We start from the raw sequence: 72,089 nt of genomic DNA on the forward strand, positions 1-72,089 counted from the left end.
TGGAATTAAGTCTATTTACAGTAATCTCTGTGTATCTACTGGGATTCCATGATAATACATGGCAGCACCCCCTTTTATGCTTCTTTTTTTTTTAAGATTTTATTTATTTATTTGACAGAGATCACAAGTATGCAGAAAGGCAGGCAGAGAGAGAGAGAGAGAGAGAGAGGAGGAAGCAGGCTCCTTGCTGAGCAGAGACCCCGATGTGAGCTCAATCCCAGGACCCTGGAATCATGACCTGAGCTGAAGGCAGAGGCTCTAACCAACGGAGCCATCCAGGCACCCCATATGTGCTTCTTGAAGTTGATACATGCCTAAACATCTTCCTGAATCTGTCATGGCCAACCTTCACTTTCAACACCTGACATTCTAACTTGAAATATTTCTTTTTATTCATTTAGAAGATTCTGTTCAAATTATGCACAGGTGAACTTTTTCATTGAACTCAACATCCAACAGACATGGTGATATTTCTTTTTATCCAATCTCTTCTATGTTATATTTTACAGAAAAATCTCATACATTGAGACATTTCAATGAAAATTTTAAAGGAAAGAAACTCAAATGTGCTGATTTAAGTCATCAATGTGAAATTGAGGACTTTCCTTCTATTCCAGGATAATGTATCACCCATGAAAAGTAGAAAATAAGAGTTTGACAGCACTTTTGAAATTTTTTTAGTATATTCTATGGAAAATGAAATGTCTGCCCAGGACTTTGAGCTTTTATGAGAAAATCCAACATAAATGCAAAGACTTGACCCTTCCTCAGTTGAAAGCTTCTTTTGCATGGCTTGCATAATGATTTGGAGTTTTCAATATGTAATCAACATTTCCAAAAAGAAGACAAAGACAAGGAGAAGATGAAAAAGAGAAAATGAAATGACTCTTCCTTAGAATTCTGTCTCTGATTTACCTCTTTTCAGAGTCGAGAATAAAAAAAGAGCCTATTTAACCTTTTAAAAAAAGAGAAATAGTATATTTAAATTATAAATAATAATATATTATATATAAATATAGTATATTTAAATTATTTATAAAGTAATATATAGTATATGTATACTTAATACATATTAAATATAGTTCATATAGTTGCCTCCTTAAATGTAATATGCTGATTAATATTCTTTTCCCACAGAATTATTAATTATAACTAATTTAAAAGCAACATTTTTGGCATACTAATTGGAAACAAAAGAACTATGTACAACATCTCATATACTTAATCGTCTTGTTTAAATTTCTAGTTGAATTGGATTGCCTGGCTACATAATATGTTTGTTTGATCACCCATGGCAGTCCTATTTTTGAAGTTAAGACTTAAGATTCTTTTTTACTCTTTTAAAGTAAAATAAGAAAAAGTTACCCACCTATTCAAATATTAAATATTATTTGGTTTTTAGGTGACATTTACACCTATTTTACACACATTGTCTATTGTGCTTGCTTTAGTGAGTTTATGATGACTTATGAAGTTAATATCACTAATTTATTTTTTGTAAATAAACATATTTTTTGTAAATTATTTTGTAAATAAACATATAAGCCAATATGTTACTGGAAAATTGGAAGATTTGCTAGTTGCATATTTGCTTATTTTGAGTAAATTTTGTTTTTCTCACTCTCACCTAATTCTAGAAAAAAGGCAAAAGGAGCTTATCTATTGTAAACTTGCCTAAAGAAATATGTGTTCAATACCAATTACGTACACAGTATTTTTACAGTTGCAGTGCTAAGGAGTTATAAAGAGTGTTTATCATGTGATCCTGGTTTCAAAAAGCTTATTCTGTTCTTGTTAAAGAAAAAAAATATTATTGTGTACTTTTTATAATAAGCACTAGTACCAGCAAACTTATAAGTAATTTAATTATGTTGCATAGAAGTGCCTGAAGTGACCAGATAATATAAAGTCCAGTAAATGTTTACTACTAAGGTGTGTTCAAAGTTAAGATATAACTATATTTTTGTCTTACAGGTATAGTCATTTTTAAATAGATGGAGGGAAGGAGAAACATCTCATCCCAAGAGAAGTGATTGACTTGAAGAAATGAAGACAGTAGAAAATATGGTCTGATCCTTGCCCATAAGAAGGGATATATGGTAATAAACATGTAAGGATGCAATAATGCTCTAAACTAGGAAAGATGATTTTATTTGCAGGAGATGAGAGACATTAAATATGAATCTTTGAATACTGAATGCTTCATTATATACAATATCCTTCTATTAAAATGCATTTTCTACAGTGAAAAAGTAGAGCTATGGAGATCTTAAATATACTATCATGATGGTTCCATACATTAGACCACAAATAAAAATAAATTCCAGATGGATTATAGATTACATGAAAAACAATTTTTAAAAGGTACTAAATTACATGGACAAATCCTTCTACAATTAGGTGTAGGGAAGGTTTTCTAATAACAATTCAATATCCAGATGAGACAACACAAAAGACTGGCCAATTTAAATAAATAATGTTAAATCCTCTTCAAATGGCAATGAGCACTGTGAGAAACATCAAAAGACAAATGAAGAACTAGGTGGAAATATATACCATATACATCACGAATAAAGAACTAATATCCTTTTTTAAGAACTAATATCCTTAGTTATATGAAGAACTCTTAAAATTGCAGTGGAAAATAAAAACACAAGAATCTGATTGAAAAATGGGCAAAAGAAATGATGAGACAATGTTGAAAATAGAACATAATAATGGGATCTTGAACACGTGTAAAAATGTCCAACTTCACACATAAAAGGAATGCAGAACAAAACAAGAAGATACTATGCCTACATGTTTAGTTAGCAAAAATTTCAAGTCTGATAGCAAATTCTGCTAATAAGGCTAAGAGAGCAGCACATTTTTTTTATCCTGCAGTGGGATGTTAAATGGAACACTTGCGGAGAACAATTTGAAAACATCACTTCTAGAAATTTACCCTACAATTAAACCACCACCAAAAATATACATAATCTTATCATTCTTTGTAGCAGTAACTGTTAATAAAAATTTTGAACTAACTTAAAAAATGAATAGTTTGATTCAGTAATGGTCATATGCTCAGAAAATACTATGCAATTGTATAAAAGATTGGAAGAGAAGTCTACAAACTTATACGGAGCAATTTTCAGGATGTATTTTAGCAAAAAAAAAAGCAAAGTGTCAAATATCTTTGTATAAAACAGAGGGGAAATAAGAAAATAGACATCAGAATTAAAATTTATCTTAATTACTTAATATATTTACTTGCAATATGATCTGATACCTTCATGTAATGGATATATTTACTTTATGTAATAGATCAATGGATATATTTATATATTGGCAACTCTTCTGCCCCTTCCATCATACTCTACCCGTTTTCAATAAATAATTGCTTTCACTTATTGTGGGTAATTCCTCTGTTTTTCCTCCAAAATAGAATGCTAGCTAAAAAATATATGAGGAAAGATAGAATCAAACCATTACCATTAGTCAATCATCATAGAATTAAGTATTTCAGGCAAAAATTTCAGGCAAAATTAAGAGTAAATTTTTGATGAGGAATAGCATATGTATATAGTCATAAAGTATCTTTCCATAAATCAGTTATTAATTATAATGAGAAAAATAGTAAGTTTAACTATGATGAGAAAAATAATAACTTTATCTAGGGCATGAGCTATCCAAATGGTCATAATTCACACCATCAACATTTGAACAAACTTACTTACCATGTCTTACCTGATGTGGTGTACTTATGACACAACATCACTTCTGCGGTATTTCTCTCCAAAAGGCACAACCTGAATCCAGTCACAAAAAAACTCCAGACAAATACAAACCGGAGATTGTAATAGCCTCTTGTTGTTGCTATAAACAATGACTGCACACATAGTAATTCAAAATGACATGAGTTCATTGTCTTGTGGTTTTAGAGATCAAAAGTCTGAAATGGGTTTATGGAGCTAAGATCAAGGTATCAGCAGAGTTGTACTCCTTCAGAAGCTTATGGAGGAAAATCTGTTTTCTTGCTTTTTCTAGCTTCTAGAGGCTGCCTGTACTTCTTGACTTATGGTCTATTCTTCCATCTTCAAAGCCAGTGATGTAGCATCTTCAAATATTTCTCTCCTTCCTCCATCCTTCTCCCTTCCTTCTCTTCTCTCCCTTTTTTCTCCCCTCTCTCTTTTTCTCACTCATTTCTATTCCATTGACAAATATCCTTCTCTGATCTTAACTTTTTAATTAATTTTATTTATTTTTTAAAAAAATTTTATTTCTTTATTTGACAGAGAGAGATCACAAGTAGACAGAGAGGTAGGCAGAGAGAGAGGGAGAAGCAGGCTCCCTGCCGAGCAGAGAGCCTGATGCGGGGCTCGATCCCAGGACCCTGAGATCATGACCTGGGCTGAAGGCAGAGGCTTAACCCACTGAGCCACCCAGGCACCCTGATCTTAACTTTTTTAAAGGAACCTTATGGTTACTGTACTATACACCTGGATTATACAGGATAATCCTTCCATCTTGGAATGCTCAAATTAATCATATCTGCCAAGTCCCTTTTGTCATGAAAAATATCATAATCACAAGTTTCGAGGATTTAACAGTTAGACATCCCTAAGAGATCATTATTCAGCCTGCCACAGAGACATTTTTACAAAATACTTGGTTTATCCTAAACTAATATCAGTGTCATGAAACACATAAAGTTTGATGAATCATTCCAGTTAAAGAAGACTGATAGATAAAAACTAAATACAATGCCTTACCTGGGTTTGGATGCTGCATCAGGAAAAAACTGTCATAAAATATTATTAGGATAATAGAAATAATTGGAATAACTAAACCATGATTATGTAAGCAAATGTCCTTAATTTGAGAAAAAACACATTGAAATATTTAGGAAAAAAAAGAGCATACTGTTGTAATATAATTTTGAATGGATTAACCACAGTACTAGGGGAACGATAACGCAGATGTGGCAAAATATCAGTAACTAACTAATCTGTTAAAGGGATCCAGGAGTTCTTTGCAAGATTCTTGCTAGTTTTTCCTGTAAATTTGAAGTTATTTACAAATAAACCAGTATTAACATATACCCTTAGAAGATCTCTCATAATACAGTCTTATCAGGTAAGCTCTTCATTATTAGCACTTATCACACTTATCATAGTTGCCCGGAAATGGTCTTCATGATTTCAATGAAGAATACTAGAAAAAAAACAATAATTGGGGCTCAGGTGAAAAGGTGCTAGAAGCAAACATGCAGTGTTGATCCCTGAAATAAGCCTGCATTCAAGTACTGTGGGATGGTACTACATCAGATGTTACAGTCAGTGGTAAATTAATTTTTTTGGAGTTACAGAGTATTTCAGGGAATTACTTAGTCATAGAATACATAATACAAGCATTAATTAAGGCAGACGTGTACATGATGGTTGGAAGAAAATTACTTTGAATTTGGCAGCTAAAGGAATTTATAACAGGATATATGATTTTTCCAGCATACTAATTTTGAGATGACAGGGGTTAAAACTGGGATGTTAGCAGGTGGCCTGGAGAGGAAGAGGTACAGAGTTATTGTAAGAAAAAAAAAAAAGAATCAATAGAATGTGATATGCAAGATATGGTGAGAAAGATAAAACTAAGAATAGGATGTTTTTACTTGATCTTTTTATTAGTTTGGATAACTAAGCAAGTAATGGAAATTTTGACAGGAAAATTGGTGTGTGATAATGATTAAATATTTGACATAATAAGTCTGATAAATTATAAGATAAACATTAAGAAATAACCTATAAGAAATTATGGATTTAAGACCAAATCTTAATAGACAAAAAAGAAGTTCAGTTGTAAAACTTAGTTATGGAAACATGCCTACTGATTCTGATATTTTACATTAACATTGGATATAGTTATCTGATGTTATGGAAACATGGAAAATCTAATATGGTGAGAAGAGAAATCTATTTTAACTTAATCTATTTCCATACTTACACAGCAATAAGCTGTCAGTTTATGCACTTGTAAATTTCCATTTTCTTTCAAGATAAAATGGATTTTGTGTGTACAATTTGTCTCTAATTTTATCACATACTGATATTTTAAGGCAATGCAGAAAATCTATTTTTGTTAAGAAAGCATCATAATTTTAGAAACTGTGTGAAAATTAACTTCAAAATCTATAAAATCACATTCAAATTGTCATCATTAATTCTGCTTGGTACTTTTCAGGAAAAAAAAGTCATTCACTTCCTCTTTAAAATATGCAGTATAAATTCTGCTGTGTTAATTGGTCCTGCAAAACATGATTATCACTCAATACTTACTTAAATACTCTGCAGATTGTTTTTAACCTTTTTTACACTTCCTGTTGCTCTGATCTTCTGAAGATTTCCTAATTGAAACCATTTTTTTCTTTCTGAAGGTCCCTCTGTACTTCTAATGCCAGTGGGCTGCATTCCATTGGATCCTATTTTGTATATCATCCTTCAAAAATATAATCCCCATTATCATACACAACATTTATTGAGCACTTGCAATGCATTAAATTTTACATGAAGTAAGTAATATTTAAGTATGATGTATTAGTTCCCTATTACTTCTGCAACAAATTAACACATACTTAGGTCTTTGAAAAAAATGCAAAATTATTTTCTTACAGTTCTGGAAGTTAGAAGTCTTTTTTTTTTTTTAAGATTTTATTTATTTGTCAAAGAGAGAGAGAGAGAGAGAGAGAGAGAGAGCACAGGCAGACAGAGTGGCAGGCAGAGGGAGAGGGAGAAGCAGGCTCCCCACAGAACAAGGAGCCCGATGTGGGACTCGATCCCAGGACGCTGGAATCATGACCTGAGCCGAAGGCAGCGGCTTAACCAACTGAGCCACCCAGGCGTCCCGGAAGTTAGAAGTCTTAAAAGCAAACAAGCGAAGGTATTGGCGGGGCTGTATTCCTTCTGGAGATTTCATAGGAGAATCTGTTCCCTTGTCTTTTCCAGCATCTAAAGCCCAGCTACATTCCCTGCCTACTTCCTCCACCTTCAAAGTGAACTATTTCAATCTCTGTTTTCAGTTGTCCCAGCTCTTTCTTCTCCTTTTGATCTTCTTACATCCTTCTACAATGACTTTTTGATTGCATTGACCCATCCAGATAATCTAGGATAATGTCCCTTTCTCAAAATTCTTAATCTTATTATATCTTCAAAGACACTTTGTCAAGGAAGATTCTAGGGATTAGAAAATGGGCATCTTTGGGAAACCATTATTCTGTCTACTCCTCATAAGTCAGAGAGATAAATATTTTTCCAGTGTCACTCAGCTTGTTAGTTAGCAGAGGTCAGAATAAACCCAGAGTTTTATTACTCTGAAAGAGGTCTCTACATATTGTGGCCTTCTTGGATAGCTCTTACAGCTTCCATCCTTTGGAAGCCTTCCAACCACTTTTATTCCCAACAAGAGTACCAGAAACCACACATGCTTCACAGATTAATGACCATGGAAATGAAGTGGCCATAGAATTTCTGCTTTACTCCTCCAGAAGTATTATGGGCATATATTACTTCACTACAAGTTTTGGTAAGTTTTTTATATTTCTTATTTTTCACTGCTAGACAAAGGTATAAAAGTGGGTTGTTTGATCTTGATCCTAAAAAAACAAAACAAACAAACAAAAAACTCTTCTGACCATGCTGCTTTCCTGCATATACAGGAAACATACCAACAATATGATAAATGTTTTGTTCACATCCTCCAAGGTTGTTGAGTTTTCAGATCACAAGTTCTAGATATAGATAAACATGTTGATTATTATGCTAGAGTTTGAAACAGGAAAACCAAAACAATTGTCATGCCTCCATTAAGGAAATACTCCTGGGTTATTTGAAAAGGTATCTTATTCATTACACTTTTATTTTCTAGAAGGAGTTTGGAGTAAGATAACTACCAAGAAGCCTATGTTTAAATATACTACAATTACTTAGTAATCCATTTCATAATCTATTTTTAAGGGAAAATATATTTATTTTTAGCAGAAATTCTTACATTACATTTATCCAGACTAAGTAAATTGTACCATAAAGAGATGTGTTTGTTACCAAAGCAAATAAACAAACAAAAAACAAATTAAAAAGACACAATATTTTGGGGGCGCCTGGGTGGCTCAGTGGGTTGGGCCGCTGCCTTCGGCTCAGGTCATGATCTCAGGGTCCTGGAATCGAGTCCCGCATCGGGTTCTCTGCTCGGCAGAGATCCTGCTTCCCTCTCTCTCTCTGCCTGCCTCTCCATCTACTTGTGATCTCTCTCTGTCAAATAAATAAATAAAATCTTAAAAAAAAAAATTGTTAAAGGGCGCCTGGGTGGCTCAGTGGGTTAAGCCGCTGCCTTCGGCTCAGGTCATGATCTCAGGGTCCTGGGATCGAAGCCCACATCGGGCTCTCTGCTCAGCAGGGAGCCTGCTTCCCTCTCTCTCTTTCTCTGCCTGCCTCTCCATCTGCTTGTGATCTCTCTCTGTCAAATAAATAAATAAAATCTTAAAAAAAAAGACAATATTTCTAGCACAGAATTTTCCCATATATGGCATTTATTTATAAAGTTCTTGTTTGTATTTAAATAATTTGTGTTTGATCAAGTTTTCTATGCAATAGTTCTTGCATAAGATATCTTGATAATTTACTGAGAGAACATATTTTTAACGTGTCTTATAAAAACTGTATTTAAAAATAACACAGACTGTTATTTTTGAGCAGTTTCTATGTACCCAGTATTGTAATAGATGATGATATTTACAGTAACATTTTTGAGTAATAGTTTTTCCATTTTAAAGATTCTTAAATTGAAGCCAAAGAATTTAACCTGACTATAGAGATATTTTATTGTGTCCAGCTTTTTGAGTAACAATAAAGAATGTAGCATTTCCAAGAGTGGTAACCATGAAAAATGATTCAAATTTTCATAATATAAAGTTAAAGACTTCATAATATTTAGGGCGCATTATGCATGTTTTTTGATATCTTAAAAGTTGGAATATTTTGGAACGTCTAGATTTGTTCTGTGTATTCCTAGAAGATATTCACACTTTGAACTTATATTCACTGTTTTGTAGTCAGTCTGCTAGATGCTAAGAAATAGTGTAGTAAACCACAAAGATATGTGACCTTTCATGATAATTTCTACAGCTCTGTTGGGGGAGAAAGACTTTAAAGTGATAGGCTTAGAGTTCCTAGGTATAGTCCAAGGTGGCAGGGGATTAGGAGACCTTAGTTTTTTCTGGTCCCAGGAACTCAGCTAGATAGCTATCAAATCATTCTGAATACCTGTGAACTCAACCAGAGATCCAAGAAAAGAATAGCTGCAACTCTACACATAGAAAAAAGGCAATTTTCTTCAAGATAAGAACTGCAGAGAAGTGAATCTGAGGTGATAAATAGAATGATAGACCTCAGGGGGAGGGAGCCTCAGTAATCTGGCACTGAAAACTGATACAGCAGCTGAGTGCAACATCAGAACTTTTAAAAATTTGCTCCAGTGAGGGACTTTGAGGCCTAAAAGATGCTGAGGTAGCAAAGTGGGGCAGAATCCTATGGGGAGACAATGTGGTCTCAGGATCCCTGGGGTCACATGAAGACCAGGAGTGCCTGAGAGCCCCAGAGTTCCTAGGATCAGACCGGGGAAGCCGATGCAATCAGTGAGCTTAGGAGTGGGCTCTCAGCTCGGGGTTGTCATAATTGTAAACTGAGACACGGTCAAGTGTCCAGTCTCTGAACACAGGCCTGGCAAGTGGAAGAATTGCTGGGAGACATCCCCCCTGGGGGGTGGGGGAGCAGAGCAGGTGCACACTGCAGGAGTTTATAGGGTTTGGAGACTCGAAACAGGGCTGTGAACCTAAGAAAAAGAATATTCAGTCATAAGCTAAGTAAGCACAAAGAGCAGTTGGAAACCAGGAAGACAGGAGTGATTGATTGCTTTTCCTTGAGGGTGCACAGAAGAGTGGGACCCTGAGCTATCTTTCTAGGGCTGGAGATTAGGAGGCCACCATTTTCATTCTCACCCTCAAAGCAGAGTGGAAAGCCTTCAGAAAGCAAAAGCCACATAGAGCAAACCAGAGCAGATTATTTAGCCTGGCCCCTGGCAAGAGCAGTGCAACTCTGCCCAGGACAGACACCTGAGCATCAAGCATAATAGGCCCATCCCCCATAAGATAAGCAAGAACATCCAGCCAAGGTCAAGTTTATCAATCATTGAGAACTGCAAAATTCCAATGCTAGTGGAAAATAGTATATAGAATTCATGGGTTTTTTTTTTCCCCATGATTCTTTAGTTTTCCAATTTTACTTTTTTTTTCTCTTTCCCTTTTCAACCAATTTATTTTATCAACTGTTTCTTAAAAATCTTTTCTTAATTCTCATCTTTATAGTTATATTCTGTCCTTTCATTGTATTCAATTATATATATATATATTTTTTTTTCTTTCCTTACAATTTTGGGATGTAGTTTCTTCTGACAAACAGATCAAAATACTTTCAAGATATAGAATATTGCCCTGTTATGTTCACTGTCTGATTATATTCTTTCTCTCTTTTTTAAAAAAATTAATTTGAAAAAAATTTGTTTTCAGTTTCAGGTATCTTCTGATTTGTTTAGTATATATTTCTCTGGGGTTGTTTTTGCCATTTTAGTATTTTATTCCTTATTCATCTATTCTTCTCTGGACAGAATGACAAGATAGAAAAACTCATTCAAAAAAGAGAACAAGCAGTACAGCCTGCCAGGGATCTATTCAGTATGAATATAAGTAGAAATCAGAACTAAAGTTCAGAATAATGATTATAAAGGTACTAGCTGGGCTGTAAAATGCCTAGAGTACACTAGAGAATACTTTTCTGGAGAAAAAAAAAGCCTAAAATCTAATGAAGTAAAAAAAAGCTATTGATGAGATGAAATAAAAATGGAGACTCTGCTAGGATATATGAGACCAAAGAGAGAATTAGTGATGTAGAAGACATAATGATGGAAAATAAAGATGCTGATAAAAAGAGAGATAAACAACTATTGGATCATGAGGGGAGAATTTGAGAGATAAGTGATAACATAAAACAAAACAAAAATGTTAGAATAATTGGGAGCCAATAGAAGAAGAAAGAGAGAGGCAGAAAGTATATTGGAGCAAATTATAGTGGAAACTTCCCTAATTTGGGGAAGGAAGCTGGCATTTACACCCAGAAAGCCCAAAGAACCCCCTTTAAATCAACAAAAAAATAGGTTAACATGTCAACATATAATAAATAGTGAAACTTGCAAATCTCAGAGATAAAGAGAAAATCCTGAGAACAGCTCAGGACAAGAGGTCTATAACCTACAAGAATAGAAACATTAAACTGACAACAGATCTATCCACAGAGACCTGGCAGTCCAGAAAGGGTTGGCATGAGATATTCAGCGTGCTAAATGAGAGAAATATGCAGCCAAGAATACTTTATCCAGCAAGGATGTCATTCAAAATAGGAGCGATAAAAAGCTTCCAAGGCCAACAGAAACTAAAAGAATTTGTCATCACTAAATCAGCCTTATAAGAATTATTAAAGGGGATCCTTTAAGCAGAGAGACTAAAATTAAGAGAGACCAGAAAGGAACAGAGACAATATACAGAAATGGTGACTTTACAGGTGATACAATGGTACTGAATTTATATCTTTCAATAGTAACTCTGAATGTAAATGGGCTAAATGCCCCAGTCAAAAGACACAGGTCATCAGATTGGATAAAAAAGCAAGACCCATTAAAATGCTAACTGCTGAAGACTGAAAACTCATTTTAGACCCAAAAACATCTCCAGACAGGAAGTGAGAGAGTGGAAAACAATTCATCATGCTAATGGGCCTCAACAAAAACCTTGGGGAGTGATCCTTATATCAGATAAATTAGATCTTTTTTTTTTTTAACATTTTATTTATTTATTTGAGAGAGAGAGAGACAGTGAGAGAGAGCATGAGGGAGGAGAAGGTCAGAGGGAGAAGCAGACTCCCCATGGAGCTGGGAGCCTGATGCAGGACTCGATCCAGGGACTCCAGGATCATGACCTGAGCTGAAGGCAGTCGCTTAACCAACTGAGCCACCCAGGCGCCCAGATAAATTAGATCTTAAACCAAAGACTGTAATAAGAGGTGAAGAACACTATATCATAATTAAAGGGTCTATCCATTTAGATTGATCTAAAGAAGATCTAATAATTGTAAATATTTATGCCCCTAACATGGGAGCAGGCAATTATATAAGCCAATTAATAAAAAAAAATTAAAGAAACACATTGATAATAATACAATAATAATAGTAGGGGACTTTAACACCCCACTCACAACAATGAACACATCATCTAAGTAGAAGATCAACAAGGAAACAATGGTTTTGAATGACATACTGGTTCAGAGGCACTTCACAGATATATTCAGAATATTTCATACTAAAGCAACAGAATACAGATTCTTCTTGAATGCACATGGAGCATTCTCCATAATAGATCACATCCTGGCTGACAAATCAGGTCTCAGCCAGTTCTAAGATTGGGATCTTTCCTTGCATATTTTCAGACCACCATGCTTTGCAAGCTGAACTCAATCACAAGATGGAAGTTGGAAAGAACTCAAATACATGGGGGATGAAGAATATCTTACTAAAGAATGTGTGGGTCAACCAGGAAATTAAAAAAAAATAATTTAAAAAATTCATGGAAACAAATGAAAAGGAAAACACATCTCTTCAAACCTTTGGGATACAGCAAAGGCAGTCTTAAGAGAGAAGTATATAGCAATACAAGCCTTTCACAAGAAAGGTCTCAAATACACAACTTAAACTTACACCTAAAGGGGCTGGACAAAGAACAACAAATAAAGCCTAAACCTAGCAGGAGATGAGACCCAATAAAGATAAAAGCACAAATCAATGAAATGGGAGCCAAAAGAATGGTAGAACAGTTTTAAAAAACTAGGAGCTGGTTCTTTGAAAGAATTAATAAAGGACACCAGGGTGGCTCAGTCAGTTAAGCATCTGCCTTTGGCTCAGGTCATGATTCCCAGGTTGGGGGTTGGAGTCCAGCATTGGGCTCCTTGCTCAGTGGGGAACCTGCTTCTCCCTCTAACCACTACTCCCACTGCTTGTGTTCTCTTTCTCTACGCCCGTCTCTCCTTGACAAATAAATTTAAAAAATCTTTTAAAAAACTGAAAGAATTAATAAGATTGATAAACCCTTTGTCAGACATATCAAAAAGAAAAAGAGAAAGGACCTTAATAAATAAAATCATGAATGAAAGGGGAGAGATCACAACCAACACTGAAGAAATACAATTATGAGAACATACTATAAGCAAATATATGCCAAATAATTAGAAAATCTGGAAGAAATGGATGCATTTCTAGAGATGTATAAACTACTAAAACTGAGCCAGGAAAAGATAGAAAACTTGAACAGACTCATAACCAGCAAGAACATTGAAGCAGTAATCCAAAATCTTCCAACAAAAAGAGCCCAGGGCCCAATGACTTCCCAGGGTTTTCTATCAAACCTTTAAAGAAGAATTAATACCTATTCTATTGAAACTGTTTTAAAAAAAAAACTGAAATGGAAGGAAAACTTCCAAACTCATTTTATGAGGCCAGCATTACCTTGATCCCAAAACCAGACAAAGACCCCAGCAAAAAGGAGAATTACAGACCAATATCCCTAATGAACATGAATACAAAAATCCTCACCAAAATACTAGCCAATAGGATCCAACAGCACATTAAATGAATAGTCTCCACAACCAAGTGAGATTTATCACTGTGTTGAAAGGTTGGTTCAACATATGCAAATCAATGTGATACACTACATAAATAAAAGAAAGGACAAGATCCATATGATCCTCTCAATCGATGCAGAAAAAAACATTTCACAAAGTACAGAATTCTTTCTTGATTAAAATTTTCATAGTGTAGGGATAGCAAGATATCTATCTTGATTAAAATCTTAACAGTGTAGGGATATCTCAATATCATAAAAGCCATCTATGAAAAATCCACAATGAATATCATTCTCAATGGGGAAAAACTCTCAGTTTTTCAGGAACACGACAGGGATATCCACTATCACCACTATTCAACATATTCCTGGAAGTACTAGCCTCAGCAGTCAGACAACAAAAAGAAATAAAAAGCATCCGAATTGGTGAAGAGTCAAACTCTCATACTTTTTGCAGATCGCATGATACTTTATGTGGAAAACCCAAAGGACTCCAACCCAAAATTGTTAGAGCACATATGGGAATTCAGTAAAATGATAGGATATAAAAATCAATGCATAGAAATCAGTTGCATTTCTATACATTAACAATGAGGCAGAAGAAAGGGACATTAAGGAATCAATCCTATTTACAGTTGCACCCAAAACCATAAGATACCTGGAAATAAATCTAACCAAAGAGGCAAAAGATCTGAACTCAGAAAACATTAGAATACTCATGAAAGAAATTGATGAAGACACAAAGAAATAGAAAAATGTTCCATGCTCATGGATTAGAAGAACAAATATTGTGAAAATTTCTATGCTACCTAGAAAAATCTATATATTCAATGCAGTCCTTATGAAAATTCCATCAACGTTTTTCACAGAATTGGAACAAATAATCCTAAAATTTGTATGGATCTAGAAAAAAAAAAAAAGCCCAAATAGCCAAAGGAACAGTGTAAAAGAAAACCAAAGCTGGTAGCATCATGATTCTGAACTTCCAGCTGTATTACAAAGCTATAGTCTTCACGACAGTATGGTACTGGCACAAAAACAGACACATAGATCAATGGAACAGAATAGAAAACCCAGAAATTGACCATCAACTTTTTGTCAATTAATCTTTAACAATGCAGGAAAGAATATCCAATGGAAAAAAAGAAAAAAGACAGTCTCTTCCAACAAGTGGTCTTGAGAAAATTGGGCAGCCACATGCAGAAGAATGAAACTGGACCATTTCCTCATACCACACACATAAATAGACTCAAAATGAATGGAAGACCTAAATGTGAGACAGGAATCCATCTAAGTCCTAGAGAACACAGACAACAACGTCTATGACCTCAGTCGCAGCAACTTCTTCTAGACATGTCTCTAAAAACAAGGGAAACAAAGGCAAAAATGAACTATTGGGACTTCATCAAGATAAAAAGATTTTTGCACAACAATTTAACAGCCAACAAAATCAAAAGACAACCAACAGAATGGGAGAAGATATTTGCAATGTCTTATCAGATAAAGGGCTAGTATCCAAAATAAAGAACTTACCAAACTCTATACCCAAAGAACAAATAATCTAATCAAGAAATGGGCAGAAGACATGAACAGACATTTCTCCTAAGAAGATGTAAAATGGCCAACAGACACATGAAAAAATGCTCCACATCACTCAGCATCAGGGGAATACAAATCAAAACCACTGTGACATACCACCTCACACCAGTCAGAATAGCTAAAATTAACAAGTCAGGAAATGACAGGTGTTGGCAAGGTTGTAGAGAAAGGGGAACCTTCCTACACTGTTGGTGGGAATGCAAGCTGGTGCAGCCATTCTAGAAAACAGTGTGGAGGTTCCTCAAAAAATTGAGAATAGAGCTACTCTAAAACCCAGCAATTATACTACTGGGTATTTATCCCAAAGATACAAATGTAGTGACAAAGGGGGCATCTGCACACCAATGTTTATAGCAGCAATGTTCACAGTGTCCAAACTATACAAAGAGCCCAGGTGTCCATTGACAGATGAATGGATAAAGAAGATATGGTATACATATAATGGAATAATACTCAGCCATCAAAAATGGAAATCTTATCTTTTGTAATGATGTGGATGGAACTAGAGGGTATTATGCTAAGTGAAATTGTCAATCAGAGAAAGACAATTATCATATGATCTCATTCATATGTGGAATTTGAGAAACAAAACAGAGGACCATGGGGAAAGAGAGGAAAAAATAAAATAAGATGAAATGAGAAAGGGAGACAAACCTTAAGAGACTCTTAATCACAGGAAACAAAATGAGGATTGTTGGAGAGGAGGTGTGGGGGACACATAGTGTGAAGAGCACCGGGTATTGTATAAGACTAATGAATCACTGACCTCTACCTCTGAAATGAATAATACATTATATGCTAATTAATTGAATTAAAATTAAAGAGATAGACTTAGACATATTTATCAACCTAAAAGTATTTATAAATACTTATTCACTGTAATTTTGATTAATGGAGAAAACATGTCATCAGTTGAAAGTACAGAAAGGCAACATTTATATACAAATAAATAAGCCTATTTAAAAGGTGAAAGATATTTCAAAGCAGCTATGATAGCTGTTGAGACAACTCTGTTAGCTGGGGTGTTCATTTATTGGTGAGAGGTCATAAATTCAGGGTCTTCAGATACAACTCGGATACTTTAGAGTGCCTCAAAACCTTAGGATCTTTTGAGATTTTCTGTAGAATTATTCTTATGTTTTTGGTGCCTGGGTGGCTCAGTGGGTTAAAGCCTCAGCCTTCAGCTCAGGTCATGATCCCAGGGTCCTGGGATTGAGCCCCACATCGGGCTCTCTGCTCAGCAGGGAGCCTGCTTCCCCCCTCTCTCTCTGCCTGCTTGTCATCTCTGTCAAATAAATAAGTAAAATCTTTTAAAAAAAGGAATTATTTTTACGTTTCTTTGCACAGGTTAATTATGTACATTATGTACACAAAACCAAGATGATAATTAAATATAGCAGGGCTGGGGCACCTGGGTGGCTCAGTGGGTTAAAGCCTCTGCCTTCAGCTCAGGTCATGATCCCAGGGTCCTGGGATCGAGCCCTGTATCGGGCTCTCTGCTCAGTGGGGAGCCTGCTTCCTCCTCTCTCTCTCTCTCTCTCTCTCTCTCTGCCTGCCTCTCCACCTACTTGTGATCTCTCTCTCTCTGTCAAATAAATAAAATCTTTTTTTTTTTAATTTTTTATTTTTTTCAGCATAACAGTATTCATTATTTTTGCACCACACCCAGTGCTCCATGCAATCCATGCCCTCTACAATACCCACCACCTGGTGCCCCCAACCTCCCACCCCCCACCCCTTCAAAATTCTCAGATCGTTTTTCAGAGTCCATAGTCTCTCATGGTTCACCTCCCCTTCCAATTTCCCTCAACTCCCTTCTCCTCTCCATCTCCCCTTGTCCTCCATGCTATTTGTTATGCTCCACAAATAAGTGAAACCATATGATAATTGACTCTCTCTGCTTGACTTATTTCACTCAGCATAATCTCTTCCAGTCCCGTCCATGTTGCTACAAAACTTGGGGATTCATCCTTTCTTTCTTTTTTTTTTTTTTTTTTTTTTTACAGCTTTATAAACATATATTTTTATCCCCAGGGGTACAGGTCTGCGAATCGCCAGGTTTACACACTTCACAACACTCACCATAGCACATACCCTCCCCGATATCCATAACCCCACCCCCTCTCCCAACCCCCTCCCCCCATCAACCCTCAGTTTGTTTTGTGAGATTAAGAGTCACTTATGGTTTGTCTCCCTCCCAATCCCATCTTGTTTCATTTACTCTTCTCCTACACCCTCGACCCCCCATGTTGCATCTCCTCTCCCTCATATCAGGGAGATCATATGATAGTTGTCTTTCTCCGATTGACTTATTTCGCTAAGCATGATACCCTCTAGTTCCATCCACGTCGTTGCAAATGGCAAGATTTCATTTCTTTTGATGGCTGCATAGTATTCCACTGTGTATATATACCACATCTTCTTTATCCATTCGTCTGTAGATGGACATCTAGGTTCTTTCCATAGTTTGGCTATTGTAGACATTGCTGCTATAAACATTCGGGTGCATGTGCCCCTTCGGATCACTATGTTTGTATCTTTAGGGTAAATACCCAGCAGTGCAATTGCAGGGTCATAGGGTAGTTCTATTTTCAACATTTTGAGGAACCTCCATGCTGTTTTCCAGAGTGGTTGCACCAGCTTGCATTCCCACCAACAGTGTAGGAGGGTTCCCCTTTCTCCGCATCCTCGCCAGCATCTGTCATTTCCTGACTTGTTAATTTCAGCCATTCTGACTGGTGTGAGGTGATATCTCATGGTGGTTTTGATTTGTATTTCCCTGATGCCGAGTGATGTGGAGCACTTTTTCATGTGTCTGTTGGCCATCTGGATGTCTTCTTTGCAGAAATGTCTGTTCATGTCCTCTGCCCATTTCTTGATTGGATTATTTGTTCTTTGGGTGTTGAGTTTGCTAAGTTCTTTATAGATTTTGGACACTAGCCCTTTATCTGATATGTCATTTGCAAATATCTTCTCCCATTCTGTCAGTTGTCTTTTGGTTTTTTTAACTGTTTCCTTTGCTGTGCAAAAGCTTTTGATCTTGATAAAATCCCAAAAGTTCATTTTTGCCCTTGCTTCCCTTGCCTTTGGTGATGTTCCTAGGAAGATGTTGCTGTGGCTGACATCGAAGAGGTTGCTGCCTGTGTTCTCCTCGAGGATTTTGATGGATTCCATTCTCACATTGAGATCCTTCATCCATTTTGAGTCTATTTTCGTGTGTGGTGTAAGGAAATGATCCAATTTCATTTTTCTGCATGTGGCTGTCCAATTTTCCCAACACCATTTATTGAAGAGGCTGTCTTTGTTCCATTGGACATTCTTTCCTGCTTTGTCGAAGATGAGTTGACCATAGAGTTGAGGGTCCATTTCTGGGCTCTCTATTCTGTTCCATTGATCTATGTGTCTGTTTTTGTGCCAGTACCATGCTGTCTTGATGATGACAGCTTTGTAATAGAGCTTGAAGTCCGGAATTGTGATGCCACCAACTTTGGCTTTCTTTTTCAATGTTGCTTTGGCTATTCGAGGTCTTTTCTGGTTCCATATGAATTTTAGGATTATTTGTTCCATTTCTTTGAAAAAAATGGATGGTACTTTGATAGGAATTGCATTAAATGTGTAGATTGCTTTAGGTAGCATAGACATTTTCACAATATTTATTCTTCCAATCCAGGAGCATGGAACATTTTTCCATTTCTTTGTGTCTTCCTCAATTTCTTTCATGAGTACTTTATAGTTTTCTGAGTATAGATTCTTAGTCTCTTTGGTTAGGTTTATTCCTAGGTATCTTATAGTTTTGGGTGCAATTGTAAATGGGATGGACTCCTTAATTTCTCTTTCTTCTGTCTTGTTGTTGGTGTAGAGAAATGCAACTGATTTCTGTGCATTGATTTTATATCCTGACACGTTACTGAATTCCTGTACAAGTTCTAGCAGTTTTGGAGTGGAGTCTTTTGGGTTTTCCACATAGAGTATCATATCATCTGCAAAGAGTGATAGTTTGACTTCTTCTTTGCTGATTTGGATGCCTTTAATTTCCTTTTGTTGTCTGATTGCTGAGGCTAGGACTTCTAGTACTATGTTGAATAGCAGTGGTGATAACGGACATCCCTGCCATGTTCCTGACCTTAGCGGAAAAGCTTTCAGTTTTTCTCCATTGAGAATGATATTTGCGGTGGGTTTTTCATAGATGGCTTTGATAATATTGAGGTATGTGCCGTCTATCCCTACACTTTGAAGAGTTTTGATCAGGAAGGGATGCTGTACTTTGTCAAATGCTTTTTCAGCATCTATGGAGAGTATCATATGGTTCTTGTTCTTTCTTTTATTAATGTGTTGTATCACATTGATTGATTTGCGGATGTTGAACCAGCCTTGCAGCCCTGGAATAAATCCCACTTGGTCGTGGTGAATAATCCTTTTAACGTACTGTTGAATCCTATTGGCTAGTATTTTGGCGAGAATTTTTGCATCTGTGTTCATCAAGGATATTGGTCTGTAGTTCTCTTTTTTGTTGGGATCCTTGTCTGGTTTTGGGATCAAGGTGATGCTGGCCTCATAAAATGAGTTTGGAAGTTTTCCTTCTATTTCTATTTTTTGGGACAGTTTCAGGAGAATAGGGATTAGTTCTTCTTTAAATGTTTGGTAGAATTCCCCCGGGAAGCCGTCTGGCCCTGGGCTTTTGTTTGTTTGGAGATTTTTGATGACTGTTTCAATCTCCTTACTGGTTATGGGTCTGTTCAGGCTTTCTATTTCTTCCTGGTTCAGTTGTGGTAGTTTATTTGTCTCTAGGAATGCATCCATTTCTTCCAGATTGTCAAATTTGTTGGCGTAGAGTTGCTCATAGTATGTTCTTATAATTCTCTGTATTTCTTTGGTGTTCGTTGTGATCTCTCCTCTTTCATTCATGATTTTATTTATTTGGGTCCTCTCTCTTTTCTTTTTGATAAGTCTGGCCAGGGGTTTATCAATCTTATTAATTCTTTCAAAGAACCAGCTCCTAGTTTCGTTGATTTGTTCTATTGTTTTTTTGGTTTCTATTTCATTGATTTCTGCTCTGATCTTTATGATTTCTCTTCTCCTGCTGGGTTTAGGGTTTCTTTCTTGTTCTTTCTCCAGCTCCTTCAGGTGTAGGGTTAGGTTGTGTACCTGAGACCTTTCTTGTTTCTTGAGAAAGGCTTGTACCGCTATATATTTTCCTCTCAGGACTGCCTTTGTTGTGTCCCACAGATTCTGAACTGTTGTGTTTTCATTATCATTTGTTTCCATAAATTTTTTCAATTCTTCTTTGATTTCCTGGTTGACCCATTCATTCTTTAGAAGGATGCTGTTTAGTCTCCATGTATTTGGGTTCTTTCCAAATTTCCTCTTGTTATTGAGTTCTAGCTTTAGAGCATTGTGGTCTGAAAATATGCAGGGAATGATCCCAATCTTTTGATACCGGTTGAGACTTGATTTAGGACCAAGAATGTGATCTATTCTGGAGAATGTTCCATGCGCACTAGAGAAGAATGTGTATTCTGTTGCTTTGGGATGAAATGTTCTGAATATATCTGTGATGTCCATCTGGTCCAGTGTGTCATTTAAGGCCTTGATTTCCTTGTTGATCTTTTGCTTGGATGATCTGTCCATTTCAGTGAGGGGAGTGTTAAAATCCCCTACTATTATTGTATTCTTGTCGATGTGTTTCTTTGATTTTGTTATTAATTGGTTATATAGTTGGCTGCTCCCACGTTAGGGGCATAGATATTTAAAATTGTTAGATCTTCTTGTTGGACAGTTCCTTTGAGTATGATATAGTGTCCTTCCTCATCTCTTATTATAGTCTTTGGCTTAAAATCTAATTGATCTGCTATAAGGATTGCCACTCCTGCTTTCTTCTGATGTCCATTAGCATGGTAAATTCTTTTCCACCCCCTCACTTTAAACCTGGAGGTGTCTTCAGGTGTAAGATGAGTTTCTTGTAGGCAACATATAGATGGTTTTTGTTTTTTTATCCATTCTGATACCCTGTGTCTTTTGATTGGGGCATTTAGCCCATTAACATTCAGGGTAAGTATTGAGAGATATGAATTTAGTGCCATTGTATTGCCTGTAAGGTGACTGTTATTGTATATTGTCTCTGTTTCTTTCTGATCTACTACTTTGAGGGTCTCTCTTTGCTTAGAGGACCCCTTTCAATATTTCCTGTAGAGCTGGTTTGGTATTTGCAAATTCTTTCAGTTTTTGTTTGTCCTGGAAGCTTTTAATCTCTCCGTCTATTTTCAATGATAGCCTAGCTGGATATAGTATTCTTGCTGCATGTTTTTCTCATTTAGTACTCTGAATATATCATGCCAGCTCTTTCTGGCCTGCCAGGTCTCTGTGGATAAGTCTGCTGCCAATCTAATATTTTTACCATTGTACGTTACAGACTTCTTTTCCCGGGCTGCTTTCAGGATCTTTTCTTTGTCACTAAGACTTGTCAATTTTACTATTAGGTGACGGGGTGTAGACCTATTCTTATTGATTTTGAGGGGGGTTCTCTGAACCTCCTGGATTTTGATGCTTGTTCCCTTTGCCATATTGGGGAAATTCTCTCCAATAATTCTCTCCAATATACCTTCTGCTCCCCTCTCTGTTTCCTCTTCTTCTGGAATCCCAATTATTCTAATGTTGTTTCGTCTTATGGTGTCACTTATCTCTCGAATTCTCCCCTCGTGGTCCAGTAGCTGTTTGTCCCTCTTTTGCTCAGCTTCTTTATTCTCTGTCATTTGGTCTTCTATATCGCTAATTCTTTCTTCTGCCTCATTTATCCTAGCAGTGAGAGCCTCCATTTTTGATTGCACCTCATTAATAGCTTTTTTTATTTCAACTTGGTTAGATTTTAGTTCTTTTATTTCTCCAGAAAGGGCTTTTATATCTCCCGAGAGGGTTGCTTTAATATCTTCCATGCCTTTTTCAAGCCCGGCTAGAACCTTGAGAATCACCATTCTGAACTCTATATCTGACATATTACCAATGTCTGTATTGATTAGGTCCCTAGCCTTTGGTATTGCCTCTTGTTCTTTTTTTTGTTGTGAATTTTTCCGCCTTGTCATTTTGTCCAGATAAGAGTTTATGAAGGAGCAAGTAAAATACTAAAAGGGTGGCAACAACCCCAGGAAAATATGCTTTAGCCAAATCAGAAGAGATCCTGAATTGTGAGGGGGGAGAAAGGGGATAAAAAGGGGTTCAGAAAGAAAGAAAAAAAAAACTATTAAAAAAAGAAAGCCGATAAAGAAAAAATATAAAAAGAGGAAAAAATATATATATATTAGATAAACTATTTAAAAAACGTTAAAAAAAAGAAAACGGTAAAAGTTAAAAAAAATTTAGCAGAAGAAGAGAAAAAGAAAAAAAAATTGAAAAAGAAAAAAAAATTAAATTAACTGCAAGGCTAAAAAATCATGGGGAGAAAGCCATGAGTTCCGTGCTTTGCTTTCTTCTCCTCTGGAATTCCGCCGTTCTCCTTGGTAGGTGAACTTGGTCCTGGCTGGGTTTCCCCTTGATCTTCTGGGGGAGGGGCCTGTTGTAGTGATTCTCAAGCGTCTTTGCCCCAGGCGGAGTTGCACCGCCCTTACCTGGGGCCGCGCTGAGTCATCCGCTCGGGTTCGCTTTCGGGAGCTTTTGTTCCCTGAGCGCTTTCCGTAGAGTCCGGAGGACGGGAATAAAGATGGCGGCCTCCCGGTCTCCGGCCCGGAGGAGCCGAGAGCCCGGGGCCCCACTCCTCAGTGCGCCCCCAGAGAACAGCGCCAAATGACTCCCATCACCCTGGCCTCCGGCTGCGCTCCGAGCTGACCGAGCCTGCGACCGGTTCAAGGCAACCCCGAGCTGAGAGTCACTCCTCGGCTCTGTCTCTGCAGCCGGCTTCCCCGTTCTAATACCGGTAAGCTCTGCGACACTGAGACACCCCCGATCCTTCTGCGACCCTGCGGGACCTGAGGCCGCGCCTACCCCGCCTGGGCTTCACCCCAGTCAAGCCTCTGGAGCGATGTCCCTCAGCGGAACAGACTTTTAAAAGTCCTGATTTTGCTCCGTTGCTCCGCCGCTCGCCGGGAGCCGGCCCCTCCCCCCGCGGTCTATCTTCTCGTCGGCTTTGGATTCACTTCTCCGCCAGTCCTACCTTGCAGAAAGTGGTTGATTTTCTGTTTCTGGAATTGCTGTTCTTCTTCTCTTCAATCTCCCGTTGGATTTGTAGGTGTTTGCAATCTTTAGATAAGCTATTTAGCTGATCTCCCGCTACCCGAAGTAGTCTCAGCCTGCTACTTCTCCGCCATCTTGACTCCTCCCCCCAAATAAATAAAATCTTAAAAAAATAAATTAAATATAGCAGGGCTGTATGAATAAGGCTATGCATGTAATATCAATTATGTATTTTCTTGTAGTCTCTCCTAGAATATATTTGTGAGGATTTCTCTTTCTAGATAATGGTCTGATACTTCGAGATATATAATAGCAATGGTGACAAAATAGCCACCAACCTCCTAATAGATTTCCTCCCCATACAATAAAAGAACATGTAACAAAAATTAAAATCTACCCCAAACCACATTCTCAACATAAATTGAAGGCAGATATTGGTAAAACTTCAAAGTAGTGATAAATAAAAAGATGGAAATCATAAAGCTGCATACAAACTTGTGTGCCCTTCTCAGTTCTAACCCACCTTGAGAATTTGTGGAAAGCAAAGGCAAAATGAACAAACCTGAGGGCAAGACAAACAGGGAAATTAAAGACTGTGTGTTTGTCTGAAATGACTGCCAAAAGGACTAAATCTATCCTAAGTTCAAAGTACTAAAAGATAGCAATAACAACAACACCACAGTTCTGGCCAGAAAACAGCATGGGCTGCAGGGAAGCTATTCCAATGTTCATGTAATTTAAAGAGGCACACAGGGTTGAAATCAACATTCCTGGAAACAGATGCACAACTCTCGGAAAGCAAAAAGTCAAAAATGAAACAGAAAACAAAAAAACAAAACGAACAAAATAGAACAAAAAACAAGAGAAAGAAGAAGGAGGAGGAGAAAAGAAGAGAAAAGAAAAATGAAAAGATAAGAAATTAAAGGAAAAGAAAAACTTAAGAGGAGAAGAAAAAAAATTAAAGAACAACAAGCAGCCTTTGGCAACTGGGTGACAAAGGAAAAAAAAAAAAAGAGGAGCACTATTATGGACTGAATTGTTTGCGTCCCACAAAATCAATATGCTCCAATCCTAATTCTCCACTGAGATGACCTGAGAAGGTGCAGTCTTTTGGAAGAAATTGGGTCATGAGATGAAGCACCCATGAGTGGGGTTCATAGTCTTATGAAAGAGACCACAATGAGCTCTTTCTGCCATGTGAGGTCAGAAGGAGCAGTTGGCTGTTTGTAACCTGGATGAGAATCCTCACCAGAACCTGACCAGGCTGTCACACTGATCTAGTGCTTCCAGCCTCCAGAGCTGTGAGAAAACAAATACTTGTTATTTAAGCCGCTTGCCAGACAGGTAAAGCCTTTGTAATTGTCTGAGGATGGGCCTAAAAGATCACACATAGGATTTTGGCCAGAAGCCAGATTCCTCAATTATAAGGACTATGTTATTAAGCAACAATCTATAAGAGGTGCAAAGAAACATAGATATAAACATAATAACAGGAGACTTTAAAGTGTCTTTGAACAATTGTCTAAAACCCAGGAACAAAAAAAACAAGGCATGAACACAGAATCCTATGTATATCATATATATTGTATGTTGATATATGTCATATAAGTAATATATTATCATATATCAAGGAATATATTAATATATAGAACTAAAATATGAAAGAATGTTTAAACTCCTTCATAATTAGAGAAATGTAAATTAAAACAATATTTAAATACTATTTCTCATCTATCAGACTGGCAAAAATTAAAAAGTATGAGTACACATTCTGTTGGCAAAGTTGTAGGGAAACAGACATACTCCCCTATTGTTGGTTGAAATGCAAACTGGTATAACCCTTCCAGAGAGGAATCTGGCAGTAAGTAACAAAATTATAATGTACTTACCTTTTGACCCAGTAACCCCACTGCTAAGAAACTACTGGAAAATGCACCTGCAACTATATGCACCAGGTTACTCACTGCAGCATAATGTGTAATTGACACGCATTAAAAACACAGTGCCCAAACCTTAAAGAATGGCTGGAAATACTTAGTATATCCACACACACACAAAAATACTATCTGGCTGTAAAAAGACTGAGGAAATCTCTATAAACTGATTTGGAATCCTTTCCAGGATCTGCAGAAAGCAAGATGCAAAAGAGTATAGATATATGCTATCCTTCATGTAAGAAAGGGGATCAGAGGGAAAATACATCTGTAGTTTTATATCTTTATCTATTAGGGCTGCTATAACAAAATACCGCAGCAGACTGGATGGCTTATAAATAACACTCATTTCTCGCAGTTCTGGAGACCAGAAGTTCTAAGATCAGGGTTTCTAATCATGGTTGGGTGAGGGTGCTCTTCCATGTTGCAGATTGATTGTGTCCTTACATAAGTGGATGGCGGGGGGCATCATGGATCTCTGGAGTATCTCTTTTCTAAATGCCCTAATCCTATTCATGAGGGCTCCATCCTCATGACCTAGTTGCTCTCACAACCTCTATTTCCTAGGGGTACCTGGGTGGCTCATTCAGAGCCTGCTTCTCCCTCTCCCTCTGCCCCTCCCTTCTGCTTGAGATCTCTTTCTCTCTCGAATAAACAAAATATTTTAAAAAATGCTCTACCTCCTAATACTATCATACTGGGTATTACGATTTCAACATATGAACATATGAATTTGGGGTTACACAAACATTCAGACCATTCAGACAGAAACAGACACACACACACACACACACACACACACACACACACATTTGTGTAAAAGAAAATCCCAGAAACTAAAGAGATTGATTACTTAAGGGACTGGATGGGAAAAAGATGAAAAGAAAGAATTGAGTAATAGGGAAAGGAAGGGACATTACAATGAGTGTACTTTGTATAGTTTTTTACTCTTAGCATTGCATTCATCTTCACATGACTCCAAGAAGTATTTAAAATGACTTAATGGTTTTGGATGTGATGAGAACCCAATCGGAATACATACAGTGAAAAAAACAAAGCTAACTATATTACCAATGAAAAATATAACCACACTAAAGAGGTAAGCAGTGTTTAAGGTAAAGTTTAGATACATATTTGACCCTGCAGATTTATAGTTTCATCAAATTAGGGTTTTCAAACACCTACATTAAACAAAAGTAGTGATTATGTGTCTAATTTTCAAAATAGCCTTGGGCCACGTTTGCTACATAGTCTAAGCTCGACTAATGGATGAGCGAATGATGAATTTTAAATATAAATGGTTATTCAGTCTTCGTTTAGCTGTGGTTTTCAATTGGTTTTGACTGTACCCCGTGGGGGTCATTTTGGCATTATCTCAAACAACAGTTTTTGGTGTCAACTGTAGAGAGGGCAGTTGCTACTGCCATCTAGTGGGTTGCTGGTGGCATCTAGTGGGAGAGGTCAGACTATTGCTAAGCATTACACAAGGCACAGAATATTCTGTCTACAAAAAATAATCTAGCTCAGAATGTCAAAATTGCCAAAACAGTTGAGAAACTCTGGTTTAGACTAATGCAGTTGTGATAACAAGTAATAGGTTAATGAAGATCTGTACTTTCCAATATGTAAATGAAACAAAATCAGTGTTCAGGATCCTCCATATGAATTAATATAAGCAGATGCAAGTGTTATCTGAAAACTATTTATATAAAATTTAGAGAGCAATGATAATTGCACTGATTTTGAATAAAGTGGAAAAACAATCTTTTTCTGTTGTTTCAGTGTTGTTGTGAAAATCACAGATATTAATTCAGGTTTACCCAACATCTGATCAGAGAACTATATGTTCTCTTTTGGGAAGTGAAAATATCTTTTTAAAAACTCATCAAACACTCTAATTACTCTATTCTTTGTTCTGCACAAAAATTAGCCACAGATTCCTGCAGAAAACAAGGATGCAGATGTTGCTTCTACACTCAGCTGGATGATTTCATTAAAACCAAATTGTAAACTCAAATATATATTTCAGTCTCTTCTCTCCCTTATGGCTGTAGCATTTTAAGACTTAGTTTATCAACTTTGTATAAAATATAGACTAAGAAATGTGCTTGAGATATCACTTTTGAGATATCAAAATCACTTCAACAAAAACATAATTTTCATGCATTTTAAAATTGATATTTCCATATGTTATACTATTAAGTGTATTTCTCAAGTAGAATCTCTGGAAGTTCTGAAGACATTATTGAATTCAGAAAGTTCAGCATGCCAGCACTTTTAAAATCTCTTTCTATACTGAGAATGTTCAATTATTTTCCTAGCAGAAATATTTGCCTCTCACCAACCACTTGATCATGTTAGTCAACCAGATGTATTATGTGAATCACTGAATCTTCCACACTTAATAATTCAGACATGGTCTCACTGCATGCGGTCTAGTACGTTATATTACTGTGTCTTTCTATAAGTGGTATACAAGTACTTTATTGTTATAGTTCATTTTTAAATACAAAATAATATGAAATAGTTTATAAATTTTCTGAAATTCTCAAATAACTTAGGCATAAGTGAAATAGCATGAGAAACGTTTAACTAGGCAATGCATATGATTTGGGTTCAAGTGGATTATTTAATTGCTGACATATTCCTGTGAGATAAAACAAGTGGCTTTCCAAAAATAAATATTCAAAAAAAGTTTTTGCCTAATACAATTTTTAAAAGACTGCCCTAAAAAGAAAAAAAAAAAAGTCTGCCCTGAGATCAGTATACTTAAGTTAAAATTATACCTCACAACATTTTAATTCTGAATAGGATTTTTAAAAGCATTGAAAAAATGATAATTTTTAAAAGATTTTTATTTATTTGTTTGAAGAGAGAGATGGAACACAAGCAGGGGGAGTGGGAAAGGGAGAAGCAGGTTTCTCACTGAGCAGGGAGCCTGATGCGGGGCTCAGTCCCAGGACCCTGGGATCATGACCGGAGCTGAAGGCAGATGCTTAATGACTAGGCCACCCAGGTGCCCTGAAAAACTGATAATTTTAAGAGAAGGCTAATAACCATAAAAACAGCAATAGATTTTTTTCCTTTTTAAAGCTAAATAATATTCCATCTTTTATATACAACACATTTTCTTCATCCATTGTTCTGGAGATGGGCATCTAGGTTGTTTCTCTATTTTAGCTATTGTAAATAACTGCAATAAACAAGGATTCAGATATTTGTTTACAATTCTAATTGCATTTTTTTGATCTATCTACAGAAGGGGGTTGCTGGATCATATGGTAGCTCTATTCTTAATTTTTTGCGGAACATCCATACTTTTTTCCATAGTGCCCACACCATTTTACTTTCCCACCAAGAGTTCCAATTTCTCCACATCCTCACTAACATTTGTCATCTTCTGTTTTTATAATAGCCTCCTTAACAGATATGAGGTTGCATCTTATTGAGCTTTTCCTTTACATTTCCCTGATGATTAGTGGTGTTGAGCCTCTTTTCATACATCCGTCAGCCATATGCATGTCTTCTTTGGAAAAATGTCTACTCAAGTCCTTTGACCATTTATTAATTGGACAATTTGTTTTTAGTGGCTTTGCTTTTGTTTTTTATTTGCTACTGAGTTAATGGAGGTCCTTATATATTTTAGTTATTAACACCTTATCTGATACATGGTTTGCAAATCTTTTCTCGAAGTCCGTAGGCTGCCTTTTCACTTTGTTAATTGCTTCCTTTGCTTTGCGGGAGCTTTTTAGTTTGATGTAGTCCCACTTGTATATTTTTTGCTTTTGCTATCTATGATCTTGGTGCCATATCTAAGAAATCATTGCCAAAACTAATGTTGGAAACATTTCCCCTAATTTGTGTGCTTTTTTTCCCCCTAGGAATTTTCCAGTTTCAAGTCTTATTTTGTTTCAAGTCTTTAATCTCTTTTGAGTTGATTTTTGTATAGTATAATAATGTAAGATAAGGGTCCAATTTCATTTGTTTTTAATGTGAATATCCAGTTTATATGGAATTATTAAGGCTTAAAAAAGAAAATCCTGTGAGAACATGAATGAAACTCAAGGAAATTATGCTAAATCAAATAAGCCAGTCACAGAAGGACTATTACTGCATAATACCACTTTTATTAGGTATATAAAATAACTAAACACACAGAATCAGTCAGTAGAATGGTGGTGGCCAGGGACTGTGAAGGGGAGGCAAAAGGGAGCTGCTTTGTCAGGTATAAGGCTTCAGTTACGCATGGTGATTAAGTTCTAGATATCTGTTGTATGACATGGTTCCTACAGTTAACAATATGGTGTTATATACATAAAATTTTATTAAAGGGGTAGATCTCATCATAAGTGTTCTTACAAAACAAACAAACAAACCAAGAAGCTACTATTTTCTGCCCATTTGCTGTGGCTATTATCTCATTAATAGTGATAATAGCTGTAAAGATTTGAGTTGCTTCATTTTACCTCTGAGAAAATTAAGAGCCTAAGATGGTTGGGGAATGTTCCTAAAGTTGTAAAGCATATAACTTAGGCAATAGTAAGATTATGAACACAAGTCAGTAAAATTTTGAATCCGTATAATTGCCAACAGACTACCTTCTAGTTTGCATTCTTTGTCTTTAAACCATTCAACAAGGCTTAAAGGAAAGTGGATTGTCTGGAGGGTTGTACTTGTAAACAATCCAATCTAGGACAGCTCAGGAAGTCATGTTGTTTCATTTCAAAATCAGTTTTACCCAAAATATAAATTGCTCTTTTTCTAAAGGTTGTATAAGAGATGGAAACTTTGAAATCATGCTCTCTAGCTTCAGATCTCTACTCTGTCACTTACTATCTTTGTGACAATCAGAAAGCTACTTAACTGTTTTGTTCTTCAAAATCTTTCATTACCATGTTTATACAATTATTATAGCTATTAAAAATGATAACATGTGTAAAATACCTAAATAACAGCTTAAACAATGGTCATATGCCAATTGTATCTCAATGAAGCTGGAAAAAAATAAAAGTTACAACCTCACTTTCTTTATCACATTATCCTACAGAACGCATAGTAGTTTTGTAGAACGTACTATTTTTCCATGTAACTATGTACTAGTTTATTGTCTGTTTCCAATATAAAATTATAAAATATTCTCAAAGCAAAAGAAATCTAACCTATAAGATGTATGCAGTTAATGGCCACTACTGTTGTCACTGCTGTTTTATTGTTGATATTGTAATTACTGCAGGATAGCATATGGGACCTAGATGACCAAAAAAAGAACTATGATTCCATCTAACATGCATGATACATGTCATTAAATATGATGCCAGAGTGATCTAGTTAATGGCATCTGTCTTTTTAGTTCTCACATCTTGGCATTCTTCTCAGAAAATCTTGTTTCTCATTTCTAATATATCCCATAGGTTATGAATTCTCAAGTTACTAGAAGTATTATACTTTCCTAAGAACTTGATCTGCCTTTTGTTTAACTAAATGAGCAAGAAAAATATCAGAAAATATCAAGTGGAATCAATTTTGGAATAAACATTTGATTTTCCTTTCCTAAAATTACAATTATGTCTCTGATAAAGTTTTCAAAATTATCTGGAATGTCAGAATTTTTGCACACAAATAATTTACTTTCTTACGCCTTTTACTTCCTACTCTTTTCAAAAGTAAGGAATGTTTTTCTGATCAGAAATCAATACATATCTTAAATCATAGGCAGTAACTTTTAAGTTTTAAGTTTAATTTTAAATTAGTTTATTGCTATTGTAAACCATTTTAACCTTGGGTATGGCCACCAGAAATTCTATTCTTTCCTAAATCAGGAAAATAAAGATGACTTTTTAATTTCATTAATTTTTATAATTAGTTTTAAAAGAAGTAAAATTATTAATAACCTCTATATAATAACAAACATATCTACTGTGAATATCCACAATTATTATTTAGAATTCATACACAAAAGGAAATTTTATATCAAGTATATTCTCAGTTTTATTAACTTGAACAACTTATAGAAGCTGTTAATGTTATTTGCTTTACCTTGTTAGCAAATTCATATAATTGTTAACCTTTAAACAATAATAAAAAATGTAATAGCATAAAAATTTTTAGAATATCCAAAAATTTACACACCATACTCAACTATTTAAACTTAAAGCTGAATTAACAGCATTTACCATAAATGTACAAATTAACTTCTTTATTCAGCATTTTCAGAATTCATGATCTGTCTCTGCAAATAATGGCACAAGTCAGTGCCAGTTATATTAGCCCATAGCTCTTCAGTGTCAATCCATAAACCAAGATACCTTGTTTTCCATATACTTCTGCTATCTAGAATTTTTAAAAAATATGCTGTTACATATTGGATGTCTTAAATTTTGATGATGCTTTTCTCTCTGTGTCATAATCTATCTATATAAAAATTTTCATAGATGCATAGTAATTTAGAGTAGTCCAGGAGAGCAACCTAATATTTTTAAAATATAATGTAGGTCCCAGAAAAGGAAGGAAGCTCAGGAATTTTTGGACTGCAGGTATCTGGTGGGCTCAGTCAGTGGAGTACACAACTCTTGATCTCGTGGTTATGAGCTCGAGCCCCAAACTGAATGTAAAGATTACTTAAAAGTAATAAATAAAAGACCTTCAAAAGAAAAAAAAAGGAAACCTTAGGCTAAGCCCAGTAATTTCAAGGAAGTGAAGTATTAATAGTAATGAAACATTTATAGAGTGCTTACTACATCTTAGACATTTTCCTGGGACCAAACCTTCATTAGCTCTCTTAATCCTCATAACGACTATATGAGGAAGCACTTTGTTATTATTCTAATTTTCCAGAAGAGAGATTTAAGGCATCAAAAAGGGAAATAGCTTGACCAAAGTCACACAGTTAATAAATGTTTAAAGCAGAACATGAACACAGATTCTTCCCACTAAGCTCTATGTTATACTTTCTCATAAATCATGTGTTTTTAGAGTGTACTTCAGTTTACTGAATCTTTTCATGTGCTTTATCTTATTTTTTAAAATTTTATTTAATTTTTCAGTGTTCCAAGATCTATTGTTTATGCACCACACCAAGTGCTCCATGCAATACGTGCCCTCCTTTATACCTACCACCAGGCTCACCTATCCCCCCAAAACCCTCAGTTTGTTCCTCAGAGTCCACAGTCTCTCATGCTTCATCTCCCCATCCAATTTCCCTCAATTCACTTTTCCTTTCCTTCTCCTAATGTCCTCCATGTTATTCCTTATGCTCAACAAATAAGTGAAACCATATGATAATTGACTCTCTCTGCTTGACTTATTTCACTCAGCATAATCTCCTCCAGTCCCATCCCTGTTGACACAAAAGTTGGGTATTCATCCTTTCTGGTGGAGGTGTAATATTCCATTGTATATATGAACAAATTAATATGAGAAGAGAGAAGAACCACATGGTCCTCTCAATTGATGCAGAAAAACATTTGACAAAATCCAGCATCTGTTCCTGATTAAAACACTTCAAAGTATAGGGACAGGGCGCCTGGGTGGCTCAGTGGGTTAAGCCGCTGCCTTCGGCTCAGGTCATGATCTCGGGGTCCTGGGATCGAGTCCCGCATCGGGCTCTCTGCTCAGTGAGAAGCCTGCTTCCCTCTCTCTCTCTGCCTGCCTCTCTGTCTACCTGTGATCTCTCTCTGTCAAATAAATAAATAAAATCTTAAAAAAAAAAAAAAAAACAAAGTATAGGGACAGAGGGAACATTCCTGAACTTCATAAAATCTATCTATGAAAGACCCACAGCAAATATCATCCTCAATGGGAAAAAGCTTGCAGCCTTCCCTTTGAGATCAGGAACACTACAAGGATGCCCACTCCCACCACTCTTATTCAACATAGTATTAGAAGTCCTAGCAACAGCAATCAGACAACAAAGAGAAATAAAAGGTATCCAAATTGGCAATGAAGAAGTCAAACTCTCTTTGCAGATGACATGATTCTTTATATAGAAAACCCAAAAGACTTCACCCCCAAACTACTAGAACAGCAATTCAGTAACGTGGCAGGATACAAAGTCAATGTACAGAAATCAGTGGCTTTCTTATACACTAACAATGAAAATACAGAAAGGGAGATTAGAGAATTCATTCCATTTACTCTAGCACCAAGAACCATAAGATACCTGGGAAAGAACCTAACCAAAGAGGTAAAGGATCTGTACTTGAGGAACTACAGAACACTCATGAAAGAAATTGAAGAAGACACAAAAAGATGGAAGGCCATTCCATGCTCTTGGATCGGAAGAATAAACATTGTTAAAATGTCTATACTGCCTAGAGCAATCTATACTTTTAATGCCATTACGATCAAAATTCCACTGGTATTCTTCAAAGAGCTGGAGCAAATAATCCAAAAATTTGTATGGAACCAGAAGAGACCCCGAGTTGCTAAGGAAATGTTGAAAAACAAAAATAAAACTGGGGGCATCACGTTACCTAATTTCAAGCTTTACTACAAAGCTGTGATCACAAGACAGCATGGTACTGGCATAAAAACAGACACATAGACCAGTGGAACAGAGTAGAGAGCCCAGATATGGACCCCCAACTCTATGGTCAAATAATCTTCGACAAAACAAGAAAAAATATACAGTGGAAAAAAGACAGTCTCTTCAATAAATGGTGCTGGGAAAACTGGACAGCTATATGTAGAAGAATGAAACTCAACCATTCTCTTACACCATACACAAAGATAAACTCAAAATGGATAAAAGACCTCAATGTGAGACAGGAATGGACCATATATTTTTATCCATTCATCTGGTGAAGGTGATTTACCTTATTTTAAAAATATCATTTTATTATTATTTGAATATATTTTGCATATTCATTTGAGCTAATTGTGGATGAGAATTTCAATACATTGACTAAGAGAAATAGAAAGTAAAAGAAAAACTAGAGACATGCACTGAACTGTCTGGTTTATGGATCTATAGACTGAATATTTGTGTTTGCACAAAATTTATATATTGAAATTCTAAGTCCAAGTTGATGGGTTTAGGATGTGAGAGCTTTGGCAGATGATTAGGTCACAAGGGCAGTACCCATGCAAAAGAGGCCTCAGAGACATTTCTCACTCCTTCTACCATGTGAGAACATAATGAGAAGGCACCATCTACGATCCAGAAAGTGGACCCTCAACAAACATTAGATCCTCATGTACCACGATCTGGTACATGGCAGCGGCTTAACCCACTGAGCCACCCAGGCGTCCCTGTTTTCAGAACTGTTAGAAATAAATTTGTGTTAACCCACAGTGAATATCATCCTTAATGAGGAAACACTGAGACAGGGATGTCCGTGTTATATTCAACATACCATGTATACTCAACACAGTACTGGAAGTACTAGCCACAACAGTCAGAGAACAAAAGGAAGTAGAAGACATCCAAAATAGTAAGGAAGAAGTAAAACTTTCACTATTTGCAGATGACATGATACTATATATAGAACACCTAAAAACTACACCAGAAAGCTGCTAGAACTGCTAAAAAAAAAAAAAAAAATCAGTAAAGCTGAAGAATACAAAGTCAATTGTACAGAAACCAGGGGCATTTGTATACACAAAGAAGCAGCAGAAAGAGAAATTAAGAAAACCATCCCAAGTACAACTGCACCAAAAATAAGCCTATCCAAAGAGGTGAAAGACCTGTACTCTCAAAACTAAAAACCACAAATGAAAGAAATTGAAGACACAAAGAAATGGAAAGACATTTCATGCTCATGGATTGGAAAAACAAATATGATTAAAGTATCTATGCTACACAAAGCACTTAATGTAATCCCTAAACAACAACAACAACAACAACAACAACAACAACAACAACAACAACATTTTACACAGAGCTAGAACAAACAGTTCTACAATTTGTATGGAACCACAGAAGACCCTGAACAGCAAAGCAATCTTGAAAAAAAAAAAAAAATCAAAGCTATGGGCATCACAGTTCCAGACTTCAAGTTATAATACAAAGCTGTAGTAATCTAAACAGTATGATACTGGTACAAAAATATACACAAAGATCAATGGCATAAAATATAAAATCTAGAAATAAGCCCACAATTCATCTTTGACAAAGCAGAAAAGAATATCCAGTGGGAAAAGGACAATCTTTTCAACAAAAGATGTTGGGAAAACTGGACAACAACTGCAAAAGAATGAAACCGAACCATTTTATTACACCACACACACAAATAAATTCAAAATGGATTAAAGACCTAAATGTGAGACCTGAAGCCATGAAAATAGAAGAGAACATGTGCAGAAAATTCTCAGACACTAGCCATGGCAACTTTTTTTCTAGATAGGTCTACTGAGGCAAGGGAAACAGAAGGAGAAACAAATGACAGGGACTACATAAAAATAAAAAGCTTCTGCATAGTGAGGGAAATAATCAACAAAACTGAAAAACAGTCTGTGGTATGGGGGAAGATATCATCCAGTGACATATCCAATAAAATATCAGCATCCAAAATATATTAAGAACTGATACAATTCAGCATCCAAAAAAATCTGATTTAAAAATGAGCAGAAGACATGAATAGACGTTTCTCCAAAGAAGACATCCAGATGGCCAATAGACACATGAAAAAAGGCTCAACATCACTTATCATTAGGGAAATACAAATATAAACTACAGTGAGCTATCATTTCACACTTTTCAAACTGGATAAAATAAAAAACACAAAAAAAATAACTGTTTTCAAGAATATGGAGAAAAAGGAACACTTGTAAACTATTGGTGGGAGTGCAAACTGGTGCAGCCACTCTGGAGAACAGTAAGGGTATTCCTCAAAAAGTTAAAAATAGAGAGGACAAGATGGCGGGAAAGTAGGAGAAGGCGCTGTTTCAACCTGCACCCTAAAGTGAGCTGATTACCTACCAAAGAACTCCAGTCACCCATGAAATCAGCCTGAGATCAGAATTATACACGTCTGGATCTCTACGGGGGCAGAAGACACCAGCTGGCAGGTAAAGCAGAGTGGGAACATCGGACTGATATCGGAAGATAAACAAAAGGGGGAAGGAGCCACCAGAGGTGACCCATTGGAAAGTAATACCAAATACGAGAGTGCCCTGTGTCTGGGGACCAGCATTAACTTGGAGTCTGGTTGAAAGCACTCAAAAAGAGCAAAGGATCGTGGGGGGAAATTGTGGGAATCAGGACAGTTAGGGACAGGGGCTTAAGTCCCTGAACCCAGGACAACCACCCCTGGCACTGAGCCAGAGAAAGTGCGGCGGAGAAACCAGGTCTTGGACTCTGAGCCGCCAGCACGCCTGAGAATGTGTGGGGTCCGGCTCCCATGGGGGGCTGGGAACCTCACCAGCCAGCAGAAGCACAGCCTTTTTGCACTCTCCACATGTGCACCATGCCGTGCTATCAGAGTCTGAGACAGGCGCGCCCCACACCCTCCCCTGAGAGAGGTGTGCGAAGGCACCAGCCCAGCGCTCTCGGACCTGGAAAGACCAGGCATTCCCAGCCTGGGCCAACGGAAAAATCTCAGTGTGTGATGGCTGCTTGGAACCTTTCTGGTGGTCTGGAGCTGCCCAGACAGCCACCGCTGTCGTGGTTTTGGGTACAAGCAGGAGTTCCTGTGTCCCCAGGGACCATGACTTGGAACCTGCTCTGCCAGCAGCCAATGGGGAACTTATGTGCTCTGGAGCACCCATAGGGGAACAGACTGAGGCTTCTTTCTGAGAGGGAGGTCAGGGTGCAGTTTGCTTTCTTCTAAACCTACAAAAACCATCAAAAGCTGTCAAGGCAAGAGAAAACAAATGAACAAACATAAAAACCTCCAGAGAACAAAAGCCTGAAAAACCGGTTTCCTCAGAGCCCACCCCCTTGAGGGGGCAAGAGGACTTAACTCAAGGAACATTGCCTGAAAACCCACATGGCAGACCCCTCCCCCAGAAAACCAACCAGGAAAAAAAAAAAAAAAAGACAACAAGAGAACAACCACCACTACTTCATAGATACAACTTTTATTTTTAATTCGTTCCCACTATTCTTGTTCATTTTTTTATATAGATAATTTTTTAAACTATTTGCCATCACAGTGAGATGTCCAGTACATCAAATTCCATAATAACCTTTTAACCTGAACTTTTTGACACATATACCCATGTTTTTCTTTTGCTTTTCTATTTTTTAATTTTTTTATATTTTAGTTTAGTTTATTCTTTTTTTTATTTTTATTTTTTAATATTCATATAGAGTTAAACATCAAGGTAATCCCCTTTCCCCAATCAATGCTACCCATATAGGTTAGCCAATTTTTAATCCCCCTTTATCTTAGGAAAGTGGAGTCCTTTAACAAAGATATCAAGATACATCCAGGAAGAATCAAAACAACCTTCCTCGCCCACACTGAGGATTTATAACCACTCTCCCATCTTTTTCTTCCACCAGTGTTTCTGTGTATTTGTGTTTGTCCTGATAGTATATAAATCTTATACTTGGGGTTGTTTTTGATGAGGTTCTTCTTCTTTTTTTTTTTTTTTAATCATATGGTTTCACTTATTTGTGGAGCATAACAAATTACATGGAGGACATGGGGAGATGGAGAAGAGAAGGGAGTTGAGGGAAATTGGAAGGGGAGGTGAACCATGAGAGACTATGGACTCTGAAAAACAGCCTGAGGGTTTTGAAGGGGTGGGGTGGGAGGTTGGGGGAACCAGGTGGTGGGTACTGGGGAGGGCACGGATTGCATGGAGCACTGGGTGTGGTGCAAAAACAATGAATACTGTTACGCTGAAAAGAAATTAAAAAGAAAAAAGAGCTTCCCTATGACCCTGCAATTGCACTACTGGGTATTTACCCCAAAGATACAGATGTAGTGAAAAGAAGGGCCATCTGTACCTCAATGTTTATAGCAGCAATGGTCACGGTCGCCAAACTGTGGGAAGAACCAAGATGCCCTTCAACGGACGAATGGATAAGGAAGATGTGGTCCATATACACTATGGAGTATTATGCCTCCATCAGAAAGGATGAATACCCAACTTTTGTAGCAACATGGATGGGACTGGAAGAGATTATGCTGAGTGAAATAAGTCAAGCAGAGAGAGTCAATTATCATATGGTTACACTTACTTGTGGAGCGTAACAAGTAACACAGAGGACATGGGGAGATGGAGAGGAGAAGGGAGTTGAAGGAAATTGGAAGGGGAGGTGAACCATGAGAGACTATGGACTCTGAAAAACAACCTGAGGGTTTGGAAGGGGCGGGGGATGGGAGGTTGGGGGAGCCAGGTGGTGGGTATTAAGGAGGGCACGTATTGCATGGAGCACTGGGTGTGGTGCAAAAACAATGAATACTGTTACGCTGAAAAGAAAAAAAAAAGTTACCAATAGAACTACTGGATAGATCCAGCAATTGCACTACAGGGTATTTATCCAAGAATACAAAAACACTGATTCAAAGAGATACACATACTGCAATGTTTACAGCAGCATTATTTATAATAACCAAGATATGGAAAAAGTTCAACTGTCCATGGATTGATGAATGGATAAAGAAGGTGTGGTGTATATATACAATGGAACATTATTCTGCCATAGAAATAAACGAAATCCTGCCTTTTGCAAAGACAAGACTGGAGCTAAAAGGTATAAAGCTAAAACGAAATAAGTCAGCTAGATAAAGACAAATACCATATGATTTCACTCATATGTGGACTTAAAGAAATAAAACAGGAGTACCTGGGTGGCTCAGTTGGTTAAGCATCTGCCTTTGGCTCAGGTCATGATTCTAGGGTTTTGGGATCAAGTTCTTCATTGGGCTCCTTACTCAGCAGAGAAAGTGCCTCTCCCTCTCCCTCTGCCTGTCAGTCCTCTTGCTTGTACTTTCTCTCCCTGTCAAATAAATAAACAAAATCTTAAAAACAACATCAACAAATAAAATGAGCAAAGGGATGAAAGAGAGAGCGAGAAAACAAGAAATAGACTCTTAATTATAGAGAACAAACTGCTGGTTTGCAAGAGGAAGGTGGGTGGGGGAATGGGTGAAATAGGTGATGACGATTAAGGAGGACACTTGTGATGAGCACTGGGTGATGTAGTGGACTGTTGAATCACTCTGTTATACACCTGAAACTAATATGATACTGTATGTTAACTAAGTGGAATTAAAATAAAAACTAACCAAATAAATAAATTAAATTTGTGTTGTTCAAAATACAGTATGGTATTGTTATAGAAGTTCAGAAAGACTAAAACTCTGGACTATGAGGGAATAAAAATACAGGGCATAAGTTTACAATAATCAGGTATAAAATTTTTTATTGAAATATAAGTTCATGCTATATTTTAAAGTAAATTATGTTTTAATGTATAAATCATTGTATTTACAAGCATGCCATAACTTTTTAAAGTGACACTTTTTATAGAAGCATGAAGTGGCAAAGTAAAATGATAAGATCAAAGGGTAATTAGTAAAGATTCAGCATTTGGACTCTTTTAAGTCTTCTGAAAATTATGTTGCATTCCTTTAAGATCTTGAATAAATTTCCTGAGTCAAATTCAACTAGGTAAAAAATAAATGTTTTTATTTTCTTTTAAATCTTTTGTGAGTAAGAGATAAAATGTCCTATATTGCTACATTACTGACATGAATACTGTCACTATCAACAAAGTCTATTTTTTTTTTAATTTGGGGAACATTGCATGGACTTTAATACAATATATGGAAATAAAATGTACATTATTTTGATTCAGTTTTTCAAAAATATGCTTTAACAAAATTCTTAGGAGTTCCTTTAAACAATATAGATATTTCAGTAACTGTGGATTTTATTTATTTATTTATTTATTCATTTATTTTCAGTGTAACAGAATTCATTGTTTTTGCACCACACCCAGTGCTCCATGCAATACGTGCCCTCCTTAATACCCACCACCTGGCTCCCCCAACCTCCCATCCCCCGTCCCTTCCAAACCCTCAGGTTGTTTTTCAGAGTCCATAGTCTCTCATGGTTCACCTCCCCTTCCAATTTCCCTCAACTCCCTTCTCTCCATCTACCTATTTTTTTTTAAAGATTTATTTGTTTGAGAGAGAGAGAGTGATTAAGAGAGGGGCAGAGGGAGAGTATCTTCAAGCAGACTCCATGCTGAGGTGGGACCCTGACATTAGGGCTCGATCCCAGGACCCTGAGCTCATGACCTGAGCTTAAACCAAGAACCAGATGTTTAACTGACTGAACAACCTGGGCACCCCTAGCAATGTCCATTAAACTCTAGACAAGAACAATAATTCACATGAAGCCATATGAGTAAATATACTATCGTAATGGGACAGAATTTTTACACTGAATTCACATTTGTCTTTTTAAAACTTTCTTTGGGGAAAAACATGATTTTTTAAAATTCAAATTCAATTAGCCAACTTATAAAACATCATTAATTTCAGATGTAGTGTTCAATAATTCATCAGTTGCATCTAACACCCAGTTCTCATCACATCACATTCCCTCCTTAATGTCCATCCCCTTGTTATCCCATCCCCTCACCCACCTCCCCTCCAGCAACCCTCAGTTTCTTTTTCCTATAGTTAAGAGTCTCTCGTGGCTTTTCTCCATCTCTGATGACTCATATTCACCTCTTTTGTCCTCTGTCTTGTTTCTTATATTCCACATATGAGTGAAATAATATAACTGTCTTTCTCTGATTAACTTATTTAAGTCAGCATAATCCCCTCTAGTTCCATCCATGTTGATGCAAATGGTAAGAATGGTAAGAATAAGAATGGTAAGAATTCATCCTTTCTGATGGCTGAGTAATATTCCATTTTGTGTGTGTGTGTACACACACACACACACACACACACACACATAAAATCTCACATCTTCTTTATCCATTCATCCATTGACGGATATCTCAGTGCTTTCCACAGATTGGCTATTGTGGACATTGTTGCATCCTTTCTTGATTAAAACTCTCTACAATGTAGGGATAGAAGGAACATACCTCAATATCATAAAGCCCTCTATGAAAGGCTGACAGGACATATCATTCTCAGTGGGGAAAAACTGAGAGTTTTTCCCCTAAGGTCAGGAACATGACAGAGATGTCAACTCTCACCATTACTGTTCAGCATCATGCTTTAAGTTCTAACTTCAGCAATCAGACAAAAAAAGAAATAAAAGGGATTCAAATTGGCAAAGAACAAGTCAAACTCTCACTCTTCACAGATGATATGATAGTCTATGTAGAAAACCAAAAAGACCCTACCCCCAAATTTCTAGAACTCATATAGGAATTCATCAATGTGGCAGGATATAAAATCAGTGTACAGAAACCAGTTGCATTTCTATATGCCAACAGCAAGACAGAAGAAAGAGAAATTAAGGAATTGATCACATTTATAATTGTATCAAAACCTATAAGATACCTAGGAATAAACCAAACCAAACAGGTAAAGGATCTGTACTCTAAAAATTATAGAACACTTATAAAAACATGATATATATTTGAGCTTGTGTCTTGATTTGTTCTCATAGTTATCTGATTCTTTAACAATTCTCTCTTTTAGAACATTTCTAATGGGTCTGGTTAAACCAATCAATATAATTATATTCAGAAATTCTAATTTGGTTAAGGGAAGTTTTGAATATTTATTTAAAAAATACATTCATTTGTCTTATAATATTCGTCTCTTTAGCATTTTTAACACTATTTGGATTTTTAATCTATGTGTACAGTCTGAATGGCATCTAAAATGTCTGATTTTATTCTGCTTTATTTGTAACCACAGCACTCCCCAAAATATCTTAGTTTTATAAAATTTGTGACTAAGAAGCCCTGAAAAACACAGAGGTTAAACTTCTGATTAAGATGTAAGATAGTTGAGGCAATCCTTTCTTTGATACACATGAAGATAACAAAGAGAACATTGGAAACCTTTAACTTTATTCACATAAAAAGGAAAATATCAACATGCACCTGAAACTGAATGAATCATTTCACACAAAGGAGCTATGGGTAGTGCTGATATTGCAGACCTGCTTGGCTCTAGGTCCAGGAGAAACAGAAGTGCTCAGAAGTTCAGCTTCTGAGGGAAATGATAGACCAAAAAAAAAAAAAAATTGTTCTTTTTCAGGTAGAAGACCAAAGTCAGGCTAAAAGGAAACCATTTCTCCGCAAAAGAAAGTATGGTAAGAAAATATGTAGCTCATGAAAGGAATCGGTATAAAAGGGGTGACCAACCATTTGGGGGGGGATTTTGGTCTCTAAAAAGTACAGCATCAGAAGAAAAGGCTTGCATTCAAATATGCAACCACAGACTAAACACATATTGTGTCTGGTTGCTATTTCAAAATTTCCAAATTCACAGAGATGCAGAAGGCTCAAATCATTAATACAAAATGTAGAATTGTCTCCACAAAGTGTTAGAGACAACACAACCCACTTGTGTTAGGGGGTAAATATGGTTGGGGTGAGTAACCTTGGGGAACCATCCTCAAAAATAGCTAGCAAACCAAAATCCCAAATGACACAAAGACGCAACAAAGAAAACAGTTTAATCTATATGAATTTAAATGATTAAAGCATCTGAAAAATACCTTAATCAAATGTGTTTAGAATGCTTACAGAATAAATAAACATTATGCCTAAAAATGAAAAAGACAATACTATTTACTGTCCTTTTAGTTTGCTTTTCTAGAATGTCATGCAAGCTAAATCATATACGAGGTAGATTTTGGGTTTGTCTTTAACACTTGGCATAATGTATTTGAGATTCATCCACTTTGCTATCTATACCAGTGTTTTATTTCTTTATTGAAAAAATAGTATTCCATTGTATAAATATGCTACAGTTAATTTTTTTAAAGCCTTTATTTATTTGAGAGAGAGAGTCAGAATGAGCAGGAGCAGGGGCAGAGGCAGAGGGAGAGGGAGTATACTAAATACTAAATATAATACTAAAAATGAAAAAGACAAGACCAACTATATGCTTACAGACCTGGTGACTTAGGTGAAAGAGACTACTCTTTAAAGTCACAAACTACCAATGCTCTCTTAGAGGAAATAGATGGAATCAAGCATATGTCCATGAAAAATGTATGCATGCGGAGCGCCTGGGTGGCTCAGTGGGTTAAGCCGCTGCCTTCGGCTCAGGTCATGATCTCAGGGTTCTGGGTTCGAGTCTCACATCGGGCTTTCTGCTCAGCAGGGAGCCTGCTTCCTTCTCTCTCTCTGAGGGCCTCTCTGCCTGCTTGTGATCTCTCTCTGTCAGATAAAAAAAAAAAAATGTATGCATGCAAGTGCTTACATTGACTCTATTTGTAATCAACAAAACCTAGAACAACATTTGTCCTTCACCTGGTTAATGGATTAATTAACTGTGGTGTATTTGGAGGCACCTAGATGGCTCAGTCATTTAAGTGGCTGGCTTAGGCTCTGGTTATGATCCCTGGGTCCTGGTATCCAGCCCTGCATCAGGCTGCCTACTCAGTGGGGAGTCTGGTTCTCCCTCTCCCTCTGCCTCTGTCCCTGCTCCTGCTGGTTCTGACTCTCTCTCTCTCAAATAAATAAAGTCTTTGAAAAATTAACTGTGGCATATTTATACAATGAAATGCTATTTTTTCAATAAAGAAACAGAACACTGGTATAGATAGCAGAGTGAATGAATCTCAAACACATTATGCCAAGTGTTAAACACAAACCCAAAGTCTACCTCATATATGATTTGACTTACATGACATTCTAGAAAAGCAAACTTAAAGGACAGTAAATCCATGAATGGTTGTCGGGAAATGGTTGTGGTGTCAATGGATTGATTGCAAAAAAGATGTTTTTGGGGTGATGGGAATATTCTATATCTTGATTGCAATGGTGTTTACACAATTGCATAATTGTTCTGGCTGGACTTCTGGATTGCAGTGGTGAAAGCAATCATTCTTATTTTGTTTCTGATGCTAAGTAGAAAACTTTGAATCTTTCATCATTGAGTTACGATGTTAGCTGTGGGTTTCAGTAAATGTGCTTCATTGCTTTCAGTAAATTGTCTTCTATTTCTAGATTGCTGAGGTTTTTACCATAAAAGAGTGTTGAATATTGTCAAATGCTTTTCATGTCCTTTGAAACAATCCTGTGGGATCTTTCTTTCTTTCATTCTATTAATGTGATGTATAACATCAATTTCTTAGGTTGAACGAAACATGCATGCCTGAATTAAGTACCACTTGCTCGCAATATATAATCATTTCAGTGTGCAGTTTGTTTCAACTTGTTAATGTTCTGTTGGGCATTTCTGCACCTATATTCATAAAGTATATTAGTTTGTAGTTTTTGTGTCTTGTGCTATTTTGGCTTTGCTATCAGGGTAATGTTTGATATTAAGGTAATATTGTCTCTCCTCCTGTCTCTCTCTGCCTGCCTCTCTGCTTGCTTGTGATCTGTCAAATAAATTTAAAAAAATCTTTAAAAAAAAAAAAAGGTAATATTGTCTCATTGATTCTGTGAAAAAATGTGTCTTCTATTTTTTGGAAGAGTTTGAGTAGGACTGACTTCAATTCTTTATATGTTTTGTAGAATTTACCAGTGAAGCCATCTGGCCCTAGGCATTCTTTGTTTTGGGTTTGTTTGTTTTTTTTTTTGTTGTTGTTGTTTTGCATTCAACAGTTTAATTATAATGTTTCTTGGAATGGATCTCTTTGAGTATATTCTGCTTGTTCATTGTGATTCTTGGATATATGGATTCATGTCTTCATCAAATTTAGGAAGTTTTCAGTCATCATTTCTACTATTTTTTTTTCCTGCCCATTCCTCAATCTCCTCTCCTTCTGGGACTTATACTCTGTGTGTTTTTATGTTGTTGATGGTGTCCTTTAGGTGCCTTAGCTTCTATTCATTTTTCTTCATTCTTTTTTTTTCTTTTCAGTCCTCAGGCTGGATCATTTCAAATGCACTATCTTGAATTTCACTGATTTTTTTATTCTGCCTCCTAAAATCTTCCACTGAATTTCTATAATGAATTTTTCATTTCAGTATTTGAGTAAAAGAATACATATTCCATGATTCTTTTTAACTAAAATGGGTAAATCTAATGACAGGGGTTCCCCTGAAATAATAATACAAAATAACAAACAACATGAAGGCCAGATTTTCTTTTCCTTAAAATAAAATTCAGGAGGGTGGTAATTTTTATGGGGCAGGAATGAAGTTATGATAAGGAAGCCATAAAAGATAAGGCACAGCATTCTGAAGTGCCAGCAATACTATATTTCTTGGCTTTGTTGGTAATTATATGGCCATTCACTTTATATTAAGAAATTAGGTTGCTTGTTTCCTTTTTATGGGTCTTTTAACACATAACTTCAAAACTTAAAAAATATATTGGAAATTTTATCACTGAAAAATGTGAATGATTTCTTTTATATACATAGTTGAAGGACAAACAAATATATTAGCTCAAACGTGAAAAGTGGCAAAATGTTATTCAGCATGAATAGGGAAAATGAAAGTAAATGAGGTGCTTGACTCCTCTCAAAATGTGTTAAATAAATTCATATTTAGCTTGAGAAATCACTGTCCTCAGTTTCACTGAGCTGATTTTTTAAAGACAGATGAGCTATGAACAGCTGGTCCATTTTCCTTTTTATGGATTTTTCACTAGAAAGATCTTCATTTCCATTACATCAGTTAATAGACTACCATATCAGACACTGATGCTCACTTTCCTCTCTTGATAACATTTCTGTGATTTACATTTCCTTTTATTAAAGTTTATTATTCATGAACTGTGGTTTTTTCCAAAGCTGATTCTCATCAAACATGACCTTTCATGTTTTTCTGTTGTAATGTAACGCAACTTACTTGGTAGATGATTAAAGTTCATGTCAATCACAAATCTACTCACCATATCTATTTTATGCATTCATCAATGAGGAGACTCATATATTTCATTTTGACTATAAAATAATCTGTCTCATGTATTCAAGAAAAGATGTCACTCTGTCTTTTTTGTAATGCCTTTCTTTTTTCAGTTTTTTAACGTTAAGACTACAGATGGTAACTACCACAATTCTAGATCTGTGGTGGTTTTTTAGCCAATTATGCCACAAGCAGGAAGAGTAAAAGGAACCTCATGTCCATCAGTCCTGGCATAAGTTTACCAGAGACATATCCTGGTAGCAATCATGCCTGTTTTTCTTTAACTTCAGAGATGATCCATGAATTCTAGCACTTGTTGAGAATGGACCATTCAAGTTTCAACAGTTCATATTCCTATCATTCTTAAATCTTCTTTATAGCATGGCAAGTCATTCTGTCTAGTCCCATTCAGAAACTGGTCACTGACTCATGTTCCCTGTTGAGGATCATAGAGTCTGCCCAGCTCCTGTCAGTACAACCCCCATTCAAAAGGCTGCGTTATACTGTCCCTATATCCCATTCACTTCTGGAAATCCTGTTGTTTTTATCTAGTCTCTTAGGAATGACCAGCTTTCACTTAGCTCTAAACAATGATTGGCTACTTAAATGTCCCACCATTCTGTTCCATCTCTGATGTTGTACCAGTCACCACTGACAAATTGCCACAGTTATGCCTATGCTTACTAAATTTTTTGGACACTGGCTCAATCTATCCAACTCTTCTACTTTAAGATATTAACTAAAATCCAGGCAGTTTTTCTCATCTTCTCATTCTGCCCTAGTGAATACATCTCTGAACTATTTTGTATTACTTCAATTAAATGGAAGCCCAAAACAATAAGGTCCTCCAAAATGCCAAATAACTCAGCAAGTGTTGAAAATTGAGAAAAATAGTTTAAAAATTACATGAGAGAGGCGCCTGGGTGGCTCAGTGGTTTAAAGCTTCTGCCTTCAGCTCAGGTCATGGTCCCAGGGTCCTGGGATTGAGCCCTGCATCAGGCTCTCTGCTCAGCAGGGAGCCTGATTCCCTTCCTCTCTCTCTGCCTACCTCTCTGCCTACCTGTGATCTCTGTCTGTAAAATAAATAAATAAAATCTTAAAAAAATAAAAATAAAAATTACATGAGAAAACATTCTGGGACAACTATAAAGTCAGATTTATGGGTCCATGTAACCAAAGATATAAACTGGATTGATTGTATATATAATTTCTCCATGAAATTTCATATGGCCAAATTGGTGAACCCTTCCTGATAAACAAATGTTGAATATAGATTTTTCACATCTATACACACATTTAAAAAAATACATGTATTTTTCTTTAATGCAAAAATTTTCATTACCTTTTCAATTTTTAATTTATTTATTTTTTATTTTTTAAAGATTTTTATTTATTTATTTGACAGACAGAGATCACAAGTAGGCAGAGAGGCAGGCAGAGAGAGAGGAAGGGAAGCAGGCTCCCTGCTGAGCAGAGAGCCCAATGTGGGGCTCGATCCCAGGACCCTGAGATCATGACCTGAGCCGAAGACAGAGGCTTTAACCCACTGAGCCACCCAGGCACCCCCCTTTTCAATTTTTTAAATATTGAAGATTAATATTAAAAGTAAGATTCAAAAAATCTATTTAACCTAAGTGGTATTAAAATTCAAAGTGAAGTAATATTGTATCATATAATCCATATAATTATAGTAGACATTTTCATAGATGAAATATAAGTAATTCAATGAATGGATTTCAATAATAGTTCTATGTCTTGCTGGGCATACTCATATTTACTAATTGGATTGTATACCTTTATTTTATCTATAAACTATAATTGATGTCTGCCATTTAAAGGTCACCATTAAATGAAAACAATCTGTAATAGAGTTTATTAGGTGAAGAAAAATGTAAGTGAAAAGACGGGATTCTAGTCCACAGTAAAGCTTAAGGTTAAGGATAAAATTCAATGGTTAGGCTCACAGAGTTAACACCTAATGTATTAGGCATTAGTTTAGGGCAGCAAAATAATTCCAAATTCAAATGTACACTGACATAGTTTCTGCACTTTCAGGATCATCTTAACTTGTCAAGCAATAACTGTGTGCCAACAACATGTTTTAAACTCACGAACATAAATAAGTAAGCAACTAAGGAGGTATATAAATAAATAATAGATAAGACTCTCTATTAACATCTGAAGCCATTGCTGAATCATTTGTTTTATGAAGAAAACAGAGGCCAAGAGCAAGATTGTTCTCAGAGTCCTCATCCTATTTGATGTTATTTTGACACCGCCTTTACAATATGCATAGAGATTAGTATTATGTTATCTTTAAACTTTTTATATACAGGTTACATATGGAGACAGTTTTTATTTTTTATTTTTATTATTTTAAAGATTTAGTTATTTATTTATTGGACAGAGAGACACAGATCACAAGTAGGCAGAGAGGCAAGTGGCTGGGGAGGGGGAAAGCAGGCTCCCTGCAAGCAGAGAGCCCAATGCGGGCTCGATCCCAGGATCCTGAGATCATGACCTGAGCCAAAAATCTAGAGTGGGATGCTTAACTGACTAAGCCACCCAGGTGCCCCTGGAGACAGTTTTAAAGCAGCAGATTACAGATGTCTGCTTGAAGGCACCTAGTGCAAATTTCTCAAGAAAAATCACTACAGGAGATTGAATCTAGGGAATAGTTACTATGTGATGGAACCCTGCAAACTACATATAAGCCCAAAGGACAAATGACTGTTGAATGAAAGAGCACTTTGTCCAAACAGTAAGAATCGAACACTAAAAGACACATGTTAATGTGAAAAATGCGCAGAAATACATGGAATTCATTCATTCATTCATTCAATTTTATTTATTTATAAGATTCATTTATTTTAGAGAGGGGTACTGGCAGGAGTGACAGAATCTCAAGACCCTCAAGACCCTGAGATCATGACCTGAGCTGAAATCAAGTGTCTATCACTTAGGCAACTGTGACAACTAGGCACCCCTACATGGAAGCAATTTAAATGTCTTGAGCGCCTGGAATTTTCCATTACCTGTGATAGTAAATGTTCACCCTCTCATATATACTCACTAATTAGTGGTAAAATTTTCTGGGAACAAATCTGTCAAGCAATCAGTTCTGTCTGTGGGTTATTTTCCCTTGATATTTTTTTTCCTGAACTTTTTCAGGCAGAATCTTGTCTTTATCCTAAAATTTAATGTGGTTAAAATCAAATAGTTATTTCTACCCTAAAATAGCAAAACTCTGACTCCTTAGTTTGGTTTTCTACCCATTCAGTCTCAATTTCTTGGGAGTCATTTAGTTTTACCTCTTTTTCATACTTTTTATGGAAATAGTCCTCAGCACTTTTTATTTTTCTTGTCCATTTCTCTTAATAACTCTCTCTTCCATTTCTACTATCACTCAACTTGTTCAGATATATATTGCTTTATTCCTGGATCTACAACAAAACCTCCACCTGCTATCATGTAATCTAAGCTCTGTACTCTCCAATTCTGACTCCTCTTTCTGGTGCCATTTCCTCCCCTAGAAAATCTGTTTTAACTTTCCACCTGTGTTCATCTAGCAATGTCCTAGGATCCTTCAGGTACCAGATAAATATCACCTCGCCACCCTGACAGGTGACTACAACCTGAAGTGATTCCTCTAATTATAAGGCACCTAACAGTGGAACTCTCATCCACACTACCTTCTATGCTTAGAAATGAACATGTGTCAACTTGCTTACAGATTAAGATCCAGGATAGCTGAGACTATGACATATATATCCATATCCATCCTTAGTTCTTTGCATTGTATCTATTATAATCAAATACTCACTCAAGTAATTTTTGAATAATTTAATAAATTATGAAAGATACATATTACTGACTTCCAGGAAAATTGGTTTGAAGGAAATAACAGGTGCATTGGTATTATAAGAAAGTGATAACATCGGGGCGCCTGGGTGGCTCAGTGGGTTAAAGCCTCTGCCTTCGGCTCAGGTCATGATCCCAGGGTCCTGGGATGGAGCCCCGCATCGGGCTCTCTGCTCGGCGGGGAGCCTGCTTCCTCCTCTCTCTGCCTGCCTCTCTGCCTACTTGTGATCTCTGTCTGTCAAATAAATAAATAAAATCTTTAAAAAAAAACAAAAGAAAGTGATACCATCATTTTATTCAATGGATTATATGGTTAGTTAATAATCTGTACAACTTCAGGCAAAGAAAGAAAGAGAGAGAGAGAGAGAGAAAAGAAAGAAAGAATAAAACATTAAGTGAAGTAAAACTCCTCTCTTCCCCTCCATTTCCCTTCCCCTCTGTTTCTCTCTCCATCTCTCTTTCCTTTCCCTATCTTTCTTTACCATAATAGCAGGGAACCTAGTCCATATAATTCTGACAAATGTGATTCCATCTCTGTGACACTCTTCTTTGGTGATTGTGTCATATAAATAAAGCCTTTCAGCAAGTGTAGAGACACTATTACATTTCTTGACTAATTAACAATCATTAACCAAACTGGAATTGAACATCTTAAGTGCTCCATTCCTTTATCTGTGGTGTTGATTATTCACAGAATTTAAGTACTCTATAGGAAGCATTCTATTTTTTATTTTCCTTTAGCCCCTGTACATATATGCACCACTCTTTTATACAGCCATAGTAAGACGGCTCTGATCTCTCTCTTCTCTACTTATTTCTGCAACCACTGAAACCTGACTTCTACCATCATTTCATTGAAATCATTCTTGTTCAAGTCATCTATAATCTAATTATTAATTTCAATGGTCATTTTTAATGCCTTTATAATTTGTGTCTCAATTTGATGCTAACGATTTAATGTCAACTTTTTCTACTACCATCTATTTTTCTGACTACTGAATGACCACAAGCTATTCCTTCTTTGTTCAATTTTAAACGTGACACTCTTTAGCTTTCTTAGCTATACACCTGTGTTTTCAATTATAGCATAGAAACTGATGGCTGCCAAATACACATCAATTTATAAGAGTATTCTTTTATTTTTAGTCCTGTGTTTCTGATCTTCTCTTGAACATCTCCATCTAGATGTCTTCAAAATCCATAACACTTCATAATTCCAAAAATGACCTCATCAGTTTTTACCAGGAAGCATGAGAAATCATGTAATGTTCATGGAAAGATGAATGTTCTTCGTGATTTGGGACACATGGCTATGTATATGTTATTTCCCCTTCCTCAAATGCCAATGATTGAAGCCTGGACACTATCCTAAACCTAACTTTCCTCAAGCCCTACCCCTATATGGACCATAACGTTTGTTAACTATACTTTTGAACACCTCTCAGATCCATACCAACTTCTTAGTTCTGGGCTATATGATTTCTGGCCTCAGTTATTTCAATGTTCATCCCTTTCCGTGCCCTATCATTTTCCCTTTTCTAGTTCTTCACTCTGCAACTAGAGTGATAGTTCTAAATTGAACTCTTATCAGTCCTTTGCTTAAAATTTATTAAGGGCTCCTCGCTTTACATAAACTCTTAACTGACCAATAAAGGACTTAATGACTTACATGCCCCACTAATCTTTCTGTTTCTCCCCTCTGCCTTGGACCCTATTTAATAGACAGACTAAGTAGTTTATAATCCCTAAGAAGTGCCTTATATTTTTGTTCTGTTCTTTGCTGATTAAGTTCCTCTTGGACTCTGCTTTCATACTGCTTCTACCTGCAAAGTTTCTATCCAACTGTTGAATATCAACTCAAGAAAAATCTTGTAAAGTTTTCCTGATATCCTGATATTTCCATTATAATTAGATCTTATTTCTACCTCAAAGAGATCTTTTATCATATTATGTTGCAATGCAGTTTGTTGTAAAATTTATTTCCCATCACTTTTCTACAAGCTTCCAGGAACAGTGGCCATTTCAGGAAAATTAGTAAAGTTTAGTCATTGAATAATACTACTGCCTAAATATAGGTTTATTTCATTAAGCTGTGAGCTGACTGCTGCCAAAAAATAGTGAATATGATCTGTCTTTGGGCAGAGACATGCAATATGTTCTTCCAACCTTTTTATTTTCCTTCCATTTTCTAACTTCCTTGCATCTAAGTGGTGTCTTTAATTTAAGTCTGTCCAATAGAGTGTGGGCACCAGCAACATGACAGGTCACCTAAAATGCCCTGAGAATTCTGCAGCTTATTCTCTCTTTTCCATTATCAGCTTTATGCTGATTGTTAAATCAAGAATTCTGAGATCTTAGAAATGGCACTGGTTGCCTACAGAACCATAAAGTGAAAACAAAACAAAAAAACCAAAAAGTTAACAGTGCATCTAGAACAGTCATTCATTCAGACCAAATGTGTTGTTTGAGGACTATTGATTTGTGGAGAGTTCAGTATTCCTTTTGATTTCCTTTACTCTGTGAGCAGGGATGAAGTAATTCAGTCAAATCCAGGCATACTCATTCTACAACCATACTGCTTTAAGAGGACCTTTAAGTTCAAAGAGGATGGATTCCAATGTATCTGGTTCTGTAGGCTTGGTTACTTTGTTTCTTTTTCTTTGGAATCAGTTTCCGGTGACAGGACTTCTTGGAATATAGGTTGCATTCATAGCCAGTAGTGAAAGAAACTTAGAAATCTGCTCTTCAATCTCACCCCCACTCTCCTAAAAAAACAAGCAAATGACAGAGGGTACTTAGAAGAATGGAGTGGATAGTTTAAAAAATCTATTATGGAAATATTTGCCTCCCACAATAAGTTCTCTTCCTCATGCCAATAAGGTGATAAAGTATTCTGGAGAACTCCCAAAGTAATTTCTCCATTTGTTGTTAGTATAGAGCTTTGGCCTCTTGTATTACATCATCTCCATTCAACAGGTATATATTTAGCAACTATCAGCCTAGCATAGTCTTAGGGGTAAGGGAATAGGAAAAGGAGAATAAGTCACAGTTACCTGAGCTGAATTTATGCAAAAACAAATACATTGTAATGTGATCTTCACAGCTATAAAAGTATGTATGTGTCAGATAAATAACACAGAATTTATTTTGATATTTTTATTTTATTTTGTTTTATTTTATTTTTTTGGAGAGACAGAGCATGTGAGTGTTGGGAGGCGGGGAGGACCAGGAAAGGGAGTTAAAGAATCTGAAGCAGGCTTCACACTCAGTGCTGAGCCCAGTGTGGAGCTCAGTCTCAGTACCCTGAAATCATGACCTGAACCAAAATCAAGAGTCCATCATTTGACCAACTGAGCCACCCAGGAGGCCCAAAAGCACAGAATTTAAACTAATGCTTTCAGGAAGCTCTAATCATCAAAGAAGTATCATTAAAGTAGAGATTCTTGAAAAGAATCATAAGAGGACAGTAGGAGTGCCCAGATTTACATAATTTAGGAATTCCAGGAATAGTAATAGCATATGTCAATAGCAGCATGTTGGTGACTTTTTTGTCTGTTTCATTTAATATACACTAGGCTAAATGGACTTGTGAAATATTTTATTCTTTATGGCTCACATATTCTATCACCAGATCCATTTTGCATTGGGCATAATATTATTGTGTTCCCAATAATCACCAATATCATCTTTTTCACCAAAGTTTAAGAGCCATACCTGTGTGGCTACATGCTAATACACAGTTTTGTCTGTATTAGAAGCAGAAATCATCTCCTATCTCTTTTGTCCTCTCCATAGGCTGATTCTAGGACCCTACATAAGATATTAGAACTATATGGTAAGACGTGTTAAAATCCCAAAATGACAGATCAAAAATCTTCCTCCCAATAGGCTTGGCAAACACCTTCTCTGATAGGATATAATGAAGTGACTACGTTTCTGAACTCCTTATTTGCTTCTTACTCTATATTAAAGAATGTAGCTGAAGTGAATATTGTCAATTACTTTTATATGTTTCTCTTAGCCATCCAGATATTTGAAAGGTATTTAGAATCAGTTAAGACTAGCCACCACACAAGAGAGAAACCATTTTTCTAATTAAAAGCAGAGGCTTTAAAAGTATAATCCTATTTAAAGACTTCCAGAATGCATGCTGCATAACAGTTTCCCTAGCCTTTCACGTCCCAGGGTATGATTCATCTATAATACTGTAACCGATATAAAATAGCTTGTAGAAAAATCCAAACCTAAAGGATTCTGTTTTCCTCTAATATTTCAAATAGAAAACAATGGGCTAGACAATCTCCATAAAAGTGACAAATTACAAATCAAGTTTTCCAGGAGCAAAAAGCCACTTGGGAACTCCTTCTCTGAAATATGTCATCCCCAATCAAAAAAAAAAACAAAAAACAAAAAACAAAATAACTCAGTAAAGAACTATAAATTCTTAATTGCTTAACATGGAGTATCATCCTTGGTAGAAGATTTGGACAGGATTTATGAAAGGCCCTTTTTATTTACATTTTTGAGTATCATTTGATGTTAAAAATAGATAAAAATAAAATAATGTAATTGTTCTTTTATGGACAAATCTTTTATGAATATAAACTATATCACCATATTGTGTCCTTAGAAATCATATTCAGCTATTACTCCTCGAAAAATATAGAGAGAGTGTTAGAAGAAAAGGAAAGCATTTATATAGCATAGATGCTCAAAGTAACAATTCAAGATTAATTTTGAGTAGGAAAGTTCTAAAATAAGTATTGGTGAGGACACAAAAAAATCTTCAAAGCTGTCTTGGTTTCAAAGCATATTTTTATGAAACTATAAATTGTTTTCATAAAGTGATTGAAAGGAAACAGGTAAGCAAGAAAGCTTTAAGAAAAGCTTATTGTGTTCATTTTAGATTCATAACATTGAATAGTTACCTCATTATTTATAGTCATAAAATAGTAAATTTATTAAAATCATGTAATGCAACAAAAATCAATTTGATTCAATAATAAAGCTAATGGAATAAAAGACCTAAAACATAACCGCAATTTAGAATATAAGGGAAAACGAAAAGGTGAAAGTAAAGTATAGTTCTTTTTGCATTAATGTTGGGCTTGGCTCTGTAACTGACTGTGACTAATGGAATATAATGATGTTACTACAAGCCAAGACTTGACTTGGATCTTACACTCTTATGGTCTGTCAGGGGACAAATATGCCCCAGATAGCCTGGGCCTCAACGTGGGACCCATAAAACAGACCACCATCCTTGCAGAGGCTGGCTGTAGGAAGAGATAAATATGGAACTAACCTGAATCTCTATGTGCAGCCTGGAGGCTGTGGCCCCAAATCTGGAGCCTTGAGTCTAATTTAACCCAGCTGATTTGCAGCCAACCCTCACACCCATGAGCATGAGAATAAGTGATTGATCTTTCAACTTAAAATAATGTGTCCCTTAAGAGCAAGGAAGGAAAAGAACAAAACAAGCAAGAAAATAAAGAACTGGGATCTCAAGCAGAAAATCATTCTTGTTATAATTTATTTTATATATGTTCTCACCTTGACTGTTCTGCACTTGGTAGGTAAAAAAATTATATCTAAGTAGAGCTGTTCATCAGTGAGCTCTTTCAAGGAAACTTGATTTTACATGTAGATAAAGAGAAGAGCTATGAAGGCAAAGGGCTGTGCACAATGTCCTCCTATTCTTCACTGATGTGCTTTAAGTTCACGGAGACCAATACATCTTGATATTTTAAAGATCTTCAGTCTTGGCAATAGTATTTATGAATAACTAAATTTTTAAAAAGCCTTTTGAGAATGAGTGACAAAAAAAGCACATCAGAAATGAAAGTGTTAGTGGCTGATCTAGAAATGCACAACTGAGTATAAAAATCTACCATTGGTTCATGGTTCTACAGCAATTCTGTTTGTTTTTTTCAGGCATAGTCCTATCATGTAAGACTATTAAATATGATGGTCAGTGAGGTACCATATAAATCCACTTTGTCAAGAAATAGTGTACTTTCTTCCTAAATTAATGAAAGATTCCAGGTAAAATATGAAGAGGAGATGTGGATGGAATTAGAGGGTATCATGCTTAGCGAAATAAGTCAATCGGAGAAAGACAACTATCATATGATCTCCCTGATATGAGGAAGTGGAGATGCAACATCGGGGGTTAAGGAGGTAGAAGAATAAATGAAACAAGATGGGATTGGGAGGGAGACAAACCATAAGTGACTCTTAATCTCACAAAACAAACTGAGGGTTGCTGGGGGGAGGGGGGAGGGAGAGAAGGGTGGGGTTATGGACATTGGGGAGCATATGTGCTATGGTGAGTGCTGTGAAGTGTGTAAACCTGGCAATTCACAGACCTGTACCCCTGGGGATAAAAATATATTATATGTTTATAAAAAATAAAAAAATTTAAAAAAATATATGAATAGGAGAAATGTATGGCTATCTTGTAATAAAATCCAAAGAGATTTTTCCTGTCTTCTACACACATTGCCTTATATTTTGTTATATCCTATAATTAAATCTAGGGGGATTTAGTTGTAATTCTGTGTGATAACCCATCTTTCAATGTTTCAACATAAATTTGGGGAATGTATTGGTATTTGCTAATTGGTCTCCGTGGGAAATACAAAAGTGCATTTTGAAGCGGTTTGCTTTCATTTTACTATGAGTTTTGTTTGGCATTTTATTAATATGTGAAATAAGAAGAGTACATCTAAGCACATTTAAAATCATGCCCATAATCCATATAATAGATCGCATTACATGAAGCCTGTTTTGAGTCAGTTCTTTGGAAGACAGATTAAACTTTTTCAGGAAAATAACAGTATCTCCAAAGATTAGAATTCCAAACAAGATAGAAAAATAACTATCTTATCTCTAAAACTACTTTAAATCCTCTTTGGAACAAGGAAGAGCACATTACATAAATAAGGAAACAAATAAATCTGAATGTAATTGATTTATAGACTATGGATTAACAATATCGATAAGGAAAAATAATTTCAAGTTGTTTTCCAGAAATTTAATTATCTATACTTTATTCCAGGCATAAAGAAAATGGACTGTAGTTTGAGAAGAGAAAATAACATCAACATGATAGTAAGTTGTATAAATTTAAGGTGTATTAGAGAAAATAGAAGTCTTCACAGATTGAAGTTGCATGTGCTGAGGGACAGGAGTGATATTCATGTTTGGGGTAGTTTTGCTCTATGGCAGAATCTTATAACTCAGAGTGTCTGATATATATATATATAATATAATAATATATAATATGTATACTGTATATATATATTTATATATAGTTTATATATTTATACATAAATATACACATAAAATAATAAATATAGTAAATTACACATTATTTTAAATTATACATAACATATAGTATTAAAATATGTATGATTTAATATATATTTAATTGTTTACATATATTAATTATTTTCGGTGAAGTTACACAAAAATAAGGTTAATGGCAAGTGGAAACTATATGGGACATGCTCTTTAGTAACAGGATACTCTGACTACCAGGGCTAACAGTGAAATTGGTCTGTGTGTAGTGGTTGCAAATTAGAGCTCAAGAGTAATACTGAGCAAAGAAGAAAACTACTGGGAGCCATGAAGTAGGCAGTAATTTAAAAGGCTGCAAGAGGGGCGCCTGGGTGGCTCAGTGGGTTAAGCCGCTGCCTTCGGCTCAGGTCATGACCTCAGGGTCCTGGGATCGAGCCCCGCATCGCATCGGGCTCTCTGCTCAGCAGGGATCCTGCTTCCTCCTCTCTCTCTGCAGGCCTCTCTGCCTGCTTGTGATCTCTCTCTGTGAAATAAATAAATAAAATCTTAAAAAATAAATAAATAAAATAAAAATAAAAAAATAAAAGGCTGCAAGAGTCAGGAAAATGACAAATCCCCAGAAATATAAGCTGGAGAAAGAACATCAGCTGAGACTTTCCCTGTATGATAACCTCCAATAAAGGCAGAATTAGGCTGGATTTTTTTTTTTAATGTGTAGGTTAATGGCTTACTGTTTATAGTTAAAACATAGGTGATTCTCTTTGTAAATTCAGCACACTATATTTTTACAATGGAAATATATCTTAAATTTTACTGAATTCAGGTTTTGGTGAGTGAGTCAACCAGAACTATTTCCAATGCTTTGCGTGATGTTCAAATCCAGTATGCTGAAAAGTTTATATGGATCAGGGCTCCTGGGTGGCTCAGCTGGTTAAGCATCTGCCTTTGGCTCAGGTCACGATCCCAGAGTCCTGGGATGGAGTCCTGCATCCGGCTCCCTGCTCAGTGGGGAGCCTATTCCCCCTCTGCCTCTATATCTCTCTCTGTCTCTCACGAATAAATAAATAAAATCTTAGAAAAGACAAAAAGAAGATTATATGGATCATTAATAACTCTAAGATGAAAATGTAATCTAATCAATATTCTGGGATAAAAATAAACAGATTAAACAATCAGCCAGTGTTCACCAGAGAATAAAATCAAAAGACATTTATTGAGTCTGAGCTATGTATAAGGAACTGCAAGTGTTGAACCCATGTCAGCTCTGTTAGTTTGGTAGACCATCGAGCCAACTATGATATACTCTCTTCCCTTTCTAGGAATGTTTGAAGTAAGTCAGTTTAAATACATGCTAGATAGAGAGAACAAAGTTCTTAGAAACTGGTAGTTGGCCCCCAAAGAATTTTCAACAGAAGACAGGGGTGTGGGATAAACCCAGGGCTGAGAAACCACTGAATCATGAGGAGATGGTAAGTGCCTTTGTGGGAAAACTTGCTTTCAGTTTTCACACCTAGTGTACCAACCAAGGCCCTTGGTGACAACATATAGAGTCACAACGCAGTAAGCAATTTAAGCAGGACTTTATTCATCTATCTTACTTACCACCATAGATCAAAGAACCAACACACAGCATGTTCCCCAGAAGTTTATGTGGACTGAATTGTTGAATGATATGGGGACAGTGGGATGCATTCAAGAAGTACACGGGTAAAAGCAAATGAAAGTGAGATGTTCTTTTGAATTATAATTGAGTACCTGCCTGTAGCTATTTTAATTGGTAGTTGGCTCTCTGTTGCTTTGTGAAGAACCTTCTAGTTAAAGACAAAATATTCAATAGGGCAACAATATTTCTCCAGTGTCAGTTATAGTCCTGGTACTACTTGGTATGGAGGGGAAGGAGACACTGACTTTCATTTGCCCTAGGCCTCCAACTCACTTTCCTGACTTGCTGCAGACCTAAAGGCATGCTTGTATGAAACTGGGAAAAAAGGATTCATTTGAGAATAAACTGAATTTTACTGGATTATCATTGAAGCAGTGATATATCTTTCAGTATTTATAATTTAGTGCTTTCGACACCACTTATCACATTTAAATATAGTTAACTTGATTATAATATGATACAGTTGGACTCAATTTTTAAAAATATTTAAATAATTTCTTTATTTGAGAAAGAGAGAGTGAGCTGGGGGAGGAGCAGAGGAAGACAGACAAGTAGATTGCATGCTGAACATGTAGCCTGTTGTAGGGCTCAATCTCATCACCCTGAGATCACGAGCTGAGCCAAAATCAAGAGTCAGATGCTCAACTGACTGAGCCACCCAGGTGCCCCTGGACTGAATTTTTAAAGACCCTCTGCAATTTTGCTCTCTGGTAAATTATGAATCTAAAAGATATCTAACTCCATCTCAAATCATCTCAAGGATGGTCTTTATTAAAGTCGAAAGAGAGCAGTAAATATTTAGAATGCTGGTGTATTAGTTTCCTAAGGCTTTCGTAACAAAGAGACACAAATTGGGTGGCTTAAAATAACAGAAATGTATTGCTTTTCAGTTCTTCATGCCAAAAGTCTGAAATCTAGGTTCTGGTGGTTTGCTGGCAGTCTTTGGTGTTCCTTGCCTTGAAGCTTCCTGACTTCAGTCTCTGCTTTTGCCATCACATGCCTTTCTCTCTGTGAGTCTCTGTTTTCACAAGGCTATTTTCTTTTTTTTTTTAAGATTTTATTTATTTGACAGACAGAGATCACAAGTAGGCAGAGAGGCAGGCAGAGAGAGAGAGAGAGAGAGGGAAGCAGGCTCTCTGCTGAGCAGAGAGCCCAATGCGGGGCTCGATCCCAGGACCCTGAGATCATGACCTGAGCCGAAGGCAGAGGCTTTAACCCACTGAGTCACCCAGGCGCCCCCACAAGGCTATTTTCTTATAAGGACACCCATCATATTAGGTTAGGGACTCACCTGCAGCCACTATGACTTCATCTCAAATAATTATATCTGCAATGACTTTACTTCCAAATAATGTTACATTCTGAGGTGCTGGAAGTTAGAATTTCAACATATCTCTTTGGGGAGATGGAGCAACACAATTTAACCCATTACAACTGGCATGAATAGTGAGATCTCCATATTCTCTCACTGTGGCTAGTTAAAAAATAATAACAAAGAATATTCCATACACAAAAGATTTTTATGAATCACCTGGTAATAAAACTATAATTTCTCTGATGTGTCAAGGAGACAAGAAGTTACGAATTCCGGATTAATCATTTTTACATTCTTAAGTGCCCAGTGTGGTAGATCTTGTACACTCGATTTCACCTTTAAAGTTTTATGTTGACACAATTTAGTGAGCAGGTTGCTGGACTGGATGGGGAATTGAGAGACATGAGTTTCCTTGCTTGTTCTCTAATTAATTTACTGAGTTACTATCAGTAAACCATGTACTAGGAAGGTGCTTCATGAGATATTTTTCCTTTTATTTGGTAACTTCTAAGATCTAAGGTCTAAAAAAAATAAATAAGTAAAAATAAAAGGTTTCCATTTGGATGGGGCACTTATCTAATGGGACTAGTGTCCTTATATAAAGAGAAAGAGACATAAGGATGAGTGTCAACAGAGAAAGAGGCTATGTTAGTACAAGCAAGAAGATGGCCCTTGGTAAGCCAATGAGAAAGGCCTCAGGAGAGACCAAACCTACAACACTTTGATCTTGGACTTCCAGCCTCTAGAATTATGAGAAATAAATTTCTATTATTAAAGCCATAAAAAATAATAAAATAAAATAAAATAAAATAAAATAAAATAAAAGGTTTCCTCTAAATAGAGAGCCATCTTCCACCAGCTCTTCTCTCCTCGAGATATTGTGTGGTCAGTTTTCCAAAAATGCTGATAAAGACTGAAAAAAAAATCAAGTTTGTAAATATTTCCAAATTTTATTTCAACTACAGTAAAACACACATATGACTATGTTTCTTTTGAGGACTAGACTTTAGTAATTTTCATGTTGCTATAACAAATGATGTATTGGCTTACAATTCTTTTTTTTAAGATTATTTATTTTTAAGATTTTATTTAGTAGTGACTTACTGAGCCACTCAAGCATCCCAAACTGCAATTCTTAAAGAAAAAGATAAGATATTTTAATTATTGAAGATTGTATGTATAAAAATGAATATAAGCCCAAAGTAATTTTAGAATAAGATCAGGGACATTTTAATCTTTAATTGTCTTTAGACCCTATTATTTCAGAAATGCTATTCCACATTGTAAGACCGTATTAAGTGATATACATCGCACATTAAATGCATTTTTTTCTATGATAATTTTGAAAATAGTTTAAGAATGATGTCTTAAATTATCTAATGATTTGAGTAATTCATTTACTTGATAACTGGTCACTATTTTCCAACAGTTGATATGTACTTGGAAACTCTTGCAAAATGAGAAATTTACAAATTATGTTCAAATGTAATTGCTTCTAATAAAGTTAATATAATATTTACTTAAAAATTAATAACAAAAATGATACCATGTCTATATATTAGTTCATTTCCCAGCATTAATTTTTTTCTTTTAGGATAAAAACTTTTTTTTTTTGCTTCAAAATTACTGTAAGTCCTCAAAAAACAATGACCATAAGCATTGTGTCTTTAATGATCATTGAAAAACATCCCTAGACCTGGTTAGAGGAACAGTGTCACTCTTACTCAGCTAGCTTGCTAGAGTCAACTCAGAAAAGTTGTGCAGTCCACTCATGAGTTGTAATATTCAAATATATTGCTTGAACAATGGTATCAAAGTGGTTCCATTCACATCTCTACATCTAATATTTTCTTTATTCCTATCCAATTTGAACCCACGAGATCCAGTGGGAGGATTATATATATAATGTTCAGTATCAAATTTACATCATAGGTAGTGATAGGTGACATCTGCAGAGTGAGTGCCAAATATTCTCTCAGACCTTTACATGGCTTATCATACAACCTTATGAGGTGGGCACTATTTTTAGCTCTCATATATAGATGAAGAAACTGAGGAATAGAGTATAATTTGATCAAGGCTGCACAGCCAGTAGAAAGGTTCTAGAAAGAGACTCAGACTCAGAATGTCTCCAGAGCCTGCTCTCTTAGACACTGTGCTATATGGTTTTTGAAAAATACAGCAAACAGATGGTAACTAGACTTATTGTGGTGACTATTCTATGATGTATATAAATATTGACTCACTATTTTGCACATCTGAAACTAACACAATATTTTATGCCAATTATTATTCAACGACAACAACAACAACAAAAACTTAAAAAAAAGAAAGAAAGAAAAATAGAGCAGGACCCAACTTTGAATCTTAATCAGGTTCCCAACCTACCTTAAGTGGTAGACAGATGCTTTGGGTGTCAGTTTTTACGAAGAAGAGAATGAGAAGGTAGATTAGCAAAGGGAATTGTTGAAATTGCAATATAGGAAAAATACCTGCCAAATAACCTTGCCCAGGACTAATGTACTCATGCCTGAGAGGGTATTATCTGTATTATCTGCATATAATAAATAAATATGTAAATAAATAAATAAACAAAGCTGTATTATCTGCATCATGCAGGATTCTGGAAAAAAGAACTGCAAACATCACACTTTGGTTCTGCCATTCATTGTTTCTCATAAAATAGACTAGAAGATAGAGTATTGGACATACGTATGCTGTGTTCAGGTATGCAGCTAGGAGAGAGGGAGATGAGAAGGGGATTTGGAATACTTCTAAGGGACTGAGGAAAGCAGGCCTGGAGAAAGGAACAGTTAAACTTCGCCATCTAACCTCACCCACCATCATTTGGAGTGGGCTGCCCCTGAGAATGTGCATGGCCTTGGGCCTGACCCTTTCTTCCAGTGAAGAATTAAGCTCTGAGTTATCAGCACCAGCCCTTCAGAAATGGAAGTTATCAGTGACACCATCCTGAAGGGGAAAACTGCATCAGTACAAGTGAACCCTGAACAGGAGGCATGGGCTCTCTCCCACAACTGTGAGGAGTATTAGGTCGCCCCCACATTATGAATTTGTAGCAAAAGCAGGGGGGTTTGGACATGTCTAAGTTTTCATCTGTCACAGATGTAGACAGAAACACAGTCTTCATAATTCTCTGATTTCTACAGTTCACAATTTAAGATTGCTATAATCCTTCTTGAACTAAGGAAAAGGAGGAGGTTATTTCCTTCTTTCAAAGGGATAGACCAGAAGCAGCTCCAGAATATGACTGCATGAACTCATGAGAAGAAAGTAGTCTTACTCTTCAAACCCCAAGATGGACCAGACTCTACCTTGAAGGAATGATCCCTCCTTAGAGGATTCAACCACAGGGCATTTGCTGATAACGGCTTAATTTTTTCCCCCATTAGCTCTGATTTGGTAGGTATGACCAATACATAGATCCTAGATGCATACTATATCATGTGCCGAATTTTAGAGATGTTTTCTCATATTCATTATCAGGAAAGAAAAAAAAATATGTTTAAGAAATTCCAAACCATACCAGTAAAAGTATTATCCCACAGGGCATTTATATAAAGAAACAGAAAGGCTCTAGACATTAAAAACTTCATTAAGTAAGAAATCTAACTGAACCAGTTGGCTTAGAAGAAATCTATCCAAATTATATCTTTGAACATTTGTTTCCAGGCAATTTCAACCACTTTTGCTGTTATTTTTTCCTTTTTCTTTTCTTTGTATGAAATTCTCTCAGGGCTCTCCAGAGTTGTCATTGTGCAATTTTTTTTTCTTGTAAATGACTATACACTTGGTGCCGATATTGAAAACTGACAATACTATCACTATTGTACCATAACTACAAATATATATATATATATATATGTGTGTGTGTGTGTGTGTGTGTGTGTGTGTATATATATATATATATATATTTAAAAATGAGAATTTTATAAGAAAAAAGAAGCGTTAGAGGATACACATAAGGCATACACATAAGCATTCTGATAAAGGCTCTGAAAGTAAGGGAAAGGACCAGGCATTATATTCACATAGATTCATGGACAGACCTCATGTACTTACTTAACTGGAGTGCCAGAAAGGATTTCTGATTGTTTATGCTTGTTAGACGTGAACTCCCCTTGGAATTTCAAGAATATTAGAGTGAGAATATGTAACAACTTATACAAGAAAAGAAATCATATTTATTTTGTGAACTTGTCTATCACTGAATTTCTGTGTTCTAGCAAGTGTGTAAATTTTATATTTAATACGTATTTATTTAATAACAATATTCTTGATAACTGGGGTATTTGCTTCTTAATAGATGTAATACTGTTTTCATCTTATAATATGGAAAACCACAAATTAATATGAGGAGAAGGGGTCAGCGCTGGCATTTTTTGGAATTTATTTTTCTTGCATTTAAAAAATTATATATATATATATATTTATTTATTTATTTAAAGATTTTATTTATTTATTTGATAGAGAGAGCAAGAGAGCATAAACAGGGAGAGCAGCAGAGGGACTGATGTGGGACTCAATCTCAGGACCCTGAGATCATGACCTGAGCCTAAGGCAGACGCTTAACCACTGAACCACCCAGGAGTCCCTGAAATTATTTAAGATCACAAGTTAAGTGTTAGAAATCATTTTGAAATAACATTGTAAGATCTTATATTCTATTACTCCCCATCCCCAAAATAACACAAATCCTAAACACACATGCGTATGCATTCAAGAATTCTTGCACTTTAGTTAGAACATCCTATGTGTCATATGTACTTCATATGACCTACAGTCATCTGACAAAATGATTAAATGCCCTAGGGTTTAGGATCATACAAAATATTAACATATTAAATGCTTATTTAGATTTTAAATTTTAAAATAAAAAGCAAATAAAAATACATTGTTCCTGGAAATAAGACAGAAGAGCTAGCTTCATAAACCTTCCAAGCTAAAAATGCTTGACAAATTATGGAGTGGGTGAAACTCCTAAATTCATTGGTGAGCTAGCAAGAAAGATAGGCAAGCCAAGCATTGAAACTACTATTTAGCATGTAAAATTTTTCTCTAGCTACCTTTTTAATGGCCTTTCAATAAAAAGAAGGCAATAGAGAAGAGAAAAGAAAAAAAAAAGACTAAACTATGGCGCAATTATGTAATTGATAAAATAAAGCTGCTTAAAAAAGAACATAGAAGTCTTTCTATACTTATATGGAAAACCTACAGGATATAAACAGTGTCTGGAAAATTTACATAAACTTCTACATCGTATCTCAGAAAGGGAGGAATTAATAATATATTTTCCAATTGACTTTTATTAACATTGGAAAAATAAATAATTAGAGGCATTACATATGAAAAGATGGGAGACACAGGGTGATACATATATATAAAGGTAATTGTAATACATCTTCATTTATAGTTTTTAATTTCTTTTAATTTGGGGTGTGAATATTTAACCAAGTTATAAATCTAATATATTTTTAAAAGGACAAAGGGAAACTGAAATGGTAAAAAGTGAGTGTAAATATACTAGTAATTACAATAAATGTAAATGAACTAAATGTTCCATTTAAAAGCCTAATATGTTACTAAAGTTATAAAAGTTAAATACAGTTATATCCAATTTATTAGAAATAGAGCTTAAACATAAGTGTCCTTACTTTGAAGTCAAAAAAGCTAAATTCGGTATATCTGGAAAGTGCTAACAGAAGAAAGCTGAGGTAGCATATTCATAGTGCACAAAATAGATTGTAGGAGAAAAATATTGATGGAGTTAAGATCTCTGTACAATGATAAAAGGATTAATTCACCAACTATATATGCTAATTCTAAGTATTTTAGAGTAAATATTTAGGCTTCACATATGTAAAATAAATGCAAGAGAGCTACAAAGACATATCCACCATCTCTCACCATGAGATTTAGTACTCATTTATTATTTATATAAAGAGACAATTTTTTTTAATTTAAAGAAAATTGGTAAGGACGTGACTCTATTAAATACCTTAACTTAACGGGCATTGCACTTGACAACTGCAGAGTACACATATTAACCACATGCTGGGACATAAATGTCAATTTCAAGTTTGACATTATATACAGTATATTCTCTGATAACAGGAAGTCAATTAAGATAAAAATTATTATAGAAAAGAAACAAAAATACATATTTTAGGTAATTAAGAGATGCACTTAGGTATTGACTTATGATTAAAGGAAAATTACAATAGAAATTAAAGAACATTTTGATCTATGCTATTGATCAGAAACAACTATTTTATAACTCAATATATAATTGTGTAGGGTACAGACGAAGCCGTTCTTAGAATTTTATTTCTATAAATCCTTAAAATACACAAAAGGGCTAAATTAATTTTAGAAAGAAAATTTAAGAACTTAAATAAGAATAAAATAAATAAAAAAGAAAAAAGGATATATTAAAACTAAGAATAGAATGTCTCAAAAAGTCAATATCAAGAACCTTGGAAAAAAATGAACAAAAGTGATAATCGTTAGGCAATTTTGATCATAACAGAGGAAACACACACACACACACACACACACACACACAAGCTGTAATAGGATTAGAAATGCTGCCATAACTGAAGAGCCTACAAGTAAACAAGCTTAGATATCATTAAGTACAGAACTCTAAAAATGTAGAAGAAATAGGTAAACCTAGATGACTGAGATTGAATAATATTGAAGAGAAAAACTGTTAGAAAGGCTAGGAAATCTAAAGACTTAGATAAATAAATAAATAAATAAATAAATAAATAAATAAATAAAATTGTCATTACTCCCAGATATGGTCTTTTTAATGTAAAAAACTCAAAAGAAAATAGATATAGATAACTAGAATTAAAAAGATAATTTGGCAAGGGTAGTACTAGGTTTAACAAATCAATGTATGAATTCAGCTGCTAAAATTTCATTGAACTGCGACACACTTACTTATGAACTTTAAGAGTATTCTAGCTCAATAAAAACTTTGATTTAAAAAAGTGTATTTCTAAGCACCAGCAAAAAATATAATTTTTAGAAATTTAAGCTATTAATAGCACTATTAAAAATATAAAGTTTCTAGGAAGAAATCAAATAAATCTTAACAGATGATGTTTGAGACATTTCTGAACATTTTGTAAAATTTTATTGAAGAATTTCAAGAAAATCCAACTGAAGAAGGTTCAGATTAATACACTATATTCACTGATTGGAAAACCAAATATTTAAATATCATAGTTCTTTCCTAATTAGTGCATAGATTCTGTACAATTAAAAAAACAACTGGTTTTTGTAGAAATTGATAAACTGGATCTTCATATTTACATTGAAAAGCAAGGAACCAAGAATAGCTGAAACACTCCTGAAGGAAAGAAACTATATGAGTGAACTTGCCTCACCAGATATTAAGTATCACTAAAAAAATAATTAACATAATATAATTTTGGTCCAATGCAAGAAAAATAGACTAATGGATGCAGAATAAAGGTCAGTACTAGATACTTGGAAAGACACACAAAGGAACTTGACTAGAATAGAAATGATATTGCATCTCAGTGTCCATGGACTGGCTCTTTAATAACTACTGCTGAAAATTATTTGTATATATGAGTATGTGTGTGTGTGTGTGTGTGTGTATTAGTAGAGCACATATCATCTATCATATATTATAAAAAAAGAACCTCTGTATATTACAACAAGAAAAATATAAGCAACCTAATAGAAAAATAGGCAAAAGTCTTGTCTATTACGTGAGGAGGAGCAATGGGTAAGTACATGAAAATTTGCCTAATCTCACTGAAGTTAGAGGACTGCAAAATAAAATCACAATAATGTATCACACATAAGCTAGACAGGCAAGAATTTTAACATCAGAAATTGTCACATATTAGAAAAGAGGTAGAACAACCAGAGGCTAATAAACTACTTGTGACAATGTAATATGGTGTGACAAACCTGAAAGAAAATTGGCTTCATCCAATACATTTGAAGATAGGCGAAACACTTACAAATTCTAATCCTGGGAATTTGCCCTCAAGATGTTCGTGCTGTCAATAAGCTCCAGGGGCATACTCCAGGAATATCAATAGCCGGGGCGCCTGGGTGGCTCAGTGGGTTAAGCCTCTGTTTTCGGATCAGGTCATCATCTCAGGTCCTGGGACTGAGCCCTACATCAGGCTCTCTGCTCAGTAGGGAGCCTACTTCCGCCTCTCTCTCTGCCTGCCTCTCTGCCTACTTGTGATGTCTCTCTCTGTCAAATAAATAAATAAACTCTTAAAAAAAAAAAGAATATCAATAGTCATATATTAACAACCATCTGGGAAGATCATTATCATCCACTTAAAGAAGAATGCAGGGGCGCCTGGGTGGCTCAGTGGGTTAAGCTGCTGCCTTCGGCTCAGGTCATGATCCCAGGTCCTGGGTTCGAGCCCCACATCGGGCTTTCTGCTCAGCAGGGAGCCTGCTTCCTCCTCTCTCTCTGCCTGCCTCTCTGACTACCTGTGATTTCTCTCTGTCAAATAAATAAATAAAATCTTAAAAAAAAAAAGAAGAATGCATTAAGTCTATACTATATTCAGATATTTCAATGATATAATATTGAAGATTAATACATTACAGCTACATACAACATGAACAGATCTTAAAAACTTAGTTATTGGGATGCCTGGGTGGTTCTGTCAGTGAAGCATCTGCCTTCGGCTCAAGTCATGGGCCCTGTATTTAAAAAACACTTAGTTATTGAAAAATACAAGTCACAGGAGTATACAGACAGCAAAATTTCCTCACGAACAGAAACGATAGATTAGGAATAATAACATGTAAAATTATGATAAAAACAAGAAAGTTATAAACACAAAATTCACGACAGTAGTTTTTAATCTAACTGGGAAGGAAAGGGTATGGACCAGGCAAGGAACACAGTGGACTTGAAAATTATGACATCATTTTATTAATCAACTTGATATTAATTAAATAATTATTCTTTATACTATTGATATATAGAGTCTTTTATACTTACAAATATTTTAAAAAGTAATAAAAGTTCTAACACTTTCATTGCACATCTCATTGGGTTATCTGTCATATTCCTACTTAGAGGCTTTCTACTCTGGAATAAAGGGGCAGATAAGTATCCATCTTCATCAGAATTCCTTACAGATCCTTAAAGGCATATTTTAGGGTCACCTGAGTGACTCAGCTAAGCATCTGCCTTCGGCTCATGTCATGATCCCATGATCTTGGGATCAGCCCCGCATCTGGCGCCCTGCTCAGTGGAAAGCCTGCTTCTCCCTCTTCCATTCTCCCTGCTTGTGTTTCCTCTCGCTCTGTCTCTCTCTGGCAAATAAATAAATAAATAAAATATTTTTTACAAAGGCATATTTTAAAATGTTGTGTAGGGTTTTATACCACTACGCCCTTTCCTTCTCTCCTTTCCATCCTAGAGAGCTTATAACTATCCCACCTCTTTAAATGTTGTTTGTAAAAAATATGTGTTCAAAAGCAATTCAGTAGAGGATAGCCTTTCAACACATGCTAATGAAGCTACTGACATTCATAGCATAAAAACGAAATAACTTTGACCCAAGTCCTACAACATGTACCAAAATTAATTCAAAATGTATAGTGGACTTAAATACAAATCAATCACAAAGATAAAAGTTTTAGAAAAACACGAAGAAGTTCTTCAAGATTTGGGACTAGAAAAAATGAGTAGTTATCCCTGTCACTGAGAGCACTATTCATAAGAGGAAGAATTGGTAAATTGGGCTCCATCAAAGTGAAAAACTTTTGCTCCATGAAAGACCCTGTTTGGAGAATGAAAAGATAAGCTACAGAATAAGAAAAAAATATTTACCAAATACATATTCAACATAGGACAGATGTGTAGAATACACAGAGAATTCTCAAAACTCAATAGGAAAAAGCAGACAATCCATTTAGAACATGGGCAAAGGTATATAGAGACATTTTACTAAAGAAGATGTATACAGTGGACCAATCAACTCAAAAATAGTGAGCAACATCATCAGTCACTAGGAAAATGCAAACTAAAACCACGAAATATAACTACACAATTATGAAGGTGGCTAAAATAAAAAAAAAGGAAAATAGTGACAAGACCAAGAATGCTGACAAGAATGCAGAGAAACCGGACCACTCATAGGTTGCTCGTGGGAATATGAAAGGGTATATCTATTTTGGAAAAGAATTGTGTGTGTGTGTGTTTTATTAATTTCTTTCCAGCGTAACAGAATTCATTGTTTTTGCACCACACCCAGTGCTCCATGCAATACGTGCCCTCCATAATACTCACCACCTGGCTCCCCCAACCTCCCACACCCCGCCCCTTCAAGACCCTCAGATTGTTTTTCAGAGTCTATATTCTCTCATGGTTCATCTCCCCTTCCAATTTCCTTCAACTCCCTTCTCCTCTCCATCTCCTTATATCCTCCGTGTTATTTGTTACGCTCCACAAATAAGTGAAACCATATGATAATTGACTCTCTCTGCTTGACTTATTTCACTCAGCATAATCTCTTCCAGTCCCATCCATGTTGCTACAAAAGTTGAGTATTCATCCTTTCTGATGGAGGCATAATACTCCATAGTGTATATGGACCACATCTTCCTTATCCATTCGTCTGTTGAAGGGCATCTTGGTTCTTCCCACAGTTTGGCGACCGTGGCCATTGCTGCTATAAACATTGGGGTACAGATGGCCCTTCTTTTCACTACATCTGTATCTTTGGGGTAAATACCAAGTAGTGCAATTGCAGGGTCATAGGAAAAGAATTCGATAGTTTCTCAAAAAGAAACTGAACATACAATTATTATATGGCCCAGCAATTACTTTCCTGGCCATTTATCCCCAAAAGATGAAGATATGTTCACATGAAAACATGTACATGACCGTTTAGCAGCTTTATTTATAATAACCAGAGACTGGAAACAATTCAGATAGCCGTCAATGGGTGAACTATTTAGAAACACTTCCCATGTATTATACTAAGCAAAATGAGTCACTCAGAGAAAAACAATTTCCATATGATTTCGCTCAGATCTGGAATTTAAGAAACAAAGCAGTTGAACATAGGGGAAAGGAAGGAAAATAAAATAAGATGAAAATTGAGAGGGAGGCAAACCATAAGAAATGTTGAACTCTAGGGAACAAACGAAGGGTTGCTGGAGGGGAGGTGGGAAGGGGAAAGTGGTAATTGTGTGATGGACATTAAGGAGGATTCTTGGTATAATAAGCACTGAGTGTAACATGCAACTGATGAATCATAAAATTCCACTTCTGAAACTAAGAAAAAAGAAAAGGAAAAAGAAAAGAAAAAGAAACACTTAACCATGGGTAAACAAATTGTGGTACTTCCTTACATAATATTATTTAGCAATAAAAAAAGGAACACACTATTGATAAACACAACAACCCGGATGAATTTCCAGAGAATCATTGAGAAAAAAAAAAAAAAGGAAAGAGAGAGAGAAAGAAAGAAAGAAAAGCCAATTCTAAAAGATTGCAACTGTATAATTCCACTTACACAATGTTTTTTTTTTAAGATTTTATTTATTTATTT

The sequence above is a fragment of the Lutra lutra genome, chromosome 3 (genome assembly GCF_902655055.1).
Source record: "Lutra lutra chromosome 3, mLutLut1.2, whole genome shotgun sequence".
In the NCBI taxonomy this organism is placed as follows: Eukaryota; Metazoa; Chordata; class Mammalia; order Carnivora; family Mustelidae; genus Lutra; species Lutra lutra.